This window comes from Carlito syrichta, unplaced genomic scaffold (assembly GCF_000164805.1).
Source record: "Carlito syrichta isolate Samal-C Ts95f unplaced genomic scaffold, Tarsius_syrichta-2.0.1 Scaffold305833, whole genome shotgun sequence".
Lineage (NCBI taxonomy): Eukaryota > Metazoa > Chordata > Mammalia > Primates > Tarsiidae > Carlito > Carlito syrichta.
The window spans coordinates 24,367-96,455 of NW_007249929.1; positions in this window are offsets into that span (position 1 = coordinate 24,367).

Genomic DNA, 72,089 nt, shown 5'->3' on the forward strand with positions numbered 1-72,089 from the left:
ATACAAAAAACAAGCAAAAACAAAATAATACCCCCCTCCCCCCAAAAAAAACTGGCTCTTTGTTTCTGGAGCTACCAGTTCCTTCCATCTGCTGTGATTGTGTTAAAAAGTGTCTCCAGTCTCTAACCTCTCATCTCCACTCTCAGCACAGGTTGATTGGGTTGCTCTCAGTGTGGACTACTGTAGGAAGAGGATGGATCAGTTCCAGGCTCACCTGAGTTGTCACTGCTGCTGTTGAGTCTCCCACTGAGATCTGAGGTGTCTGTGCCTGTTCCAGCATGGGGGAGGGACACCTGTCTTTCCAAGTCTGATGAAGAGATATCCTCTGGATCCCAGGTTGGAGGCTGGACATGACTGGGTGGGACAATGTAGGTCTCTGCCTAGTCCCAGTACAGAGAAAATAGTACTGGTAAGCATCTCCTCATTGGTGGCAGTACTGCATTCCAGATTTCCCACCCTGCCTTTTCTATGGTTCCTGGGGCTCATGCCAGGTCAGGGGCCATGGGTGGTGGTGTGGGCTGAGTGCCAGGTGGTGAGAAGCAGCTGTTCTCTGCTGCTTCCTCTCAAGAGAACCTTGAGAACGGCAGATGATTCTGCCTGCTGGGGCTCCAATCTCAGGGCAGTGGGGGGTTGTAGTCACCTCCAGAGGTACATGAACCCAAATCTCCCCTCAGATGAACTTTCACTCACCCACTGGCACACACCCACTCATGCAGAGGGTCTTTATGGACACTTGCTTTTGTGGAGACTCTCACAGTCCAACCTGTTCCATTGCCATCTTGCTGCCACCTCCCTTCATTTTCTAATACAGTAAAAGAACAAGTCTTCCCTAATTTTCACATCAGAAAATCTTTAAAATCTGAAATGAGAAAAAAAAAGAAGAGAAATCTTTCATATTTTTGGCTAAGAATTATGTGGTCCATAGGCCTGATTTGAATTGATGCAAAATAATTTACATTTCTTATTTATCTTACTTATCATGATTATCCTTATATTTTGTTGCTGGAATATTGTTTTATTAGATTACTTCAGACTCATTACAGGTTTTTATGATATAAAGTTTATAGACCATATTACTAACTTGACACCCGAGCAATTCAAAGTTCTGAATAATATCCAGTCCAAAAATTTAAGAAATGTGTTATGGGCTTGTATTGCCTAGTAAGCAAACTAAAATACATCTTTTGAACCTTTATATCTCTTAAAATTGAATCATAATCTTTATTATTCAAATGTGATACTTTTTATTTTCCCTGCATCTTCTTGTTACTACTTAATTTTTTTTTTTTTTTAACTATGTAAGTTTCTATGCTTTGGCTTGTTTCCCTCATGTCTTTGAAGGAAAGTTGTTTTGTTGTTTTACCTTTACGTGTTCGTATGTTGCACTAATATAAATATACATATTTGTACACATGCATACATGCATGTAAACATGTGTGTATATGCTAGAATTTTTATCATTATTCTTGCTGCAATTATTCTAACACACTGTCACATTTGGAATGCACTTAGTATGCTCAAAGGTTCCCGCATCCAACAATTCGAACTTCTGTTTTGGCTTTGTAATATACTTTTCAGATATAACAATTCCCAAATTGTCTTTACATAGCTCTGTCCTCTACTTAGGGTATTTTCTTCATTCAGTTCATGGCTGGATTTGTGTCAACCCCCATTTCCAATTTGTGCCTTTTTTTTAAGAGACATAGTTTCTAACCATCCAAAGAAAGTGCCCTCTGTCATACCCAAATTGAACATTCTAGAGAGATCTGATACAGCATTATACCGTCTGTATTTATGCTAATTATTGTTTACTAATGTCATTATTCTCATGAGATCAGGAAACATGTCTGTCTTGTTTAATACTACATCCTCTTGGTACATTCCTACCATATACATTGTATAATTTTTTAACTGATAAATATTTTGTGAATAAACAGTTTAATTAATAACCAACAAGACAAACTGGTACCTTTATGCTTATTAAAATATTCATTTTTATAAAATATGAAAGTCTTTTATATTTAAAACAATTTACTTTCACTGTTTTTCGAATATATTGAATATCTGTAAGATTTTTTCAAAATCGTGGGTCTCTAAAAAAAGTTTTCTTAAATGATTCCCTCATTAGTGTTCTAAAATTTAAATATATGTAAAAGTCTACTTTTATATTTTAATATGTAAAATTAACCTTTTATGACTAATTTCCTCACTTGATATTTTTAAAAGTACATAAATTTTATGTGATTATAGCACTTGGATTTAATAGCTAATTATAAAATACTATCTTTTCACATTTCTCTAGTTAATTGGAAAAACAAGCTCCTTGTTAAGCCTTTAGAGTGGAGACACACACACACACACACACACACACACACATACACACACGTGCGCGCATGCGCACACATGCAGGCACAAGAAATACACACACAACTGAAGTACATCTGAAAGCTTTTTTTTTTTTGAGTTGGAGTCACTCTTGTTGCCCAGGTTGGAGTGCAATGGCACTCTCACAACCACCACAGCCTTGACCTGCTGGGCTCAGGCAATCCTTCCGCCTTGGAACTACAAGCACACGCCATCACGCCTGGCTAGTTTTTGTGATTTATTGTAGAGATGAGGTCTCACCTACTTGCCCAGGTTGGTCTCCATGAAAGTTATTTCTAAGAACAAAATAGAACTAAATCTGGTGCTTTTTTCCTTTTGTATGGCGTTGGATGTTAAATGATTCAGAAAAAAAGAAGGCCTAATGTGACTAAAATGTCCAATCAGATGAAATTAAATGGGAGTGTTTACCTAAAAGCACATAAAAAGATAGAGTCTTTCCCACTACTCTGCATTTCAGAGAAGGACATACAAAAATCATAGTGTATTGCAGAGATCTGCTAATTTAGTACTTTATCCGCAAGTTCTTTCTTACATTTTTTTTTCCCATGGAAGACTTTGGCAAAAGACTGTCGAAAATAGAATAGCCTAAAGAATAATAATTTTTAAAAAGGCAAAAAGTATGTAAAAAACTGTTTTTAAAGCAGAAAAATATTTTAAAAATTCTGAATAATAATTCAGAAGAAGTAGGTAATATACCTCTAAGAACTGGGATCAGTAAGGATTTCTGCAGTATATACATCCAGAAAAATGCCCTGTCTATGAATTTTTTATTTGAAAAAAAATTTTCATTTAGAGTAGTATTTCTTTTTTACAACTTTGAAAGTATTTTCCATGCAAACAGTTGCTTTTTAATATGTAGGATTAATTTTCTATATGAATTATCTATAAAAATATATGAAGTTCTCATATAGAACAGATATTTAATTTAAAAAAGCACAGAATAAATATTAAACTTAGGAAATTAACTATTTTTAAAAAAACATTTTACTTCTTAATTATGAATGGTATATTTTAGCCTTATTTACAGTGTTTGTTAGCATGCAATATATGAGTGGTTTGATATTAAATGGAATTCTTCATTTGCCTGCCATGCATATATGTGAGTGAGCGTGTGTATGTGTGTGTGTGTGTGTGTGAGAGAGAGAGAGAGAGAGAGAGAGAGAGAGAGTGAGAGAGTTCCATTTTTAGTCAAACTTTTTTTGTGTGTGTGAATAAAAATACTGTGGTTATATTTATGCTGCAAACAATCATCTAACAAGCCACACATCCCTGGGGCAGTAGTCTGAAATATTTAAATTCAATACTTGTATATAAATCAACTACTCTAGCCAGACCAGTATTTACAAAGAGATAAATTTTGTTTGCTACACTGTTATAAGATGCTTTCTTCAATTTGCAATTCCTCTATGGCATTTCCAAAATACTTTCAACTAAGTAGTAAGGGGGAGGAAGAAAAGCTACAAACAGCATAATATAGTCTACCCCATCTGCCTACAGTGCAAAGTCAAAACATACTTAAATCTTGATAATTTATTCTTAAAATGTATGCCAATTAACATTCCTTGCTATGTCCTTCTTTATTTTAATATTCAGTGTTACTCCCCAAAATCCTTGAGTAAGCTTGATGTACTAAAAAGTTATGTCAAAGTTGTAAGTTTAATACGTTACTAGTGAGTTATTATTTGCCATCAGCAACATTTGCAAATGGTGATGGAAACAAATCCACTGAAAGATACTTTCACCAAACTCTAGAATACTGATAAATTTTGTAGAAATTAGTTAAAGTAGATTATTATTTACCTTGGGTATTAAAGAACAACAACAACAAAAAAAATCCACACAGGTTAGCAATTCCTTGAATGTCTTTATAAGAAAATAAAACACATACCTTCAACTGATAGCATAAGGCAGGATGCTGCTTCTATGTGCTAATTAATTTTGGCATTAAATTATTTGGTATAAGTTAGAAAAAGTTTTAAAACAGCTTAAAATAGTATATACAGCTAATGTGCCTAGTACTTCGGGTAATCGTGTTTAGTTTAATGTTAAAGCCTAACACACATTGCAAGTACCAAATGACATAAATTGTATGAACATTGTGATAGAATACTGACTGGACACAAGGGAGACCTGTTCACAGAAAAATGCTGAAACGTGTAGACACCAACACTTTCAGTTATTATATGAACTCATCTTTCATAAATTGGATTTTTACTCTGCCAAATGTGCTTGGCAAGGGAAACATTCATTTTTTAAAAAGTACTAAATAAATCACTGGGAATTTACCCAATTAAAAAAAAACCTGAAATACCTTTTTAAAAAGATTTCAGTCTACACTTTCATTCAGCTAAAATCACTTAGAATGTAAATTGCTTCTCAATTTATTTTGTCATTTCAAGAACACACTTTCATGCCTTCCAGCAGTAATACTAAAAATGCTACTATTATGACCTGAAAATGTTGAGAACCATGCAAATTAACACATTCCCATGCACCCAAGCTTAAAGGAAACCATCTGCAGGGAAGTAGACAATAATAAAGAAATAGTGATTATGGCATTCATTGCACCTCTATTTTCTTTTTTTGTACACACACACACACACACACACACACACACACACACACACACACCCTTACTTCCTACTTCCTAGCACTGGTTCATGCTGATAATAAGGGCATAAGTATTTATTTATTAAAAGGTTAATAAATAAATGCATTCTGTTCCACACTAGTGTAGTAGACATCATTAAAAACAAAGGTAAACAGAATGCAATTGAGGACTTGAAGAGAAATGAAAAGACAAAATACTACCTAATTTGCATGATCAAATCTGTATTTTAAAAGATCATTCTGAGCCGGGCTCGGTGGCTCAGCCTGTAATCCCGCGCCTTTGGGAGGCTGACGTGAGTGGATTGCCTAAGCCCGCAGGTTCGAGACCCACTGGGCAGTGAGACCTCATCTCTACAATAAATCAAAAAATCAGCCGGGCATGGTAGCGCATGCCTGTACCTGGCTACTCAGAAGGCTGAGGAGGAAGGATCCTCGGAGCCCAGCAGGTCGAGGCTGCGGTGGCTGGAAGTGGCCACTGCACTCCAGTCTGGGCGACAGAGTGAGACTCCAACTCAAAAAAAAAAAAAAAAAAAAAAAAAGATCATTCTGACTTCAGAATAGAAAATAGGTTGGCAAAGGTTATGAAAGCTCTTAGGAGCTTATAAAACAGTCAAAGCATGAAACAAAAACAATGGTAGAAAGACTAGTGAAAATAAATTTATTTGAGACTGTTTTTTGAGTCAGGTAGTTGTTTTTCTATTTGTCATGCATTCTAACATAGATCAAATCATATTTGATAGAAAAGGGCTTGATACTACACACACTTGAAGGGTGATGGGGTTTGGGAGTGTTGGCTCATGCCTGTAACCCCAGCACTTTGGGAGGTGATGGTGAGAGGATTGCCTGAACCCAGGGGCTCAAGATCAGCCTGGAAAACTTGGCGAGACCTCCTCTCTACAAAAAATTAAAAAAAAAATCACCCGGGCATTGCGGGGCAGGCCTATATGTAGTTCCAGCTACTTGGAAAGCTGAAGTGGAAGGAGCACCTGAGCCCAGCAGGTCGAGACTGCAGTGACAATGAGCGTATGAGCATACCACTTGCACTCCAGCCTGTGTGACAGAGTGAAACTCCAACTGAAAAAAAAAAAAAAAAAAAAAAAAGAGTATGGAACATGAATAATTAAGCGCATAAATTTTTAAATTAGAATTTATGGTTGGACACGGTATCTCACACCTATAATCCCAGCACTTTTGGAGGCCGAAGGGACAGATTGAGTGAACCACAGGTTCAAGACCAGCCTGGGCAATGTGGTAAGACCTTATCTCTACAATAAACCAAAAAATTAAGCGGATGTGGTGGCGTGTGCCTATAATTCAGCGACTTGGAAGGCTGAGGCAGAAGGATCATTTGATCCCAGCAGGTCGAGGCTGCAATGGCCATGAGCCTTCACCACTGCACTCCAGCCTGGGCGACAGAGTGAGATAGTCCAACTCAAAAAAACCAAAAACTAGAATTTATAAATTCTAATTGAATCTATGAATAAAATTAAGGTGTTAATAAATTAGATAAAAAATGATAAATTCCAGAGATCAAACTGGAATTCAGCTTTACATTTATCATATATTAAAAAACATATCACAAAATTTTTAGCTGTATTTATGAATTTTTTAGCCACATAACTTATAAAGATTTTTATATTGCATGGTAGTTACACGTTTATCTAAATATAATTTATCTTCTTCTACCTCTTCCATAGTTTTAAAATTACAGTGTTTATTAGATACTCCATTTGATCTTGATTTTGTATATGTGTGTGTGTGTGTTAATAAATAAGTATATATACTGTTCTATCACAATTTTTTATTGAAATTTGATAATTACATTGTAATATATGAGAGGGATCCAAAAAGGTCGAATTTATTTATAAAAGAGTGTGGACTTATTCTTACATATTTAAACTTCAGTCTCCTTCAAAGTACTCTCAGTTTGTTGCAACACAAGCTTTAACAGTAGGACTCAACTGGATTTTAGTTAGTTCATCGACAGCTAGAACTGATTAATGTGTTGTTGTTGTTGTTGTTGTTGTTTTCCTGTTCTGCCTAAGGCTATGGAATACATAGACAACAAAAATTAGCAAAAGTTAATGTCACAGTGTAGTGTGGCCCTGAATTGAAAGAAAATTCAAAAAAAGTTTCATAGATATAGGGGCCGTGGTAGGTGGATAGAAAGAATGTCTACAGAGAGAGTTTTCTTGCTGAAGGATGAAAAATACTTCTGCAGGACAGTTTTTTGTTTTTTTGTTTTTGAGTTGGAGTTTCACTCCATCGCCCAGACTGGAGTGCAGTGGCCGCTGCCGGCCACCGCAGCCTCGACCCACTGGGCTCCGGCGATCCTTCCGCCTCAGGCTTCCGCGTAGCCGGAATTACAGGCACGCGCTACCATGCCCGGCTGATTTTTTGATTTATTGTAGAGATGAGGTCTCGCCCAGTTGCCCAGGCGGGTCTCGAACCCGGGGGCTCAGGCAATCCACTCACCTCAGCCTCCCAGAGGCACCGGATTACAGGCTGAGCCACCAAGCCTGGTTTTGTGGAACAGTTTAAGAGACAAGACCCCAGTCTCTGCTCCCATGGCAGAGATGGAGGGGAATGTTGTCAGCAGTAAAATTAACTTTAGTTGGCCCAATACCCCCAATAATAAATGAATTTGAACGTACCACTGAAATTTAAAATAAAGATATCTTTATATATTTTGTCTATATTTCTTATTTGGGCATACCTTGTATATTTAGGACAAGAATTATTATTCTGTTGTTATTTTTCTGGTAGAAAAAATCATGGACTCTTACTCATTGACACAGTGTCTGCTAACACTCGAACCACAAAATTGAGTCAAGATACACTAAACACCATGGCACCAAAACCGTCACCAGAATTGAGCTAGGCTGTAAGAGTGGCCCAAACACTTATAATCATGGATGTGGGTAGGTAGAAATTTCTTTCCTTTAATACTAAAGCCCCCAAGTGGGTGTAATGTTCAAGATTAAATATTTCAGGTAGTTGAGGATAGCATGCCTTTGAATACTGGTTAGGCGTGTTTATGACAGGGAAAGAAGTCTGATATAATTTAGATGTTTGTTCCCTCAAATTTCATATTGAAATGTGATCCTTAGTGTTGGTGGTAAGACCTAGTGAGAGGTACCTGAGCCTTGGTGGTGAATCCTTCATGAATGGCTTGGTGCCATTCTTGAAGTAATGAGTGGGTTCTCACTCTACTAGTTTACAAGAGAGTTGGTTGTTTAAAAGAAACTGGCATTTTTTTCTCTTTTTCTTGCTTCCATTCTCACAGCAAATAGTCCCTTTCTGCCTTCCACCATGATTGTAATCTTCCCAAGGCCTCCCCAGAAGCCAAGCTGATTCTGATACCATGCAGAATCATGAGCCAAAACATACCTTTTTCTCTTTATAAGCTACCCAGCCCGAAATATTCCCTTATAGAAATGCAAAATGGATAATACAAGGTCCTTAAAAGCAGAGAATCCAGCATCGTGTTACTAGGAATTAAAAAAAAAAATACATACTTCTTTGCAAAGGAATACGTTTTGAATGATGCATGTGGTACTGGGCTAGCATTGGAAACAAACTCATGCTGAATTTAATATAGATGCAGTTTGTTATGCATAGAAATATTTATACACATGTATATATAGAAGTTTCTTGCCCTATCAGTTGAGAGGGTCTAGCAGCAGTAAGCAACCTATTGCCCAATTATTGGTTTCTTTCTTTTTCTTTTTTTTTTTTTTCTTTAAGTCAGAGTCTCACTCTGTCACCCAGGCTGGAGTGCAGTGCAGTGGCACACTCATGACCACCACAGCCTCGACCTGCTGGGTTCAGGTGATCCTTCCACCCCAGACTTCCAAGAAGCTGGAAACACAGGTGTGTGCCATCACCCCTGGTTAATTTTTTGATTTATTGTAGAGATGAGGTCTCTCCATGTTGCTCAGGCTGGTCTCGAACTCCTGAGCTCAGGCAATCCTCTAGCCTCTGCCTCCCAAAGTGCTGGAATTATAGGTGTAAGCCACCAATCCAGGCCCCAATTATTGTTTTCTAACAGCATTATTCAATACAATAAATAAAAGATCCTTGGAGAAATGGCTTACTCGAGGACTGGGGCAAGACTTTAAAAGATGAGCATTTTATACTGACAAAAAGTAAGAAAGTAATCAAAATAAAATGGATAGAGTTATGTCAAGAAGACACATAAACTAACTTATAGGGCCTCCAATGTCCAAAGTTAGAACAATTTGAGCAACAAAGATGTAATACTCATTATAAACCAAAGAATGTGAATAAACATGTTAGAGTTAACAGTAATATAAATACATTATTTAATAAATAAAATTCAAAATAATTTATGCATATACTCTGTCTTCAAGAAGTGAACACATAGTTCCCTGCTCCTTAATTGTTGATTGCTTATAGTGACCATTTTACAAAGAGTAAAATGAAAAGGGAGGATCAAAAAGGGGATCTGCTTCACCCATCAACTATACGCCTTTCACAGAACATGGAGCCAACAATTCACTCACTAGAGCAGATGACTATCACGGAAGGTACAAAAGGCTGGAAAAGTGGACAAACTCTGGATGTAGTTTACACTCTAGAGCTGTGCAAGGGGTGGATTCAGACTAGTCACGGTGAGACCAAATTCTTGTGTAGGTCTGTGCTTCTCTCTCCAACATCTTTTAGTACTTTTATCCAAAAAGCACTTAGTGAATCTCTTGTACGAGAACACTCATTTTGGGCTCAGACTCTAGGAAATCCAAACTAAGTCAATTGGAAGGGAAAACCCTGGACCCATCCTTAAAAGTAAACGTTAACAACATTTAAAATTTAGAGATCTTCACTTGTATAAATCCCTTCAGTTACATGAAAGAGATCTTGGTCATGTATCAATGGATCATATATGGTTTTATGAAATTTGTAAAGTGCAATAATTAAACAATATTGGGTAAAACTACAGTCTTTTTTTACTCTGATTTCATCGTTAATATTGTCTCATCTTACATGTCCTGAAGAGCCCACTGCATTTTTCAGAACAAGTATTATTACGGCGACATATTGCACCAACTCACATAGCACTGCGTTGTGTAAAGGCAGGGTTAGAGTTTGGAAAGGGAAATTAATGGGTTCTTTTGCACTGACATTGGAAATGGAATATATCAGTAATAGAGGGAAAACAGTATTTTTAATATATCAAGTCAGCAAGAATCTATAGCAAATTCTTCTACCTGTAAAGTTATAGGCAGAAATTTGGTATTTTATCAAAGTCTAGTCAAAAAAGTTATATACTGTGTTCATTAATGGAATGCATGCAATTATAATGCTATACATATGTATGTGTGTATACTATATATATATATATATAAAAAACATTTTTTAATGAAATGTTATTATTATCAAAATTTATGTAGGGGTACAGTACAAATCTTGATTTTTCCTGAAAATCGGAAGAATGTCAGGAAGTAAAGTTACACATTTCACTCATCTCAATTATTTGTCTATTTTTTATTTTTTATTTGTTGAAAGCAGGATTTATTGAGAGGACAGACAGAAAAGTTTCCACAGTGGGAGGGGATCCAAAGGAGTTGCCCTTAACTATTTATAATAAAAAGTTCAACCAACCATGCTAAAAGAAGGACTTAGTGACTTTTATTTTATGGCTATAGATCATGGTATTAAAAATAAATGGCAGCTGAAAATTAGATTAAAGAATATTCAGTATAAAAGTTAGAAAACGTATTATAGAGTTGTGTCAGGTAGATAATTTAAAGCTTATTTTTCCTAGATTCTGTGATCTTTGTAGTAGCACTAGTGATATTAAAAATGTATAAGTTGGTGTCCTTTGTAAAATTTAAAAGACAAAATGCATCAAAGAACAATAGAGATACAGAAAACAAATAGATTATAACAATAAATTAAATCCTATGCATAACAGAAGACCTCTTCTGTTGTCCAACATCGTAGGCATTAACCCTATATGACTATTTCCATTTAAAATAATTAATTTTAATAATAACTAAAGAAATTAAAAACTCAAGCACTCAGTCACATCAGCTACACTTGTGTTCAGTAGCTATCTGTGGTAGGTAGTTATCATATATTAGTACAGTGCAGAATAGAACATTTCCATCAACACAGAAGGTTTTATTAAACAATAGTTTTCTAAATATTTTAAGTATAAGGCAGAGCTTGTTAGATTGGATAAAAGCAAATAAATACTACATGCAAGAAATGCTCTTTAAATATAAAGCCACAATAAAAGTGAAAACATGGATATGAATATCTACGGACCTAATTCCCTACCCTCATCAATCAAGTCTTTACTCAAATTTAATATCACTGAGGTCTGCCTTGATCAATCTGTTTAAATTGCATTCTGACACTCTCATGTTCTCTTCTCTACCAATATCTGTATCCTTCACCTTGCTGATTTTATTTTCATAGTACTTTAAATAACACTTCAAAATTATATATATATAAAATTTTCTGTTTCTCCCTCTCTAGCAGATAAATTTTATTAGAGTAGCTATTGTTACCCATTTGTTTCAAGGACACATACTAAGGAACTAGAACTAAGGCTAGAAAGATGCTCAGTAAATATTTGCTGAATATCTGTAGGTGCTCAGGAAATATCTCTTGAATTAGACAATTAATTTTCACATCTGAGGCTTAAGCATGAGGTATACATGAGGAAAACAATGAGAAATATTGCTGAATTGAGGCCTAGCATGTCATGCAAAGGAAAGATTTTTCTCTGAAATAGAAATATTATTTTCCCAGAAAGTTATGTATTAGTTATTTACTAGATAAAAATTACTTGCCTTTATTTTTGAAAAAAAATGAACCAAGATACAAGTTAAGAATTAGTAGATTTTCAATTTTAAAATAAAGGACTGGGAAAAAAAGGAGTGGAAAAAAAGTGAGATGTAAGTGTATCATCATTTTTACTAATTTAGAACTCTTGGGACACTTAAGAGATGAGAGCCACAGAGAAAAGCTAATGATAAAACTAGAATGTCTTTTGCTGGAGGAAATAGTACAGTGAAATTGGAGAACCTCCATAAGGACAGCATAATACTGATGGAATTCTGTAGGTAATACCTCAAAGCCTACTTTGAGTCAACTGGAAGTCACCTGGTGAGTTGTTGAGTCAAGGAGGATTGTGTGCACTGCTTGTTGTCTCTAGTGTCAGCCTCTTTTCAAACCTGCAAAAGGGAAGGTCAAAAGTTTAATAACGAGGAAAAGCCAGCTTGACAGAGAGATATTTTCTTTCTCTTTGCCAATCAACAAATAAAAATATAGGGGAAATCACAAGATCCATTGATTCGTCTTCCTTTTTGCCTTTTTTGCCTTTTAAATTTGAAGATATTTCCTTCTTTCCTAATATACTGATACAATTGCCCCCATAAAGATTTCTGTCACTGATGAGTAACAATAGTGATAATAACGTTGAAAAAATATGCACCTCTACCATTGATAGTACTTTAAATGGCATTTCAAAATTACATGTGTATAAAATTTTCTGTTTCTTTCTCTCTAGCAGGTACATTTTATTAGAGTAGTTATTTTTAACCCATTTGTTTCAGTGATACATGAAGGAGCTAGAACTAGTTCTAGTTGGAAAGAGAAGTCAAAATACTGAGATTTTCAAATGGAAATCTTTCATCTAGGAATTTATTTGGCATTGTTCATGGATAATGTGGCAAGAGGCAAGGTCTTTCCATAAAGAGACAAACAGTTGTATTTAGATGGAACTGACAAGAAGGGATACTGAGATATTCCTTCACAGAAGGACATAAACTGTTGACCATTCTTAAAGTGATACTATCTCTTGCTGCTAGGAATTTTTTTACAGCTGCAATATATTGTCCACATGTGGGGGATAATAGCTAAATAGCAAAGTATGAATAAATCTTAATAGAATTAAGTTTTCAAAAGTGTGATTTTTGTATGAAAGAAACAAAAATAAAATTATTATATGAGAACTAAGAAGAAAAACTATCAGAAGGGAAAGTACTAAATCTTGGTAGCAATGTTTCTCAATTACCATGAGTATTATTTATTAAATGGATTCATTTCTTTCCTTTTGCAATTGTTCTCCACTCACAGACGAAGTAAAGATATAATAAAAATATAACTTTATGTAATCACTTTTAGCAATTAAAAATAATTTAATTCTCATTAAAATCCACAATAAGCTAATTATTATTATTTGTACTTTAAAAATAAAGAAACCGAAGCTATTATAAAAAGCTATTGCTCTTTCAAGGTCCTGCAGTTACTTAATGGAAAGCATAACTTTATTTTCATTTGGAAGTGTTAGGTTCTAACTACTCCTGCTTAATTTGTATTTTGTTTGCTCAATTTTGTTTTATTATAAGATTGTGGGGTACAAATGAAGATTAGCTACGTAAGTAGACTGCATGCAGGTGGTGAAGTTTGTGCTTCCAACTGGCCCTCACTCCCCTGGTAATGAACCAAGTAACTTTTGTGTTGACATATACTTTTTCCTCCCTTCTTCTCCTAGAAGTACTCAGTGATTGTTGATTCCATCCTTGTGCTAATGTGACTAATGTTCAATGCCCATTTATGTTTAATCATGTGGCAATCATTTCTTTCTTTCTGTGATAGGTCACTTAATATGATGGTCTCCAACACCATCCCATTTGCTGTAAAGTCCTTTATTTTGTTCTCCTTTATGACTGTGAAATACTCCATCATGTATACATACCACATTTTCTTTATCCAGTCCATTTTCAATGGGCAGTAGGGTTGGTTTCATGTTTTTGCTATTATGGATAGTGCAGAAATAAACACATGTGTGCAGGTGTCAGTTTTGTAGAATGATTTATATTACTCCAGGGATATTCTCAGGAGAGGGATTGCTAGATCATATGGAAGGTCAGTTTTTAGTTCTTTTATTAATTTCCACACTGCTTTTCATAGAGGGTGAACTAGCTTGCACTCCCACAAATAAAGCACAAATAATAATGTGGCAATTGCCTTTTTCCGCAACCACATCAGTATCTGTTGCTTTTTGACTTAATAATATTCATCCTTGGCAAAGAACCCAGAATCCAGGTAATTTCTCATTGTGCTTTCTCATTTTAGATTTGATTTGCATTTCTTTGATGATTAGTGAGGCTGAGTATTTTTTCCTGTGTCTATTGACTGCTTGCATATCCTTTGCCTACTTTTTAATGGGTTTTTTTTTTTTTTCCTTTTACTTTGTTTGAGCTCTTTGTGGATGCAGGATTTTAGGCCTTTGTCAGCTGCATAATTTACAATTTTTTTTTCCATTCTGTGGGTTATCTCTTTATTCTCTTGATGCTTTATTTTGCTGTGCAAAGCTTTCCAGTCCGATGAGATCCCACCTGCTTGTCTTAGCTTTTATGGTATTCACTTTTTGGGACTTGGTCAAGAATTTTTTTGCCTACTCTATTGTGCATGAGGTGTTTCTTATGTTTTCTTCTATAATTCTTATAGTTTGAGGTTTTACGTTTAGGTCTGTGATTCATTTGGAGTTGATTTTTGTAAAATGGTGATAGGTAGGAATCCAGTTTCATTCTTCTGTATGATGTCAGCCAGTTTTCCCAGCACCATTTACTCAATATAATCTCCTTTCCCCACTGATTGTGATTAATGACTTTGTTGAAGATGAGCTGGTTGAGAGACAGTGTTCTTGCTTCCAGAATCTCTGTCCTGTTCCATTGGTTTATGTGCCTATTCTTGTACCAATACCAGGCTGTTTTGGTTACTGTAGCCTTATAATAAAGTTTAAAGTCTGAAAGTGTGATGCCTCCCACTTTGTTCCTTTTGCTGAGGATTGTTTTGGCTATTTGTACCCTTTTCCGCTTCCATATGAATTTCTGTATTGTCATTTCCAGGTTTGAAAAAAAAAAACGATGTTGACAATCTCATGGGTATTGCATTGAATATGTAGATTGCCTTGGGTAGGGTGGTCCTTCTTCTCTGCCTTTCACAGTTAAGAGTAGTGCCGGTCTGCTGCTCCATGGTGGCCATCTTTGGAGAGCCTAACTTTAAATACAGGTCGTCATATTTATATTTTAGTGCTATTTTCTCATGAAAAGAAAACAAAAGCGACCAGAAATTTGAATCGTCCATTTGCTCATTTATTCATCTTACAAATATTTATTGAGGCCTTACTGGGAGACAGAGGTAGTTCTAGGGACTTGGAGAACACATCAGTAAACAAAATAATTGAAGATTACTGTTTTGTGAAGTTTAAATTCTAGTGTAAAATAAAGTAAATAAAGAACACAATCAATACGTGACATGTTTAGTAAGGTAGAGTTTCAAGCATTAGCTAGAGTAGGAAAGGAAGACAGAATGAGAGATGCAAAAAAAGCAATGTGGCCGGGCTCGGTGGCTCAGCCTGTAATCTCGCGTTTTGGGAGGCGGAGGAGAGTGAATTGCCTGAGCCCGCGGGTTCGAGATCCGCCTGGGCAACTTGGTGAGCCCTCGTCTCTACAATAAATTAAAAAAACTAGCCAGGGGTGGTAGCGCGTGCCTGTAGGTCCAGCTACTTGGAAGGCTGACGCGGAAGGATCGCCGGAACCCAGCAGGTCGAGGCTGCGGTGGCCGGGAGCAGCCACTGCACTCCAGTCTGGGTGACAGAGTGAGACTCCAACTGGAAAAACAAAACCAAACAAAAACAAAGCAATGTGAATATAGCAATGCAGGAGGTGATGGGGATTCCTATGTATAATCTGGGATATACATAGTAAGATGAATCCTAGTGATTTCAAGACTGACAATAATGGCAAGATTTGTGTGGGGGACAAGTAGAGAGAATTGTTTTCTGGAACTCCTTCTCATTTGGTGTTGGAGGCTGAAAATCTAGTCAAGGTCTTACCTCAGTGCATAGGCCCTTGACCCTGTGGTGATAGAAGGTCGAGGATACTTAGAGCAATGCTTAGACTCATTTTTTTACTCAATTTGGGACAAGTATCTTGACCCTAATTGTGTGCTTTATCCTGACCACTATTCACGGGCTGGAGGAATACTATGGAAGCAGTATGTTACGCTAAGAGCAAGCATCCCACTTTCACATGAGGTCTACTTATTCTTCCTGGGGGTGAAGTGAAAAGTTCCAGCACCTCTGAGTCATTAATAAAGCCTCATGGTGTACAGAATACATCATTATCTACCATAATGTCTGGAGTTAGAAGAAAATATCTTAATTTAGTCTATAATCTTGACACCTAGGTTTCACCAAACCTTTTGCCTTGACTATAGAACGTAGCAAAGTGGGGTTCTTTTTCTTTCCTGTTAAACATGCTTAACTCCTAAAGTAATTAAGTATTGTATTCATTTGCTAAGAGTGCTATAATAGGTTATCACTAACTTGGCTACTTAAAACAAAAGAAATCTGTTTTCTCATTGTTCTGGAGGCCAGAAGTCTAAAGTTCAGTTTGCCCAGGCCCTCATTGTGGGGTCCAAGGGAAGAATCAGTTCCTTGCTTCTTCCATCTTCTGGTAGTTGCTCTGACATTCTTGGGCCTGTAGCCTCATACTCCAATCTCTGCCACTATCTTTATATTGCGTTGTTCTCTGTGTACTGCATAAAATCTCTCTTAGCTTTTATCTCATAAGCACACAGTGATGTCGCTTAGAGTTCATCTTGATATTCCAGGCAAATTCGGGAAATAGCTCTTTCTCTCTATATCTTTAACTTAATCACATATTTTACAATATAAGATAGCATATACAGGTTTTATAGATTGGACGTGTATATCTATGGGGGGTTGGCATTTCTTCTACCTGAAACAGGTCTGATAAAGACAAAGTCCACATACTGTAGAATATTTAGGAGGTTTTACTATTTCCACATGAGAAAAATTAATTGTCTTGAAGAATTTTGATTTATCAAAACTCACTGCATTTCAAAATTTCTCCATGTGCTTTCCCCATCTTGTTATCTCCTGGCATAATCGTAAAGCAAAGGTTGCAGGGCACATTGAGAAACTTTTCAGCAGAGAAACTGCTAATGTTCCCTTTGCCGTTTGTATTCAGACTTCTAGGATGGTATCTTTTCTTGACCAGCTTTTAGAACTAAATATATTTACATCATTCTGTAAAACCATTTAGAAGGTTGAAAATAACAGATTCTTGGCTCCCAATGCCAAATCTTAAAATTGCTAAATGAATAAACAAGATAGAAAAAAAAAAATGTCTTCACATTGTAAGTCTTATTTAAATATTGATGCTTGATAAAATTAAGCCCAATATAATTGTCCCATTATAGAATTTTAACAAAAATATGTTCATATATTTTAAAATATATTATTTGCTAAGCACTGTTATAAGAATCTTTGTATATTAATTAAGCAACTCAACCAGGAAGGAGGTATTATCCTCATTTCACAGATGAAAATTCTGACATGGCACGATGCTAGGGGTGGGGAGTGGTGTCACAGTCAGGTCAATTTATACAAAATACTACAGGATTTAAACTGATATACTGGTTTCTGAGTCTGCCCCCTTAGATACCGTATTAGACTAAGGGTGATGTTATAGAGGCCAGTAACGTGAGATGTGTTTAACAGAAATATTTTATCTTGTTCATTTAGAAAGGGGCGGTGTAGCAATGGCATTATGCTGATTTGTCGTGTGTGTGTGTGTGTGTGTGTGTGTGTGTGTGTGTGTGTGTGTGTTAGAGAGAGAGAGACAGAGATTGATTTTATTTTTCTTGTGGGAGCTGACAAGTCCAAAATTTGTTCATCAGTCAAGAATGCTGAACAATCTAGGTGAGTTGATGCACAATCTCTTCTTCTTCTCAGGAAATCTCAATTTTGTTCTCAAGACCTTTATCTAGTTGGATGAGAACCACAAACATTATTCACGCAATTTCCTTGTTTTTAAAAGTCAACTGATTGTGAAACTTAATAGCTACAAAATACCAACAAGACCTATATTAGTATTTGAATGAATAATTGGGTACTATAGTCTCACCATATTGACACATGCAAGTAATTATCACACTTTTTTTTTTTTTTTTTGAGTTGGAGTCTCACTCTGTCACCCAGACTGGAGTGCAGTGGCCACTCCTGGCCACTGCACCCTCGACCTGCTGGGCTCCGGCGATCCTTCCGCCTCAGCCTTCCAAGTAGCTGGAACTACAAGCGCACGCTACCACACCCGGCTGATTTTTGATTTATTGTAGAGATGAGGTCTCATCAAGTTGCCCAGGTGGGTCTCGAACCCGCGGGCTCAGGCAATCCACTTACCTCAGCCTCCCAAAGGCGTGGGATTATAGGCTGAGCCACCAAGCCCGGCTGCCACACTGTTTAATATGAAGGTAATAAATTTAGTAACCTAAAGTTGTGTACTTTTTCTACTGTGATATATTCCATCACATCTTTCCTACTCACAAAACACTAAACAAAACAAAAATGGCAAATACTTTTATGAGTTAGTATCAGTTTTTTTTTCTTTTTCATGTTATCCTTTTTCTGACTTTCTGCTGTTATGTCTTCCCTTTTGTATTTTAAGAGCAATAGCTTGCAAATCAAAGCAAATTTGCCTCTGTTAAAAGGATTAAGAAGCAGCAATCCTTTTGTAATTTTGAGAAAAAAATGACACGGATTTTGACAATTTTACAAAGAGGTACATTACACCTTGTTCATGCATTGTTATTTTTTTCTTCTTAGATTAAGCATAATTGGGATTTTGTTGCTTTAAAACATGCTTTTCTTGTCAGATAACGTTTAGGACTTGCCTGCTGTCTTTGTTCAGCAAGCTTTAAGCAAAGATATAAGATGTGATCCATTCCATAATGACTAATTTTAACAATGAACTGCAGGAGGGTTAAATATAGGCATCGGCATGCTATTATATATAATCAGTAACAGTGGGTACAGTAAGAACATGGAAAATAGCTAGAGGATAGGTTTATTATAAGCATCGTGGCTTGAACAAGGCGGAAAGAATGTAATGTTTTGACTGATAGAGTCTCTCTTTAAAATGCCTATGGAGATAAAAAGCTAAATTAGTTTCACTCTCTTCCAAATCTTTGGCTTTATACATGCACACAGCTTTAGGGTTTGCCACAACAGCATACAAGAGAAGAAACAGCTTTCTAAATGTTATGAATGAAGTTGTTTATTTATAAGACAAATAAATATTAATGCTAGAACATGATGTCTTTGAGGCAACCACATTTGAAGTAATATTTACAATCAAGTAACGATCATTCCCAAATTATGTTCATCTAAGTTACTTTGTGTTGTCTTCTGATTTGCCATATAAGGACTAAATTCTCTTTAAATCTTTTTCGCACAAATAATAATGGATAGCATGTCTAACGTTTTAAACATTGCTAGTAATTTTACTCGTTTTTTAATCTCCAAAAATCGCACAACTAAGATCATCTTCAAATTTAAGGTTATCTGCTTGCAGAATAACAAACTAGCAAAACAACAAAAAAATAGCACATTGTTTACTTCTGTCACTCTGCCAACACCAGGCCTGCATACAGTTCTGTTGTTCAACACACACACACTTCCTTCTGCATATTCCTGTGAAAATCAGTGGTTGAAAAGGTTGTTTAACCTTTAATTCACCTCCAAAGTCTACTGAATGGTAGCCTTTCCTTTAAATAGGTTTTGTCACTAAGAATATGCTTTTACAAATTTAGACTGTCTGCCTTGACATGTTGCTTCCACATGCCCTAGTTGTGTGACGTTGGGAAGGTTATTTAAGCACAGTCTGCCTCAGTGTTACCATTTATAAAATAGGAAAATTTAAAAATTCTATCCACATAGAGTTTCTTTTGAGTATTATTTTCTTCTTGCCTTGAATTTGTTTCATTCTCAGTGATGTTAAAGTATGAAATATGTTTTCTCTTTTAAACAATCCTAACTTCCTAGGAAAGTTGGTCATGAATCATTTGGTAGATCCAATGAAATGGATGACCTATTTAGGCCTAGCTCTCTAGACATCTGCAGATTAAGGCCATCTTTAGAGTTCTACCAGGTGCTTTTTTCCTGTAGCCTTGATGATGTGCCTCCTTCACTATATGGCATTATATTGCTAGATATAGCTGATAATAACTGATATTTTCTGACATTATGTGGTAGATACCACTCAATACTTTTTTCATCTTCATAATAACTATATTAGTAAATGTCTTATTATCCCTATTTTATAGATGAGGCAACTAATGCTGATATGCTAGTTCCTATTACCTAAAGTCACATGGTTGATAAGTTGAAGGAACAGAATTTCGTCCAAGCCAATCAGACTCTGCAACTTAATGTCTTGATATATATATGCTCAAAAGATAAGATGACACTCCCCATTTCTACCTTGCCTATTGTATGGCCATGCAATTAATTTTGCCCTGTTAGACAAATGCAGAAGTGTGATGTGGTATCTATCACATTTCTCAATAGAGAAAAAGTATTTAAAAATCTTCTCACTTTATTTTAAATACAAGGGATGAAGATTTAGTACTTATCTTGGCCCATAAAGTGAGAGCCACTGCTTAGAAATGCCAGAGAAAAACAGATGGAAGAAGACAATTATATGGAACCCAGTGCCGCCCTTTGATTGCCTGTGTTAAAATTCTCTTTAAGTGAAATAATAAGATGACTACTGACAGTAAGTCCAGCTGCTAGTCACTTCCAAAACAAAATAAGCAAACATGAGATGTAGTCAGAGAAAGGTGATTTTATTCCAAAAGACAGGATATAGGGAATGACCAGGCTCTTGCTTTAAAACAACTTCCTAATTTTAGGCTGATGATATTGGATATTAAGGAAAAGAATGGAATGGCATGTATCTCGGAGCAGCAGAGGGACTGGTCTTGCTTCAGTGCTTATCTTGAATTGCGTCCACCTGTAGAGCTCAATGATACTGTCTGAATTGTGGCCAGGTTGTAGATTAATTCCCTTAAGGTGACTTCTCAATAATAGGGAATTCTGCCATAGGGCCTCCATCCTCTGCTATTCCAAAGTCAGCTTCTGGAACAACCTCTAGAATATCTCAAATAAATACACAATTATATTCAAAAGAAAATCATTTATTTAAAGTGTATGTTAAAAGAGAAGAAAGACTTAAAAACAGTTTCTCAAAGCCTAAAATAGAAATTCTTGGTTATAATTAATTTCCTTGTAACTTTATCCATTCCATGCAAGCTAATAAAATCCTAACTGATAGAATATCTTACATTTAGTCTGAAAAATATTAATTCTGACACAGAACACATGAACTGCAGACATACTTTTCTTGAACCAGACACTCTTTTAAAGTCAATATTTCACATACATTTACAGATTTTAGGTTATTCTAGGAAATTATATCTAGTAACACTGAGATAGATATGCACTCTATTGTGCATCCTTGTACCCAGTTTTCAGTGATTTTCATCACTTGCCTTTCTCTTAAGCTTTGATTCTGTTCTTTAGACAAAGCCATTGTTGGTGCACTGACTTGTTGTAACTTCTCTGTGTAACTTGCATTAAAGCACTATTTTGTATTAGTTTCTAAACACAGTGCAAACTGAAAATAATCTCCTAGTATCAACTAATGATTTTTAAGTGTTGGAGTAGTGTACATTTGTTTGCTCAAGAATTTTTAAATGCAGATAAAATATTACTCAAGAGTAAAGGCATAAGAAAACAATACAGAGATATAAAATACCTTCATTTCCTACATTTCTTAGAAAAGTAAATAATTCTTCTAAGGCATATTTTAGACTAAAAACAGTCTTTTAATTAGATTTTTTTCATGAATAAAATGCAGAAATAAGACCAGAGGCATGAAACATATTTCACTAGCTTGTTATTATGCTATAGAAATACAATTAATTATTAAGAATATAGCATATAAATGGTTTTAATTATACTTAGAAGCAGCATGACACTCAAGTTCAAAAAAAAGGACAAAAGATAGCAATGACTTCTAGAATAAAATTTAAATATGATCAACTGCCTCCAGGCTCATGCACAGTTGTGTCTACTCTTGTTTGCTCTTAGATATTCTTTAAGAAATGTTAATTTCCTTCTAACCAATCCCACTTAACTGCTCTTCTTGGTAGATGTTATTAATTTAACAATAGGAGTTCCAAGTCTTTGCAAACCCTTTCCATACAATGTTTTACATACCAGGGACATAATTTGCATATATATAAAAATTTGTAATGTGCTTTCAAAACTATTACTGTCTTTAATTATCATAAAATCGTGAGTGATTGGCAATGTGCATATTTCTTATGATAAGAAAATATCTCCTTAGATATAGTCGCTTTTCGGCTGGCTTTGATTTACTCTTGTACTTGCTAGACAAAAATTTTTTTCTAATGCGATTATCAGTTTACTCTCTTACTTAGAGCACTTCATTGTAATTGCATCTCAAAAGTGACAGGCTTTTAGTGATTTCTGATTTAGCGTTAGCTATGGGGGAAGTTTTATTTAAATACATATTATAGGTAGGACATACCTTTTTATTTTTGTAGGCTGGCCCACTCTTGCAGTCAACTAATGAGGCACTTTTTTCATAAAGACAACATCCATTTTTATATAGTTTATCTAGATCTTAGAGGTGAAGATAAAAAGAAATTAAGGGTTTTCAACCAGCTTCTTTATTATAGCTCTAAATTTAAGAAAATGCATGTTGCCATGAAGGGGACTAGAGAAAATGATCTCCTATTTGTGAAAGTATGTTGAGTTGCCACAAAATGAAAACTACATTGAGATTACAGTAGCATAAATTATTTGAGATTCACAATTGAAGCAGAACTTTTATATGATTCAAATTTTGTCATAATATAAGACAAAACAGGGTGGGTGTAGTGGCTCACAACTGTAATCCCAGAACTTTGGGAGGCCAAAGTGGGAGGATTGCTTGAACTCAGAAGTTTGAGACCAACCTAGACAGCATAGTAAGACCTTGTCACTCAAAAAAAAAAAAAAAAATTAAAAATAAGCCAAGTGTGGTGGCACACACCTGTAGTCTCAGCTACTTGGGAGGTTAAAACAGGAGGATTGCCTGAACCCAAAAGGTCAGGGGTATAGTGAGCCATGGCCATGATACTGTGCTCCAGTCTGGGCTGGAATGAGATCCTGGCTCAAAAACAAAACAAAGCAATGCAAAATGATAAAACATGAGCTTTAGGATGAAAGCCCATTAATTTTGTGGAATAGGTAACACAAAACAGCTATCATTCACTTGCAAAAAGCAAGCATTTTTTTTGTAATGACACATCCAAATTATGCCACCCCCCCCAAAAAAAAAACAGGAGATAAGTGGAAAAAGACTAAAAACATTGAAAAATAAAAACAAAAACCAAACAAACAAAAAAACAACTGATCACCAAAAAAGGAGAATATAAAAAAAAAAGACTGAGTGTATATGTGGTTTAGAGCTTGGTCAGCAAAACAGAAGGTCACTGAAGATTTAGACTATGCCTTCAGTTTATAGTTTTTGAAATTTTTGAAAGTTGCCCATTTGGAAGATTCATGTATCCAAGCACTGTAAATTATAAATAAAACAAAAGTATGAAAAAGCAAAAAGTATGCAATCTTTTAAAAAAAATTTGATTATTGTAAGTGGAATAAAGAATATGCATGGTTTTTCTAGAAGAATAGAAACATTTTAAAAAATATTGTTTATCATTAGAAAAAATAGAATGTGATGATAGAGTTCTATAAAGCAGAGTTTTGAGGTTTATGGAGTTGTGGTTCTCCTTTTAAGTAAACAAAAATTGTAGTATTTTTGATATATATATACACACACACAAATAATAGATGTAAATGGGCTAAACTTATGAATAGAGAGATAGATTAATGGAGTAAAAACACACATAAAAGTTTTGAGTAATACTTAAACATTTTGTTAAGGATGTCTGCTCTACTTAGGGCACCAATATGATGCGAAATGACTATATCTGCACACAAACTGACAGTGAATATGGCAATCATGAAGAGTGAAACAATTGAGTTATGGAGAACTTACTCATTAATTTATTGAAGCCCAACTAAGCATTCTAGAGTCTAATTCCTTCCATATGAAGCAATAGATGCTCACTACTATTCCCATGCAAAGAATAAATATAAAAACTATATTTACATGGAACAGATAATCAAGCTCAGATAAGTCCTGTTAGAACTACAATCCTCCTACACTATTTGTGAGAGAATAGTTTCAGCACTTTCCACAGATATCAAAATCTGCAGATACTCTACATTGTGGTATAAAATGGCATGATTCTTGCTTATAACCTACACACATCCACAGTATTCTTTAAATCATCTCTAGATTACTTATAATACCTAATGCAAGGTAACTGCTATGTTAATAGTTGTTATATTGTATTGATTAGGGAATAATGACAAAAAAATGTCTGTACATGCTCAGTACAGAAATAATCTTTCTTAAAAATATTTTTGATTTGCCAACTGCCCATCTAACAAAGGTCTAACATCCAGGATCTACAAGGAACTCAAACATGCTGAAAGGAAAAAATCTGTCCCATTAAAAACTGGGCAAAAGACATGTATAGACACTTCTCAAAAGAAGAGATACGGGCAGCCAACATACACATGAAAAAATGCTCAGCCTCACTAATCATCAGAGAACTGCAGATCAAAACCACATTGAGATACCACCTAACCCCAGTAAGAATGGCCATCATTAATAAAACAAATAACAACAGATGCTGGCAAGTTGCTGAGAAAAAGGAACGCTTCTACACTGCTGGTGGGAACGCAAACTAGTGCAACCTCTGTGGAAAAGTGTGGCAATTTTTTAAAGAACTAGAATTTGACCTTCCATATGACCCAGAAATCCCCCTATTGGGAATATATCCAGAGTAACTAAAATCATTCTACAAAAAAGATACTTGCACACACATTTATTGCGGCATTATTCACAATAGCATAAGCATGGAAACTACCATGATGCCCATTGAAACTGGACTGGATTAAATGTGGTACATATACACAATGGAATATTATGCAGCCATAAAGAAGGACAAACATATGAACTTTGCAGCAATTTGGATGGATTTAAAGTCCATCATTCTCAGTGATCTATCACAGAAACAAACAGCAGAGTACCATATGTTCTCACTCATAAGTGGACCCTAAATCATTACTATAATACTTAAGGAAAGGGATTGGCAGTAGCGGGATACTACTGGGGTGGATGTGGTCGGTGGGATACTACATTAATTAGAGAATCTGATCTCAAACCAGGCAAAGTTGGCACCAAAGGGAGACCCAAACTTTATCTGTATGACTACCACTTGTATACCTAACCCTGAATTGTACCCCACATCTTTAAAATAAAATTTAAAAAATATATTTTTGATTGGCAGTTGGTTAAATCCACAGAGGGGGAACCCACAGATATGAAAGGCTAACAGTATTTGAAAAATCATTATTGTATTAGCAAGAAGAAAGGACTTGCTCATGTGTAATATCTCTCATAGCTCTAAGATCAAAAGCTAAACTCAAATATTATTTCAAGTCTATACTTTTGGTGTCATAATCAATATATTCTCATATTCAGATTAATTAAAAATGTTGGATTAGCAGGGAAATTATATTAATCTTGATGCCAAAATTTAATATTAATAACAAGTAAAATGAATTTCAAATGACCACATATGTTGACATACTTAAGAAAATGTTACTTTTTTTAGCCCAAATAATATTAAAGTTATGGAATTAAAAAAATAAAATGACTGAATTGCCATACCTTATTCCACATATTTTTGGCCCAAATATATTTTATAAATAAGATGTTTGAAAATAATACATTATAATATCTTTATATAATTTCTATTATAAGAACAAATTTTTACGGGATTTCACCTTCTAAAAGTGTAATTCCTGGCTGATTATCTGTAATTTATTTTTGAGCCATTTATATTTTGCTGTCTGTAGAATTGAATGAAATTTCACAATTATGCATTCATGTTCTTTCATTTTACAATTAAGAACTTCACATAAATAGAGATGATTGTGTGATTTTCTTTCATGAAAAAGAGTTGAATTGAATCCAGTTAATTCAATATCCAGTTCAATTTTTTCATAATGATTCTCTGTTGAAAATATTCAATAAATTCTATGGAGTCATATATAATTTTAGAGAATAATGACATTGCAATATTTTTAAATGATGAATGTTTTCATTAAGTTCATATTAATATTGTTTGGCTTTGTGGTTGTAAGGAATTATTTTATAAAGAAACTTTTTCACAGATATGCTCACATATTCTTGATCATTTACTAGTCAATTTAGTTACTCAGAATTATGTACCCTTACTCTTGTATTCGTGTGTAGTAACTGTTTTGAATATCTATAAAATGCTAAATAGGCTTAATTAATTTTGACATATTTTATAAATAGCCATGATGATAAATTCACAGATTGTTTCCATAATTATAGTAGAGTGCTTACTTATTGTAAATAAATGATGTAATTGCCTGGGTAAAAATTTTGAGATACTTGCATACAATTTAGCTTTTTCTGTACACTGGTTTTTTACATTTTAACAATAATTCTGTGAAGTAGGCATGATTCACTCCATTTCCAACTGAGTCAACTGTTAAAGCTATGTCCTGAATTAGTCTTGAACCTAGTAACAAGAACAGAGATCTTCAGTCTACATTTCTGAACTTCGCTTTCTTTACACAATGATACCTCTTAACTGATATTTTCATGATCTCCTATCTTCAAGAACTTGCACTTAATTAAACATCAACATAATTGGCATAAGAAACAGACTTAAGTCAAGTGTACATAATTGCTACATCGTCCAGTAAGTCAGAAGTTTCCAACATTTTCAACAATCTGCATCACATCATGGGATGAAAACGATACATCTTTTACTAGAAAAAATATATTTTATATACATATACACTTGCAAATATCTATTTTATTCAGTTAAAGCTTAAAATACTTTTATGTTGTATGGCTTCATAATTATTATATAAAAAGAAATAATACTATATTAAATCTATCATTCAACATACTTATACACAGTGGTAGAAAAGAATATAATAGTGAATATATCCAAGTTACTATCTTTTGTTGGAATACATATACACACATACACACATTCGCATGCACAAAACCAAGTTCAATAGGGTTAAGAAGAATGGAGAGTTAAACATGGCTATATACTTCCCTCTTTCCTTAATTCCTTCTCACATTCTACCATTCCTCCCTCCCTCCCTTCCTCCTTGCCTTCTTTTTATTATTTTCTTCTTTATTTTGCAGGTGTTTTGAGAAGCAATTGTATTTGCTTCTAGTTTTTATATTTTTCAATTTTATAACTTCCTTAAAATAAATGTCACAAGATTTTCATTAAATTTATTTTCTTATATTAATTTTAATTAACTAAAAAGAAACGTAAGCAAATTAACTGCAATCTCAATACCTGCAGACAAGCATTTTATATGTATGCACATAGATGGGGACATAGGATACACAGATAGACAATCATGATTAAGAGGACCATACATTATTTAACTGCTTTGTAATTTGCTTTGTCTATCTTATAACATTAGACATTTTCTAAATAGTATTTCAAATGTTAGTATTATGTATATGTCATTTTTAATGAATGTACGTGTCATTTAACCAATGAATTACCGTGAAAAGTCAAGATGATTCCTCTTTGTTAATCTTAACTTTGTGATGACCTTTATTATATCTAAATATTTGTACATATGCATTCTTGTTTCTTGAGAGACCTAAAAATAGTTGAGGTAAGATTAAAATGAAACATTGTCTCATATGCTTATTTCATATTGGGATCCCGCAAGTTTTACCAATTTACCATCTCACACTGCCATTCATGAGAATGTCCAACCAAAAACTACCCCTAATTTTGAGTGCTATTATCATATACCATATTCTTTTTGTTTTGTGTTGTTTTTGAGTTGGAGTCTCACTCTGTCGCCCAGTCTGGAGTGCAGTGGCGTGCTCACGGTCACCGCAGCCTAGACCTGCTGGGCTCAGGCAATCCTCCAGCCTCAGTCTTCCAAATAGCTGGAACTACAGGCATGTGCCACCACACCCAACTAATATACCATATTCTTATTAAATCTATTGCCTTGGTGTCCTATTTCTAAGGTGATCCTCAGTGATTCCTTTCCTGGTACTCAGGCAGATGAATAATCCCTTCCCCTTTAGCATGAGCTGTACCTCGTGACCCATTTCTCTGCAACAGGATACTGAAAAGTGATGGATGTGACTTGTTAAGTTACAACAGCACCTAGACTCTCATCTTGCTAGCACTTTCTCACCTATCTATCTATCTATCTATCTATCTATCTATCTATCTATCTATCTATCTAATTTCTCACTTGCTTCCTGTGCTGAAGCAAGCTACCATGTGTGACTTACCCTATGGAGAGGTACACGCTGCAAAGAACTAGGACAGTCAGCAAAGAACTAAGACCTTTGTGCCAATAACCCAAAACCAAATCCTGTCAACAAGCACAGGAGTGAGCTTGGGAGTTAATTTCCCCTGTCAAACATGAGGTGAATACAGTCCTAGTTGACACCTTGATTGCAGCCTGTGAGAACTGTTCTGAAAAGGAGGACTAAAACAAATCACACTCAGACTCCCTACACAAAGAAATTGTGACATAACAAATGTTATTTTAGGGTCTACGTTCTGGGTGGTTATGTGTTACACAGAAAATAAGTAATATAGCTGCCAAAAAAAAATGAGAAATATTTTTTAAAACTATTTTGAGATTTATTTTAAAAGTTGTAGTTTTTATACATTTTTTTATTGCTGATTTTGAAATACTTTCTGATAGCTTTACTTTATTGAATTAATTTAAAGAAGGAAAAATTTATACTACACTCTCAATCACCTTTTGATATTTTCCCTAGATTATGTTTTTCTTTTTATAACAATATGAAAAAAATTAAAAAGAAGCAAAACTAATGTTTCTCAAAGCATTTATCATTATAGTAAAATATCTTTCTTTATAAGCTTCAACCAAGAAGCACTGAGTAAATATATTAAATAAATACAATTACAATAATGTGAGACTGCATAAATATATCAATTAAATAAAATTAACATATAATTTAACATTGTGGTTTAATAAAATAAATAATTTATTATATATTACTATTTACTAATTTAACACCTCAATTTAATGAATTTTAGCATGTTAAACTCTCATGTGCTTTTAAGAAAGAATATTTCTAAATGTGTTTGTATAAAAGTCACTATTGCATATGCAAAGAGTTATCTAGAAAATTTGGAAAGAGTTTTTACATACTTGGATGATAGGATTGTGAATGATGTCATAATTTCGTCTAATTTTTATGTCTATTTTTGTATCTTTATGAATATTTACAATATTTAAATGATACAATAGTCATACCGAATAATATTTATGAAATGTTTCTATAAAGAAAAAAGCATAAAAAACATTATAAAAAAGTTGAAATATAAGTAAGAAATACTAAAAGTAATGCTTTAAAAAGTTTCAAATAGTGCATATCTCTTTTTTATACAACTTGCTTAGAATTGAATCTTGGAAAACTATTTTTAGAATCAAAGTTATAAGCATGTATGGAGCCTTCAATTCATATCACAGGTTTGTTTTTGAGATAGCTTATTTATTTACTTATTTGTTTGTTTATTTGCTTATTTAAGAGAAGCCAGGATCTCCCTATGTTTTCCAGGTGAGATTCGATATTAACTGCAGTAAACAGAGCACATTAGAGCACAAACGTAAAACTTAAGGCATTAAACGTGTTTTAAAAATCTTATGTATTTGCATGTAGAAAAAGTAATTCCTAAACATTTGCATGACCACCTACTGCTTATAACATACTTTTTTACTGTTAGCAGATATAGTCTCTTTTTTTTCTTGCCAAAATATATACTAACTTTATTTTAATATGTATTTAATACGTGTCTTTTTTAGAATTTTTAAATTTAGATTTTCAATCACAAGTGATATTATTTTATGGTTGCTTTTCTGTTAATTTCTTCACCCTTTAGAGTCATATCATGGGTATTTTCATAAATGAATCAAGAACATGTTTTTTCAAATATCTGGAACTACTTATCAAAAAATCGGATTATCTACTCTTCAGAGCATAATTTTTGAAGTTTCAATTTGTACTAAAATTGTTAACTGTTTCAAATTTTCTCTTCTATAAAGTTTTAAAAATTATTTCTACCTCTTATGAAAATATACGAAATACACATTAATATATCTTATTATTTTAATGCTCTATTTCATCGTATGGTAGTCATTGCGAGTTTATATTTGAAACTTTTGTTTTTTAGTTTTCCCTGTTTTATCTACCTACCTCTCAACATTTCTGTTTGGAAATGTGCCATTGCATTCTTATTTTGTCGCAAGCTGAAAAGCATAGTTAGTGGTTTTCAGTTTTGTTTTTTTTTAGGGGTCAACAGAATTTAATTATAAGCTGTATTCCAAAGATAGCATATGTGAGACATTTAAATAAAAACAAAAAGTTTACTTTGTACAGTTGTCTTATACTATAGTCCTTTTTTTCTCTTGATATTTTTAACCACTTTGTTCTTTATTGTGTGGCATTTATTATTTTCAGAGAAATATGAGACACGTTTAATATGTATTCTTTTACAAGTATACTTTTTCTTTTATTGCTTCAATTGTTTTAGAATAACTTTTAAATGATTTACTTTAGGTTTCCACACCACTTTAATAATTTCTCAAATATGATGCATGATTTAATATTTGACTCAGAGCAATTTTTAGATGTTAATAATAGAAAACATACTGAGCGTGTATTATTTCTAAGGTGTTGTATTAAACCAGTCATACTCCAAGCATGTTTCATAGACCATCACTAGTCTATGAACTTTGTTTGGTAAATGACAATGTAAGAGCAGAAATTGAATATAACCATTAGAAACTTGTACAGAAACTTGACTCAAAAAATTACAAATTGAATATTCAAATAATCTTTAGATAACAAAGTGCAGCAGACTCAACAAATTTCTTCTATCTCTATATCTTATATATTTTTCATTGTGATAGTGCAAACTGTCTTATACTCATGCGAATAAATAAAATATAAACATCATGTGCCTGTATTATACAGGTCACAGGAAATTTAAAATAATTTAGGACACATCTGTAAGTAATCTCCTGTGTCTTTGCTTTCTTTATTTTTTTTGATCTACCATATGCCCTGCTAGTATATGAATCTTCTCTCAAAGTACTATTTTTTGATAACAAATGCTTTCAATAAAATATTTTTTAATAAAAAATAGTAAATTAATGTTCATAATTTTTTAATTGACCAAATTGACTTTAAGTCTTATTTTTAGCAGGGAAACTTCTTTTTCAAACAGAATCTTGAGCTAATCTCTAGTAAGCAAAACAGAAGAGCTGATGTGCACTCATCTATCAAGTTATTCCACTACTGATGCATTTGAATTTCTGCTGATTAACTTTTCTTATTTTCCTTACCTAAAAGGCACTCACAAATTCCCACATCACACCACCATACATACCACCAGCAACAACATCTGGGATTCTGAAAACTGTTTGCTAACAGTTTTTACTTTAGTATAGAATAACGGTCCCCAAGCTTTTTGGCATCAGGGACTGGCATTATGGAAATCAGTTTTTTCATGAACTTGGGAACTCGTGGCCAGGGGTTGGGGGATGGTGGTGTTGGGGTGGGGGGTGTAGTGTGCACAGACAAACCTCACTGCTAATGTTAATCTGTATTTGCAGCCACTCCCCAGCGCTAGCATCACCACCTCAGTTCCACCACTGATCATCAAGCATTAGATTCTCAGAAGCAGCCCCAACCTAGATGTGTCACATGTACAGGTCTTAGTAGAGTTCCTGTTCCTATGAGAATCTAATGCTGCTGCTGATCTGACAGGGGGAGGAGCTCAGGCGATAATGCATGCGATGGGGTGGGGAGTAGCTGAAAATATGGGTGAGGTTTTGCTACCTGGATGGCGCTCACCTCTGGCTGTGTGACTAGTTTCCCAACAGGCCATTGATAGGTACCAGTCGTGGCCCTGGGGGTTGGGGACCCCTGGGAGAGAAGATATACTTTCATCCTCTAGGGATAGATCACATGTGTGGTGAGGCAGGATCATGAAACATCGATAGGACCACAGGCCAGGCTTGTCACATACAGCTGAATTCTGTAATTTCTACATAGTCTGCTAGGGTGCTAATCTCCACTGAAATCACTCTATTCATAATGTTTTTCAGATAATTATTTAAATAAATAAATATGTAAAAAATATAGGCACATATTAGGTGGTAAAATGCAGAGATGATTTGCAAAGATCAATAGGATATAGCACCCTTTGACTTTAAATAAACTTCTTATTTAAAACAGTCTTAGGTTGATAGAAGTCAGCACAGAAAGTTCCTAAACAACATACACGCAATTATGTTTAATGACTATTTTCATTATTCATATTTTGCATTCATTATTAATATCTCATATTAGTATGGTACATTTATTACAATTAATGAGCCAATACTGATATATTAGCAGTAATTAGTGCCTCTACTCTATCAAATATCCTTAATTTTACCTAATGTATTTTTTTTTCTGACCCAATATGCCATCCAGGATACTGAGTCACATTAAGTCATCATGACATCCAAAGTTTATCCCAGCTGTGACAGTGTCTCAGACTTTGCTTATTTTTGATGATCTTGACATTTTTATGGAATACTTGGCAGATAATTTGTAAAATATCCCTCAAGTGGAACTTGTCTAATGTTGTTCTCATGAGTTTTTGTTTGTTTGTTTCAAGTAAGCAAAACACAAGAGTGAAATGTAATTATATCACACACATCAAAAACACATATCATTCCCAAAATGTATCACTATTTATGTTCATCTTTATCACCTGGCTGACATTGTGGGTTTGTTTGTTGTGTCCAACTGTTAATTATACTTTTAATTTTTCCCCAGTGAAAATCACTATGCACAGTCCACAGTTAAGGGAGTTATGCTTCACATCCTTGATACATAAATTATTTAGAATATCTCTGCACTGGAGATTTGTCTTTTCTCTAAATATTTATTCAATAATTTATTTATATCAGTGTATAAATATATTTTCTGTGTTGAACTATAATCCAATACTAGGTTATTTTATATGTTGAACTATAATCCAACAATATGTTATTTCTGCTGCTCAAAATTCTTCCAGCTTTAACTATTGAGAGATTTCATTTGGCTCCTGTGCTCCTTTGACATTCCCTTATCATTGCGGATGCTTGTTTGGTTTTGTTTCTGATAACTTTCTTACTTTATGGCATGGCAAGTTGGCTCATTTTGTATATTACTTTCCCCAGTCTTAGGGAGTCAGTCATTTCACTGCGTTCTTTGTCCCGTTATTGGAAAATGGTATCATAGATCAAGATCTGGACATAAGGTGTGTTGGTTATTACAGGATCGCCACTGCTTGTATGCCTTCTCATCTGATAAAGCAAGGAATGATTTTAACACACACAATTATACATTGTGTAAATATATAGATGCACATGCATACACATATGCATTTAATCCATGTTTACAGGGCCATAAAAATTATTTCTACCTGTAATTGTGTTCATATCAAGTTAAGTATAGTTCATATTGAAATTTTCAATTTTAATTTATTTCCAAATAGATCATTTTAACCTTCTCCTCTTTTATGTCTGTAACCTTGCACTCCAACAGTAAGAAACTTGGTTTGTACCATCTACCATCTATTAACCTGAATGTTCAATTTCAGTGTACATTCATAGCAGTGTCAGAATTGTTCAACTATAACCCTGAGAGAAACAGCTTTACCAAAGACAGTACAGTATTTATGTCCAGTTTCTTTTGCATTTAGCATTATATACTCCACTCATTTCCAAAGTCACTTAGATGAGAACTCTTTCCCCACTTCCTTCAGTAAATTTATTTCATACATTTATAATACAGTTTTATTGTTTTGTCATATTCTGAATGCCATCCTGGAATTTCCACTATTTGAGCTTTCAAAACAATTTATATATGTGTAGACTTATTTTTTGAGCTGTAAAATTTCATGAGTTTTGTCTGATATCTAATGTATAATGTCATGTATCCACCATTACAGTATCATACAGAATAGTTGCATTACTTTAAAAATAAGGAAAAAAAACTATGCATCACATATTCAATGTTACCCTACTTTCCCCTAACAATCTCTGATGTTTAATATTTTTTAAAAAATTATACTAGAAATGATTTATCATGTAAATTTTTCAGACTGGATTTTTTTCCACTCAGCAATATCCAAGATTTATCAATATCTTTGTATTGTTTAATAGCTTATTTCTTTTTATAGTTGAGTAGATATCATTGTAATGTATATACTTTATTTTGTTTACTAATTTAGTTCCCTGATGCACCCAAGAAAACTGATCTATTTTCATAATTATGTTTAGCTTTCTTTCTTAAGAATGGCAATGGTGACTTTCAAGTTCTTTCTATGTTGGATCTGAAAACAAGTCATACTCACTTATTTTCATGTTTGTTTTTAGTAGAAAATTCAAATAATACAGAAAAAAGAACATAAAAATACACAAAGTCAAAATCAAATTCTGTTCTGATAGTATCACATTATTGCAATGTGATTATCATAAAAGGAATATATATATATAAAAATTTGGAAAATTGATTCCTGTAATGTGAAAACAGAAGAAATGTAGACTATAAAGAAGTTTTATCTCAGACAGTGCATGGAAACTTTATAAAGAAGCAAGTTTATTTTAGTGCTTTAAAGAATAGCTGTGTTAAAGCCACAAATACAGGTTTCTTTCCAGCTAGTCACCCACAAATATGTATTTCTTTCACAACAACCCAGGTCATCAGTGTTTTGAAATAGTACATTTCTGTGGATTTTATTTTCATTTCAGCTATCCTAATCATATGTTTTGTAAAATATGCCAGGTGACTGTTGCCAGTACACGTATTATAAGGATATAGATAAGAAAATTAATTGCCTGAAAGTAAATAAGTTAAATAAGTCAAGAATAATCTCTAGCCTTAACATGTCCATTAAAAAAAACTGGGAAACAACGTAAGTCTTTAAAATATATTCTGCTTTTTGAGTCTTGTATTTAAGAAAATTGACTGTTTATCACCTTTCCTGAAATTCTCTTAATACATACTATTTAGAGCTCACTCAAGCTCTCTATTCAAAACTTGAATGCTCTCTAAATCCTATTTTTGATATATTTCATGACACAGAAGTTTTTAAATATTGCTTGTTTCTTTTTGTTGTTCCCTGTTCTATTTTTAGTGGCCACAGAAGAGAACAAAATAGCTATAGGTGTATTAATATATTTATGTGTATATTTTATCTATAATTTGCCTATTGAAAAATTTATCAAAAATTTCTACAATTGTTTAGCAATCTGTTTAATGTTAAACTAATGACTTCTGCTACATTTATCCAGGATAAAATTTAAACATTTGTTTAAATTTTATCTAAATTTTTTTATTTTATTTTAAAGATGTGGGGTATAATTCAAGGTTAGGTATACAAATGTTCATTATGCAGGTACCCTTGTTGATGAGGTGTAACTCCCCCCATCCCCCACAGATTCCCACTACTGGCAATCTTTTTCTTATAGTATTACAATAATTGTTCAAGGTCTGTTTATGAATGAGAACATGTGATATTCAGTTCTTTGTTCTGTGATAGATCACTCAGGATTATAGATTTCAATTCCATTCAAGTTGCTGTGAAGTTCATAATTTTATCCTTCTTCATGACCACATAATATTCCATCAAGTACATGGATCACATTTTTTTTTTTAATCCAGTCCTCTTTCTATGGGCTGCTTGGTTGGTTCCATGTTTTTGCTATTGTAAACAATGCTGCAATAAACATGCATGTGCGGGTATCTTTTTCATAGAGTGATTTGCATTCCTCCAGGTATATTGCCAGAAGGGTGTTGCAGCGTTGACTTCTAGATCTTTTAGGAATCACCACACTGTTTTCCACAGAGGCTGTACTAGTTTACAATCTCACCAACAGTGTAGAAGTGTTCCTTTTTTCCTGTGTCCTCTCGAGCATCTGTTGTTTTTTGTTATTGATGATGGCTATCCTGACTGGAGTTTGGTGGTATCTTAGCGTGGTTTTATTTGATGACTAATGAGGCTGAGTATTTTTTCAAGTATCAGTTGGTTGCTTGTATGTCTTCTTTTGAGAAGTGTCTATTCATATCTTTTGCTCACTTTGTAATAGGATTCTTTGCTTTTTTCTTTTCGACATGCTTGAGATCCTAGATGTTAGACCTTTGTCGGATATACAGTTGGCAAATATTTTTTTCTCATTCTGTGGGCTGTCTCACCACTCTCTTGATGGTTTCTTTTGCTTTGCAGAAGCTTGTCAGTTTGATGAGGTCTCACTTGTTTATCATATCTCTTATGGCATGGGCACTTGGGGTTTTATTTGTTTTGTTTTGTTTTGTTTTGAGTTGGAGTCTCACTCTGTCTCCCAGACTGGAGTGCAGTGGCCGCTCCCGGTCACTGCAGCCTCGACCTGCTGGGCTCTAGTGATCCTTCCACCTCAGCCTTCCAAGTAGCTGGAACTACAGGCATGTGCCACCAGGCCCGGCTAATTTTTGATTTATTGTAGAGATGAGGTCTCACCAAGTTGCCCAGGTGGGTCTCGAACCCGCGGGATCAGGCAATCCACTCACCTCAGCCTCCCAAAGCGCGGGATAACAGGCTGAGCCACCGAGCCCGGCACACTTGGACTTTTAATCAGGAATTTGTTGCCAGTTCCAATTTCCTTAAGGGTGTCCCCTGCGTTTTCTAAGATTATTATAGTTTGAGGTTTTATGCTTAACTCTTTGATACATTTAGACTTGACTTTTATGTATGGTGATAGGTAGGGGTCCTGTTTAAGTCTTCTGCATGTGGTCAGCCTGTTTTTCCAGCACCATTCACTAAACAGTTTCTCCTCTCCCCAGTGGTTGGTGGTGGAGGCTTTGTAGAAGATGAATTTGTTGAGAAATTGAGGCTTTGCTTCTGAAATCTCTGTCCTGTTCCATTAGTCTATGTGCCTGCTATTTTGATTCTTGTAGTTTTATAATAAAGTTTAAAGTTGGGAGCCTAATACCTCCTGCTTAGTTTTGTTTTGTTTTGTTTTGTTTTCTGAGGGTTGTTTTGGCTATTCGTGTTCATTTATGTTTCCATATGAATTTCTGTATTGTCATTTCCAGGTCTGAGAAGAATGTTGCTGGTAATTTAATGGGCATTGTGCTAAATATGTAGATTGCCTTGAGTAGAATGGACATCTTAATAATGTTCTAGTCAATTACAGTCTGCATGTAGATTATAATACTGTATTTTTAGTCTTCTTTTTTTATGTTTACATATGTTTGTGCTACAATTGCCAACAGTATTCAGTACAATAGCATGCTGTGCAGGTTGATAGCCTAGGAGCCACATAACCACATAGCCTGTACCACACATAGCTGTACCACATAGCATAAGTGTGCTGTAGCCTTTACCATCTAGGTTTATGTAAGTACGATCTCTGATGTTCACACAATGACAAAATTGCCTAATAATGTATATCTTAAATTGTATCTCCATCATTAAGTAATGTAAGACTGTATTCAAATAGTAAATGAAATAAGTATTAGCAAGCCAAAGATTTTTTTAGTAATATAAAACCATTGGAGGATTTTTCTATTTCAGTGCAAAACCAACTTGTTCACAAAATAAGATTAAATCAAGTACTAGTTTCACAATGTTTACCCAGGTTAATATTCTAAAATCTCTAGATGATTTATGGGAAATTTCATATACTATTTTATTTTCTTCCATATAAATTAGCAAAGCTAAGTAGTTTTAGTTAATTTGCCACTATTGAAATTTCTATTCACTTAAAAATAACAGAGAGTATTACTCAGAATTCCTAGGGAATTTTAATGCAATCCATAAAAATTTGTTCTTTATCTAGTTGATTAAAAGAGGGAATTCAAAGGCGTATATCTGTTATTGAAAATGACAAGGTAACAGCACGCTTCTCTGGGTCTCTGTTCCATGTAACTTGAACTGCATTTTTCTTCTTTCTTTTACACACACACACACACACACACACACACACACACACACACACACACCCCTCCATATATACACATGCATTTTTCATTCAAATTAATAAAGACGAGAGTTTAGGAGAGATACCGTCTGTATTGTATGTAAATTAAAGCAAATACACTTATTTTACAGTCCATCAATAGCTATGAAGTAGATGGATTCAGTGGTAGGATCAGTAATTACTGTTTTTTGTTAAACAGTTATCAGTCTTAATATGTGAAAGATCAAAAGACCAGGATGGAGTCGATATAGCCATAGAACAACTATTTTAACACTGCCTTGTTCTGTCGTGTTTTCCCAACAGTTCATTTTAATTTACCCTCTGATCATTAGCCAAGGGCAGAACTGTTTCCCAGAGATAGCTATGGATAATGTTCTTGCAACCTTACCGAAAACCTGCTTTGTACTGTTTACTTTTCTATTCCAAGTTTGTATTTTAGAGATAAAGAACCAGGATGACTTAATCTATTGTGATCAGACCTTCATGACCTACGTGACACAAAGTCCCCATCACCATGGCAATAGTCATGTGACTGCCCACCCATCTGCCTCCTGTCCATCACCTGACATCAGTAACTGCTCTTACTTGCCCCATTTGTGATGACAGAAAACAGACCACCAACCAATCACCTTAACAACCTGCTTCCATCAAGGGAAAGTTGAAAAACTATTCAACCTCAAGCAATCGTGGCCATTGTCTTTGTTAAGCTCACAAGCCATGCTTTTGTTCCTAAAGCTGTGGCCTTCTCACCTGTCTTGGCGGAGGTGAATCTCCTCTCTCTCATTCTAATCTATTTTTTCAATAAACTACATTTTCCTATCTAATTTATGTGAAATTCTTTGTATCTCATCTGTGGCACCAGCTCAGGACACGGCCCACTGAACTAACAATCTCCCTAGACTTAACAATATGTTAGAGCAGAAAGGCATCTCATCATGCTAAAAAAAAATTGCCCTAAAGCTAATTTGTGATATTCAATCTTGCACACACACATGATAGAGTATATCATATATGTAAAAACAAATGATGGACACTGATTCAAATATTTTCTTTATTAACATGCATTGTTGACTGAATGCAGTATAAAACGTTTTTGAATGTACTGCTCCTTTTGATTTTAATGTTCTGCACCTCTGACCCCCTTCTGTATAGAATTTAATGCCATATCATATTAGCCTTCTATGACCAATAAAGATAGCAATGATTTTTTCTCTGCATCTCCACACCACTAACAGCTCATATGGATTATAATATGGATCATTACAACATTGAAATATAATTTTCAGTTTCCTTGTATCTTTCATCATTATGTAAGGTCCTTCAGAAAATGATCTCCTTTTACTATCTCTGTTAACTGCATTATATTTTTCATAGCACCTATCAAAATTCATGAGTGTTTTTGGTTTATTTCTACAAATAATTTTAGCTAATACAATTTATTACTTTAAATATACTTTCTAAACTATACATAGTGTTTTCATTGTGTTCCCTCTTTTATAACTTACTATCGCATCAGGTGATGAAATTAAAGAATAGAAAAAAGTGAAGAATAAATTTCCACCAGATACAAAAATAAATGCAAAGAATAAAAACTCTAAATGTTTGCCTAAAGGGACTTGTTTATTTGCACTGTTTCTGCATTACTACCATCATCAGGTTCGTGTATGTACTGAACTTAGTTGTTTATATTTTGCAAGCAACAAACTATGTTTTTCAAGCTAAAGTACTTGGGGAGATATATAATAGCTATCTTAAAATCCACATCAATATGAATACACCCCACTCAGTGGTAGTATTTAACTACAAACCGATAAAAATACCCAGAAGTCTCTAACATCCCAGTCATATGCAATTTTCTCATATGAAGAGACTAGACAGTTGGGGTTTTCCAAAACGTTGCTTATCTGCACTGGGATTTGATAGGGAGGCATTGCTGGAATAACTATTGAACTTGACTAACTATAGACTCTTGTTTGCAGTGAAATCTGGCTTCTTGGCACGTTATAAAATTGTCTACATGATACGTTATCCCAAATTGCTTAGGAAGTTTTGTAAAATGTTGTCATTGAGTTGTACTTTAGTAAAATTACATATTTTTAATGTTTATATTAAATAACATGTCAAGCTATCTATTTATAGTTGAAAATTGTAGTTAAGCTATTCCTAGTTTGTTCAATTGTTTTTAAAAATTCAACTGAATAAATTTATTTAGAAATGTATTAATGTGCATAAGGAAGCATTATAATTAGCATCAAGATTACTCTAATCTGATGACTTGTTTTCATGCTCTTTCTTTGCCATGAAAGTTTTCTAGTCAGTTAAAGCAATTTGAATTGAATTGACTGATAATAATTAATAAAAAGAAATATAAATATTTAGAATGTGTAGACTAAATTAGAGAGAATAAAACTTGAAAAGTGATTTAAAATGCATTGCTTTTTGCGAATATATGCATTTTAGAAATTTTTATTCAAATGCTAGAATTTTGATCATTAGTCATGTAATTAAATATAAGGATGGTCAAGCACATCTGTCCTTTCATTTCTTTTTAATTATGGGAAATATTTCAGAAAAGACAAAGTTTCTCTTTAGGAAATTGCCATCTGAGCTACAGATTCAAATGTTACCGTCACCACCTTATGCTGCTCTGTCATTGTCATGATTTCTTCTCCCAACCATCTCCTACCTGCATGGGCTATGCATGCCATGATCATCTTCCTCATACAGTCATCATTTTAGCAAAGATGAGTCATTACAATGTGTTTGAAATGAGGTGAGGAAAAGTTACATAACGTTGCATCTTTCAAAAAACTCTATGCTCGCTTAGTGATTTCTGTAGTAAAAGAAGAAAAACATGTTTAAATTTTTCAAATGGAATTACCATGTACTTTAGACAGAATGATGGGTCACTTCTTGTTGATGTATATAAGACATACTTCACATAATAATTGTCTAAAGTAGAAAGATATTTACTTCTATTAGAAGTAAAGTGAGAAGGAAGACCAGCAACAGTAACTACCAATATTATTATAGAAAAAGACTAATAAAATAAAAATACTTAATTTCTGAGACATCATAAATCAGCTTATACAGGATAAATTAGGGATTGAAAAGCAAACTCACCAAAACTTACTCTATTCTTTAAGAGTTGCTAATTTAAAAATAAATACAAGCACAACTGAACAATATATTCAAATACCTTAAATTGATACTGACAAAGGTTTAATAGAATTTGATGTAGATAAGAAGTAATATAATAAGCATTGACTATCTACTTGTCAAGATAAACAATTGATTGGCCTTAATCAATAGCTCTAAAAACACGATTTAAAAAAATGTTTATCTGTCTGAAGTTTCTTTACTATAAACTGAGAGATTACCTAAATCTATTATAATGATTAAAACTGGAAAAAGAAAGTTAGCTTTCTTCCTCCACATTTTCATACCTAATGATTATGGGCTACTAAATTCTGTACATACAATTATGTGCTACAAATTGCTATACATGTATTAACGCATATATTTCTCTAAATCTTATAATAGTAAAGTGACTTTTATAGTGACGGATTTGAATAATATTAAAATACGTATATATGTATGATATATACTGAATAATTTCACACAACCTGTAAGTGGGTGAGTGCTTATGGCACTCAAAAAAAAAAAAAAGGAACTAAAAATACAGGGACTCAAGCAAAATAAATATGTACTTCTCTCTCACATGACAATTCAAAGGTAATTGGTTTCTAGGAATAAAATCAATCTGCCTTCCTCACATATAGTTTCCTTCTCTGAGGCCAAGGTAGCTATTTATTTTTGTTGCCTTTGGGAAGAGGACAAGGCTGGGTAATGCAACATATTTCTCAGATGTGAATCAGAAGAGGTCTGTGTCATTGCTGCTGACATCTCATTGCCCAGATCTTAGTTCCAGAAAGCAATAAAAGAGCTAGAAGACAGAACATCAAAGAAGGGGTACACTTGACTAGTTAATATTTGGTGGTTTTAGGGTTTAATGAGGAGAGTCTGAATACTGGTGAATCAACATTAGACTAGCCACAATGAGATCTGAAATAAACATTTGGCTCCTTTAGCATATATCAGAATTGGGATTGCTAGCCCATGATCACTTCAGCATTATTTATCATAGTTGAGACAATGGAAACAATCCAAATGTCCACCAATAGGTGAATGAATGAAGAAATTGTTATATATTTATGCAATGGAATGTTATAGAATCTTTAAAACAAAAAAGGAACTCACGGCATTTTTGAATCTAAAGGACATGATGCCAAGTGAAATAAGTCAGATGTGAAGAGACAAATACTGTGTGGTCTCACTCATTTGTGGAATCTAAATAGTCAGACTCACAAAAGCAGAGAGTAGAATGGTGGTTACTAGGAGTAGGGGATTGAGGAAAATAGGAAGATGCTATTCTAGGGGTACAAGTTTCTAATATACAAAAATATGACTATAGTTAACAATATTGTATTATATGTTTGAAATTTGCTAAGAGATTATATCTTAAGTGTTCTCACTATAAGAAAGAAAAAAAAGAGAAAAGAGAAAGAAAGAAAAAGTCACAAAAAGAAAGAAAGAAAATATTAACTATGTGAAAGGGTGGATATGTAAATTCATTTGATTATGGTGATTATGTCACAATTATACATATATTAAATCATCAAGTTGCATAACTTTGTGTTATCAACTGTACTTCAATAATGCTGGTGATGGGGTAGGGTGGGGGAGACATATGCACAACTCCAAATGCTCTTTATTTAATCTTTATATCCACCTAATTCCACTTCTTTTTATTCACATCACAACTGATTCAAATGGTCATTATATTATTGTTCACATGTTATTTAACACTAACTTTCTCTGGGCCTGTTTTCTCCTTTATGCTGCTTAATTTTTTAGCACAGGATTAGTGAGATATATATCCCTGTAAGATAAATAACTCTGTAAGATTTCATATATAGACACACATACATAAATACGTATATATTACATTCCCTGCACTGCTTAAGATATTTGCTTAAACTGTGAAAGAGAAGGAATACTCTTATTGCTTGAGTAATCATATTATTCATTTTTTTTATTATTGGATATTGTTTACTCTTAATTTGGGCAGGATAGAGAAAGAAACCATTTGTCCTTACAATACTTTTGAACTAATACTGCACATTGTTTTATAAAAAATGCTTTGGCAGATTCCTAAAAGATCTAAAAATTGACCTTCCATACAACCCAGCAATCTCCCTTCTGGGAACATACCTAGAGAAACTGAACTTATTCTACAAAAAAGACACCTGTGCATGCATGTTTGTTGCAGCACTATTCACAATAGAAAAAACATGGAACCAACCATGCTGCCCATCAAAAGTAGACTGGATTTAAAAATTGTGGTACATATACATGGTGAAATGTTAAGCAGTCATAAAGAAAGACAAAATTATGAACTTTGCACCAACTTGGGTGGATTTAGAGCTTATCATACTTGGTAATCTAACACAGAAACAAAGAACTGAGCACCACATGTTCTCACTCATAAGTGTACCCTGAACAATTATAATAATATAAGAAAGGGATTGACAGTAGTCGGAAACTGCCAGAAGACAGGGAGGTGGGAAGGGAGCATACTTCATCAATAAGGCTACCTGATCTCGAACCAGGCAAAGTAGGAAACAAAGTCAGGCCCAAACTTTACCTGTACAATGACCATTTGTATACCTAATCTTGAATTGTACACCACATCTTTAAAATACATAACTAATTTTTAAAAATAAAAAATTTTTAAGTGAAATTGCAAAAAAAGTATATATTATCTATTTTTTAAAAATTCCTTTGAGTGTTTGTACTCTTCTGATGCAAAACTTGTTTGCAAGACTGCTGATTTCATATCCTATTGCCTACCTAAGATTTTCTCAGTAATTCATTTTATATTTCAGAAACCAGTGAAATGATTTTCATGAAGTTATACATCTATCAGATGGCAAAAAAAAGTTTTCGTTTGTTTGCCATTTCCTTTACCTTCTGCATCTTCCAATAAATAAAACATTTTTTTCTAGATGGTTTATTTTATGGCTGAATTATTTTTTGATGCTCTGTATCCATGGTTCTTAGAGCTGGCAACATATCAGTTTCACTTGGAACCTTTTTTTAAAACTTGCTTAGTTTAAAAGACTCCTGTTTACTATCCCTGAGGATTCAAATTTCATATTTTGAGGGAAGAACATGAGTAACATATTTTTCTTAAGCCTCCCAAGGTTGATCTTTATTTGGAACTAGGCTTGAAAACAAAATTTTAAACACGAGGCAGGTTGAAGTAGTAGTTATCAGAATAGGTTCTAGAATCAGCTCATACAGGGTTATGTTCTAGTTATACAACTCATATAATTTGAAGAAAATTTATTAACCTAAAAGTACATAAAAAGTTCTTAGTGAAAAATCAGGCACTCAGTGAGAAAACAATAAATATTCACATTATTATTATTTATGGAGATGTTCCATGAGGGTATTTTTTTAGGAGTATACTACTCTTTTTAATCTATGTCACTTGGCACTATATTGCTTACTTTAAAAAGTTATAATTACGTGTATTTTTATTTTATCATAATTGTCTGTATTAAAATAACACTCAATTGTGGTGAAAATGGTAAATCGAGGATCAAAATTATTCCTTGGATGTGGCAGACACATTATCCAGGTTTACATTCAAGGAAATAAAAAAATACAGGCAAAAAATCTCTGCTCTCATGAACTCACTAACCTTCTTCTAGTGGGTGGTGAAAGAAAACAATCTAAATAAATAGGTTTTAATAATAAGAATTATGCAGCAAAAACAGCAGAAAAGAAACAGAAAATGATGGCAATGGTGGTCTGCATGGTCCCAAAGGACCTCACTATGAAGAGGACAGTAGAGAACACCTGAAGAAGTCACCTGAATGAGACTTAGACATCTGAGGGAAGAGCCCTTAAGGTGAGAAAAAGAACTGGCAGAGGGCTATGAGGCATGGACATGGTTCACATTGGAGGAACGTACACAGGCTGACATGGCTGAAGTGGAATGCGCAAAGGGAAAAGTTAGAGAAGTAAGGTCAACATAGAATGAGGAAGGCTTTTAGATGGCTGCAAGTAATAACTTTGGATTTTAAACTCAGCGAAAGATTTTAAGCAGAGTAGTTACACAGCAGCATCAATGAGACTTCTCTCTTGTTCATAGACTGAAAAATAGCAAGAATGAAAGCTGGGAGGCCACTTAAAAGACTACTACGTCCATGAAGGTGAGACTCAATTGTAGCTTTAACTGGGTGATAGGTGAATTAGACAATTATGAAAAATATTTTGAAGGTAGATGCCCTATTTTGTTGATGAATCAGATGTTCAGATGCATAGCAAGAGAGAGAGAAGATACGAGTATCTCAAGAGTTAAAGTTTCCTTTATTCTCAAGTAGAAAAATGTCTTAGGTTTCCAGATAACAAGCATTTAATATAATAAGGTTTGTGTTGATATAACTTTGAAAAACTTCAATCTGTTAAACTAGTAGGTGAAATGTACAGAAAAATTGTTTATATGCTATTGTGTGTTCATTAGCTTGCCATTAGATTTGAAAATTCATACATTTCAAATGGCATCAGACAAATGAGTCAACATTATCATTCTATATGGTCTTAATTATTTCCACAACATTAAATATCAACTATATGTTGCTAACTTCTAAATTTATGCATCTAGCTCTGCATTCTATCTAACCTCTAAACTGGAGAATCATCCTGATTCTTTAATTTTTTAATACCAGTGTACGAGTTATTCATAAGCCACATAAATCTTACTTTCAATGTGTGTTATTTCCATCCACTGCAATATTCCTGGCCCAATATTCTATCATATCTGGTGGATAATAGTGCAATTGTTTCCACTTTCTGCCTTCACTTCTTCTCCATAGAAGCCAGAGGGGCACTTTAAAAACATGTAAATAAGAGCACACTCTTTATCAAAATTTGATAACATTTCTTTCTACTTGGATTAAATCCAAAAATTTCATCTTAAATGACAAAGTACAGCACAGTCTCCTTTTGTCTCTAAAAGAATTAACCCTGCTGTGCTTCTCCCTTACTTGTCATATATCTGTTTTTCTCAATTCCTACATTATAAAACTCTCTTCCTGCTATAGTGAGTTTTCACGATTTTGTTTAAGCCTGGGCTTTTCTACAATGTCTTTAAGTAGATATAATTGTCTTCTCCTTTTTAGTTCCCAATTAAAAACTAATTTCCTGGCCAGAAATCAGTGGCTCAGCCTATGATCTCAGCACTTTGGGAGGCCGAGGCAAGTGGATTGCCTGAGCCTGAGGATTCAACTTGGCGAGACCTTGTCTCTACAATGAAATTCAAAAAATTAGCCGGGTGTGGTACTGCGCACCTGTAGTTCCAGCTTCTTGGAAGGCTGAAGTGGAAGGATCGTCGGAGCCCAGCATGTCGATGCTGGGGTGGCCATAAGTGTGCCACTGCACTACAGCCTGAGTGACAGAGTGAGACTCCAACTTAAAAAAACAAACAACCAAATCTAATTTCTTAAGAAACAACTTTTATGACCATCTAATCTAAATAATAACCTGTTCTTTCCTCTTTTTTTTGTTTTCTCAGTAACAGGTTTACCTAACTGTGCTACCAAGTAGGATACCAGACTTTACAGTACTCACACTTATGAAAGTGTCATTATCTTTGGGATACCAGTCTAACGCTGAGGTAGATTGGGCTGAAGGTGAGACATGATTAATTATTATAAAGTTTCTACTGGAAGAAAGAGTTGAGCTAAAAATTTGATTCTGACATATCTGAAATATTGATGTTTAGATATATGGACAAATACCATTTATTAAATCTTAAAACTTCTAGCAGTTATGGAGTGATGAGGATTATAATCATCTTTGAGGACATATTATTACTCTTTGTAGATAAATCAAAACAATGTATAATAAACAAAACCACTTTAATGAAACTTTTTGACATGCAAACTAAAATTTATTTTCTGGGTCAGAAAAATTCCACTCAATGAGAAGATAGGAAAAAAAAACATAAGTTTGTCTTCCTTTATGAAAAAAGATTATCTGAGAATTTTTTTAAAAGAATTTTTGCTATGAGATAGGAAAGAGAATTTTTGTTTTCTCAATTTTTGGTGTTCACAGTATATAAGGCAGCCAGGATTTTAGGTAGGGAATATATGGTTAAGGATAATATTGACAGCAACGTCTAAGAAGATATGAAAGTAAGAGAAACCCTAGAGAGGTGGTTAACCCATGTGAATGATCAGTGAGAATCATGACTGCATTAATCACTCCTTATCACCATGATGTAATTCTGCTATCACCACATTTCAGCAAAGTTTTGAAAATGTTACAATCCCATATGAGAGGTCCCTTGGAGATTTAATGGGTGTCTATGAATGCTGTGAAAGGCTTTAGAGAAAAGATAAAACGGGTCACAAATTGCCAATCCTGTGATAATTCTGAAGTACACAAGAGAGTTGCAACCATCAAGTGCCTGTGCACCGGCTGACAGGGTGAGAAGACAGGCGGGACAGTTTTGTGACGCATGTAAGCCTTATTTAAGAAAAGATCTCCCATATATGTGGGCAGGGTAACTGGAGAAAGATTTGAATTCAGGAAGTCAAGAAAGATGAAGAACAGATTAATATTTCTTAAGTATCTTAAGAAACGGAAAGTCTAGAATTATCAGAAACCAATAACTTAAAGAAAAAGTAATGTGTACTTGATTTCTATAGTGTAAGATTATAACCATTAATTCAATATTTTTGCTTCTTTGTTCTTATTTATCCTTATATTATTCTGTGAAAACATAAGATAATGTCTAAAAATATAACACATCAATTGTGTTTTTTACATTTTCACTCAGTCTTCCAAGTAGCTGGAATCACAGGTGCACGCCACCACGCCCAGTTAATTTTTTGATTCATCATAGAGATAAGATCTCACCAAATAGCACAGGCTGGTCTTGAACCACTGGGCTCAGGCAATCCTCTAGCCTCCTTCCCCTCAGAGTGCTGGTATTACTAGCATAAGCCACCACAGCCGGCTCACATTTTCACTTTTAGAATGTTTCTTTTAAAAAAATAATATACTTCTGCTATTCATTTAAGAAAACTCTGTCATCTCTTCTCTTTAGTGTTTGACCCTCTGACATTTTGACAGAAACTATATATATGAAAAATTATCTCTTGCAAAGTATGAGCAGCCACACTTCTAGTATTTGTCTGTGAATCTTACATCTTACATAATATAAGGTCATACATCTACTTGCCAAATTTTCTTTCAGCCCATTATAGATATAATTAAAAAAGAAAATGATGACTGCTTATAAGAAGGAGAATGGTGGAGGAATTCTTAGCTATTTCACAAAACCAAATTTCTGTAGAGGATTTTATTTCTGACAGTATAAATGTCTATACCAAGACGTAGCATGGAAAATCCAAAGTTTCTCCTTTATCTACTTACAAACTTTTCCTATGATTGAGAGGATGTGTAGGTAATCAACGTTATTCTCAAATGACTCCATTGGTTGTATAGTAGCATATCATTAACCAGAATCTTAGCATTAGATGACCTGGCACATATATTTTTAGAGAAATGGGGTTTAATTTTGTATATTTATGTTTCAGTGGAAATAACGAGAATATCATAAGATAATATTTTACAACAGAATTGTATAAATTCTTTATGAGACAATAATACATATTTGGACTAAAATTTTACAATTCCCTTAATTTATTCAATGTTGTGTTAAACACGCAACTAACATGATGTTATACCCACAAGGAAAGTGCTTAATTTGTTATATTTTATTTTAATCATATAGAATTTAAGTCATTATAAACTAGAAAAATATTTATGTCATACTTGCAATATGAAGCATGGTTTTTTGTACCTTATTTCACAAAAGTCAAAACAAGTAAAAAAAAATTGTGTACAAAATGAGACAATACAAAAGCAAAAAGAGACCAATGCTATTTTGATATTTCATTGTTTTTTCTAATTTTAAAGTATTTTCTTTTGTTTTTCTCCATTATCCATATTGATGTATGTACTTATCATTTATTCAAATAGAATATTTCATTTTGAATTAGAAACTTGTCTTTATATTTTTTACATTTGACAGAATCTTATAAAAATCAAGGGCTCATCATTTTTTGATTGACTTTGTCTTTGAAAAAAACAAAATTTATTATCTGAGTGTGTCATGTACATAAATTGATGCTAAACAGCGGTTTATTTAATATTGACATGAAATTTGGGACTCCAGACTAAACTTCATTATTGTCAAATGAAGCTTAGATGAAAATGTTATTTTAAAGAGACAGGTTAATCCAAAAGTCTTAGAAACTACCTGACTGCAGCAGACTGGTTTAATCAGGTGCCATTATTATTATTATTGTTATTGTTATCTGAACAAAGTTTTACTATAAGGGAAGTGTTAAAAGGATCTCAGAGTGATTCTTAGATGGATAAGCAGAAACATAATATGCACATGACTTTTGGATATTTTAACTGACAGTAATTTTAACTTCTTTTTTCCCCATAATAGCATCCCCTGTCTCAGTTACAATCTCTGTGTAGTGTCTATTTCCTGAAACGTTCCTTAAATCTCTATTTCCTGTCTTTTTCAATGTTTTGCCCTTGCAATGTACCAGATACTCCTTGAGAGAGAAAAATCTCTAAAGCTTTAGAGCTGTGAACATGAAGTTTTCTGCTTCTGAAATATCTCTGCTAATGGATATCATCCAAGTAATTTGTTCACTCATGTAACAGTCAGTGTCTTTGCCTTTCTCTTCCAGTTCATTGTAGAATGTACCTCAAAGTCAATATTAAGTGTGAGGAATGTAGGCCTTAGGGAAAATAACTCTGTTGAACAATGTTTAGATATATGTTTACTTTCAAAAATGTATTTAAACATGAAGATTATAGCTTGTTTTTGAAAATTTAAAGAATAGCTGTGTTGAGTGAAAATTCTTATCCAGGCAAAGAGTAGGTCACACAAACATGAATCCAAAGTAATACATATTGATATGTAAGTTATTTATTATCATTAATATAAAATTTATTTTTCTAGTTATATATGTCAAAGTGAAAAGTTATTACCTTATAAAGATTCATTTTTATTCTGAAACTTGAATAATATCACTAATCTTCACTGTAGTATCCCTAAGACTATATAATAAGCAGATGCAACATATTTTGCTACTTAATTAGGTAATTATTTCAGCTTTCATCTCATTTTCTATGTAACCACTTCTCTGCTCATTTTTCTCATGAAATTTTTCTGCTATATATTTTAAAAATTTAATGTTCGAGAGAGTATGTTACCAAAACACCAGGGATTCAGTAACAATCCTGTTGTTCATCACAGAAAGTCAATCACTAAGATGAGTATTGCCAGGGAAGAAGGCTTTTTATTTGGGAAACATTAGCCAAGAAAAAAAGAGATTCATTCTCAAATCCATCTCCATTTCCCATGAAAGTCGAAGGTTTATATAGTGAGAAATGTAAGTTTCACACTTTAAGAACTGGAAAGTCTAGATACATATATAGTGCCCAGTGTCATTTAGGTGCTATAACAGTTGTTTTACACAGGTTACTTAATTTAATTCTTTCTATAACCTTGTAGAGAATATTTTATCTCCAAGGTATAGATGAATTTGTAAAGTTACCCAGAAACATTTGGGTTTCGGGTAGAAACGTACACAGCTATAACTGGAACCAAGAGATTTATCATCAAGATTTTTTTATCACCTGAGAATTTATTCATCAATACAATTTCAAAATCACTGCTTGACAGAGACTCTCTTAAATCAACAAATTAATTAAGACAGACATAGTTTTTCACCCATGATTTCTTAAATTAGGACACATTGGTGAAAGGTGAAATTGCAAATACAGAATGCCTAATATGCAGTGAAAATTGCTGAGGAAGAAAAATTTTTTAAATGCATAGAAAGTAGCACACACCGAATAATAAATAATATATACAGTGAACAGACAAAAGAGAGGAGGTAATTGTGAAGATTTGGAAATCTATATAAGTCTTTAATCCACTTATTCTTTTTTTAAAGTTCTTATTCATTTTTCTTTTTTTTTATTATAAAGATGTGGATACAATTCAGAGGATGTGGAGAATAAGAAACGCATCTACATGCATCTAGTTGCGTGTAGAATGCAAACTATTGCAACCTCTTTGGAAGACTGTGGGACAGTTTCTAATTCATTTATTCTTAAAGTGTTCCTGAGTTTTATGAACTGCACTGCACATTTATTTTAAAATATCCCTTTTTATATGTAGCTACTTTAAGTTGGTTTCTGTAACTTATAACCTGAACAGTCCAAAAAAGGAGTTCAAGATAAAAAGAAGCAAATTGAGGAGAAATATAAATTTCTGTTAAATGATGAGACCAATTCCAGGTTACCATGAACAAAACTAAATGAGCTGCAAATGATGAACAATCAACAATGTCATAACCGCTATAGAAGAATAAAAAGAAAAGAGACTAAGCAAATAGTGATTACAAAACCATAAACAACATGGACAGAAAAATGGCAAAAAAGACTTGAAATCTATTAGTGAATCAAGTCAATATCTTTTTTTCCGAGTTGGAATCTCACTCTGTCTCCCAGAATGGAGTGCAGTGGCCGCTCCCGGCCACCGCAGCCTCGACCTGCTGGGCTCTGGCGATCCTTCCGCCTCAGCCTTCCAAGTAGCTGGAATTACAGGCATGTGCTACCACGCCCGGCTGAATTTTTGATTTATTGTAGAGATGAGGTCTCACTGCCCAGGCGAGTCTCGAACCCGTGGGCTCAGGCAATTCACTCACCTCAGCCTCCCAAAGGCGCAGGATTACAGGCTGAACCGGCTTCAAGTCAATATCTTAACATTTATTTTACCCTTCCCTGATGTATCCTAGATAATACTTCCTGAATAAGTTTTATCTAAATATTATTAGCTAATCTTCATTACTTCATTCATTCAATTAATTAAACCAAAATTCATTTACTCTAAGCTTCAGGCTAGTGTATGATGTTGAAAAACCTCCTGCTTTTGTGGGAAATAAATCAGTTCAAATCATTGAACATAGTAACTTTCCATTGCAATGATATAAACTGCTGTTAAGAAGAGATATTAGATGCCATGATCTGACCAAGTCTGGAATGTCAGGAAAAGGATCCCTACCATTATAAGAAGAATAATTATTTTTTTAGGTGAATAAAATGGTAAAATATTCTAGGTATAGGGCCAACATGTGTAATTGTTGGCAAGAATAAGTATATGAACTCACAGAATGCCAGAATGACTAGAAAAGAGAATCATAGAGGAGTTTATAGCTGGGGAAGATATATGAGTCAAACCAAGCAGCAGCTGTAACCTTAATAATGGCAAGGCATTGAAGCTTTACAAAGATTGCCCTGGATCTATTAGACAAAATGTAATGAAATAGTTCAGATGAGAGCCAGCAGTAGTTTGAACAAGATATGTAGTGGTAAAATGGAAACATCTGAACAGAATAGAGAAATATTGGAGATATGATTAACAGAAAACAATAGGGGCAAATCTTCCATAAAGAAGTTTTCTAAATAATATACTTAGTTAACATCCCCTTCTACTAATCTTTCTCCCCTAATATAAGTATGGGTTAGATTTGGTGATGCACTTCCAAAGAATACAGTATGGAAGAGGAAAATTGTAATTTTACAGTGGAAACATCTGGCAAGCACCATCTTAACCAAGTGATCAAAGTTAACATCACTGGTGGTAAGTCAAGTTGACATTATGCATCTCTTTTTAAAATGAGAAGAACATTTCATTTCTGTAACATTTTTTCCCTATAAAACTCCATAGCCTCAGCCTAATCATGAGAAAATACAAATTATGAGGTGTTCCACAAATTATGAAACTAATAGTCTTGAAAAGAATCAAATCATAAAAAAAGACTAAGAGATTTTCACTTAATTTCTTTGATTAAGCAGAAAAGAAAAGCCACATTCAGTTTATAATGTACTGACAATTCAAAATGAATTAAGTAATTGGATACAATAAGTGACAATTCCTTAGCTGAGAACAGGACAATAAAGAGTACTAGATTTAATCATTGATATCCTGTATAATATAAGAGGATTTTCTGTTACCTTGGATGAAATATCTTTACAGGGGTGATTAGTAGAATAAAGAAAGTTTGAATGGGCATTATTTGAATAGAAAATGTAGTTGTTTAAAAAACATATTAGAAACATAGTTCAGGTTTTAGGATCTGATGAAAATTTCTGATTTCAAATGTGTGATGAGGTTAATTTGTTTTATAGTTCTGACCATTTTTCTCTCCAAATCTCATGATGAGATATAATCCCCAGTGTTGGAGGTATGAGGCGATTGGTGTCATGGGGGTGGATCTCTTATTAATGGCTTGGGGCCCTTTTCACCATAGTGAATGAGATATCACTCTATGAGTTCATATGAGTTAATTATTTTAAAAATCCTGTCCCCACCTCCTCCTCCTGTTGCTTCAGCTCTGTCTTGCTTGGCCTTCACCTTCCACATGGTTGCAAGCTTCCTGAGGCCACATCAGAAGATGCTGACACCACACAGAAACATGAACCAAAATAAAAAGAAATTTTCTTTATAAATTACTCAGCCTCCGGTATTTCTTTATAGTCATGCAAAACAAAGTGATACAATTTGTTATACCCTTTTAAAAAATGGTACTTTGCTACCATGATGTGAGTACGTAAGGAGACGCCCCTGCTCACCCATGCCCATGGTTGGTGTGCAGCCAAGAGAATGTGACATATAGAGTAGTCAGGAGAAATCAGAATTTGGGCTACTTTGTAAGTAAAATTATATATAATAGAACCTGATGTGGTCAGGGAAAATAGAGGGAACAATAAGCAAACAAGCTAGTTAGTTTTGGCAATTCATCATCGGCTACTTACAAGAAAATAGATTCGATAATATGATGTGACTTGTCAGTGCTAAGAAAATAGAGACTATAATTTCAGACAATAATGAATAATATATTTTACATTATGAAGGAAGAAGAAAAAAAGCATTAACAGTAGTAGTTTAAGACTATGGCTTATCTAACAGTTTTTAATATAACTAGATCTTTACCAAAATTTTTGCTGTTTCGTTGCAAATAATCACCAAAGGTGAGACAGAAAACACAAAGTTCACATTCTAAAGACCACTGATAGATATATCCTAACAGAAAGTAACAAAAAACAACAGAATGACTCACCATCCACAGTAATCATTTTGCCCCACCACTACCTCTCATTCTTATAGAAGATAATGCCTGAATAATTAGATGGATAAGTCTAGAGTTTTTAGAAGGATTGTGTTCATAAGTAAAAGTTCTTGAGGAAAGATTTATATTTTCTCAAATATAATGAGAAGGCTCTAACAGGTTTAGAAACAGAGTTTGGACATGCCTGTAAAAAGAGAAGACAGACATCTAATTCCCTGGTTGAATACTGCCTATCTGGTAGTCTACGTTGCGTGCCTATATTTTTACAGGAAAATGAATAAAAGAGAGATAGCAAGTGAAAGAGGATTCATTAGTGACAGACATTGGCTTGATGAGAATATGTGATTTTCCTGAAGGTCCAAATGTAAAGCAAGAAGGAGGCTAGGCTTGAGCTTCCTTACCAGGACAGAAGGTAGAATCTTCCATAAGGAAACCCCAGAAATTAGAGAATAGTCACTGAAAAGGTCACAGCAGAGGACATCCCCTGTGTCTGAATGAAAAGCTCCATGACATGCTACCCTTGAAATCATATAAGTGCCTGTAAAAGAAAAGACTCTGAGCATGAATAATTAGTCAAGGATTAAAGAAATACCAGTTTATAAAGGAGACTTTTTCCCTCTTCCTTTCTGTTTTCATTTAAGCATTGTGATTTGAAGACCCAAAGAAAGAATGACTATGTGATAAGAAGACTGAAAGAGCAGGATAGTTTTCCTCTCTACAGCTAGCTGTTAGTGACTATACCACTGAGATGCTAATAAAATACAAAATCCCAATTTAAAATAAGATTGAGTTGAGTCAGTCTACTTTATTTACACAAGTAGATAGCAACCAATGAGTTATACCCATGTTGCTGTAATGGAACTGAAAAAGCATAACTGAAGACAGTCATGAAGAAAAATAAAGTTATTTTACTGAATTTGCATTATTCAATACATTGGTTTTATATATAAAGTTTTGAGAGTTACATTTTATTTTATTTACTTTTAAAGTATATTTTATTATTATTATATATTTTTTTGGATCAATGTCTCACTCTGTTGCCCAAGTTGGAGTGTAGTGGCACAATTGTGGCTCACTGAAGCCTCAAATTCCTGGGCTCAGGCGAGCCTTTCACCTCAGCCTCCTGAGTAGCTGGGACTGTAGGTGAACACCACAATGCCTGGCTAAATTTTTATTTTATTTTAATTTTTTTTTGTAATGGTGAGATTTGACTATGTTGCCCAGGCTGCTCTCGAACTCCTATGCTCAAGCAATTCTCCCATCTTGACCGCCCAAAGTGCTGGGATTACAGGAATGAGCCACCATGCAGTCAAAAGTATATTTTAAAGATTCATTTATTCATGCACACATATTTATGAGTGCCAACTGTATATTAGGCACTCAGGAGTGCCAAAACAGTAATAGTGGAAATATCCTTGCCCTTGTTTGTTGACCAACAAATAATTTCTGCAGCCTGAATGAAGCTTGAGTTTTAAATTAACATGGAGGGTAAGGGAGAAAAAAGTAATGTGTAGATTTACGGGGTTGATGAGTTTGGCCCTGATTTCCACTTGTGATGTTTCAAAGACAACAGTGACTCAGCTTTGAAGGCTTCCAAACTGGATAGCCCTAGGATAGCCTGAGTGAAGCAAGTACCGACTCCATCATGGGAACACCAGAAAGAAAGTCGAAAGATGGAGTTTCCATGAGCACCTCATGAGCTCAGAGGAAGTTAAAGGCCAGATGATACTGACTCCAGAGGTCCCAGCAAAGAGAGCTAGCCTAACGCTCTACTCCTGCCTGGCAGTGCTTAGATTTTTAGTTCTTGTTCAGAAACATTAGGGTATCTTCATCTTGCCAGAGAACAAGTTCCTGTTTTAAAGCAAAAAGATCCTCTATTTTGGACACAAGAGAACTCTGGGAAGGAGCACAGCTCAGAGGTCTGTTTCTGGCAAAAAGCACTGGGGTCTGTTGAATACACAAAGATGACAAACTAGCATTCCAAGGGTGGACGCCATCCATCCTAAGCATTCTATCCGAAAAATAAAAACATAATTAATGTTTCTACACATACATACCTGGGTTAAAAAAAAAGTATATAAGCCGGGCTCGGTGGCTCAGCCTGTAATCCCACGCCTTTGGGTGACTGAGGTGAGTGAATTGCCTGAACCTGCGGGTTCGGGACCCGCCTGGGCAACTTGGCGAGATCTCATCTCTACAATAAATCAAAAAATTATTAGCCGGGCATGGTAGCGCACACCTGTAGTTCCAGCTACTTGGAAGGCTGAGGTGGAAGGATCGCTGGAGCCCAGCAGATCAAGGCTGCTGTGGCTGGGAGCGACCACTGCACTCCTGTCTGGGGGACAGAGTGAGACTCCAACTCAAAAAAAAAAAATGAAAGAAAGAAAGAAAGAGAGAGAGAGAGAGAGAGAGAGAGAGAGAGAGAGAGAGAGAGAGAGAGAGAGAAGGAAAGAAAGAAAGAAAGAAAGAAAGAAAGAAAGAAAGAAAGAAAGAAAGAAAGAAAGAAGGAAGGAAAGAAAGAAGGAAAGAAAGAAAAAGAAAGAAAGAAAAAGAAAGAAAGAAAGAAAAAGAACCATCCAGTTGGAGCCCTCAGGGTGTCAATACAAAGTTTAAAAAACAACTGCAATAAAACCCTAGCCTCAAATGGGATAAAAAATGTGATAGAACATTCAGGGTATCTAAAAGGCTGTAAATATACCTATATACACAGTTTATAAACTGAGGGAGGTTATATATGTGAACACTGGACCCAGAATTGCACTGAGCAATAAGCCATAACCTTCTCAGTGAATGATAAACTTTCTGAGGGCACAGGAAGGAGCCCAGCAAACAGGCAGAGGGAGGCAAAATCAAAACAAACTGTACGGCAAGAAAGTATCAACCTTCTGTTTGGTGCTCAGGTTCTCCAACTCTTTACCCACTCTGGCTGAGTCCCATGGTAGCCTCTGGCTCCAGGGACAGGGCAAGGGGAGGTCCAACTCATACCTCTGGGAGTCCCTCTGAGTGGCAGGTGCTGGCCCTGGACTGGGGGCTTCTGCTCCATCCAGGTAACCATTCATCTACACCAGTGGTAACAAACCTCTTAAAAAAGACTATTGGGACTTGTTCCCAGAGTTTTTATAGCCAGGGGGTCTGGATGTGAAGAGAAGCTATATTTCTAACACATTCTCGTGTGACACTGATGCTTCTGCCTTAGGACCATATGGCAAGAACCACTGGCAAAAACCCAGGCTGCTTCCACAGTGAAAGAAGGGTTCCTCTCTCCTTCCACCCACGTGCTTGCTTAAGAATAACCCAGAACCATCTGCTCAGACAGAAGCTCAGGTCCCTACCCCATGGGGACACACAGACGTTACCTCATGTGAATCAGGTCAACATCAAACACATGAGTTCTGTAAACAATCGCTGGGTGCGCAATTTCTTTGCAAGCACACAGCCAATTCAGATCTAGAAACACTTGAAAATAACTTGAACCCCACCCACCTGCCCTGCTCACGCAATTCACCAAGCACTGCTTTACCATTCCCGTTGTATCCTCCCTCTTTACTTTTTTTCTCTCTGTTCAGCAGACTAAATGGACATCTTCCCTATCTGTCTTTGGAAGCCCCTGGGCTCTCTAAAGCAGTTTGTTTTCCTGCATGGTTCCAGGGAAGGATGAAAGGTGCTTTCAAGGATCACGCAGTAGTTCCCTCTCACAACCTTCAAGACATGCACACAGACAACCCTGTAGCCCAGGCAAAAAGCAAATAATTCTGATGGCTTCTGTAGCAAAACTCTGGCTTACAATTCCTTCAAAGCTTCTCTTCACGTTCCTCTTTTGCCCATGCTCATTTGTGTGGAAGGACTTTTAGACTGGGCAGTTATGATCATGGAAAGAATGCTGGAGTAGAAATGAGAGTTCTAGGTTGACTACCGTTATGGGATGACTTTGGCAAAACAACCTCCACTTTACACCTCACCTTTCTCATCTGTAAAATGGGGATATTGGTATCTATCTTGTTTTATATCTATCTTTGCAAAAAAATTTTATTTTATTATAGAGATATGGGGTATACATAAGGATCAACTACACAAGTAGGTTGCACGCAGGTGAAGTTTTGGTCTCCAATTGGCCCTCACTCCCTGTGGTATAGGATCAGGTAGCATTTGTGTTGTTACAAGTTCTCCTCTCCCTCCCTTCGCTAGCAGTTCCCAGTGACTGCCAATCCCTCCTTTTGGCTAATGTGACTAATGTTCAGGTCCCACTTTTGAGTGAGAACATGTGGTAGTGTTCAGTTCTTTGTTGATAGTTCACTTAGTATGATGGTCTCCAACTTCATCCTGTTCTTGGTGAAGTCCATGATTTTGTTCTTTTTTTTATGACTCTATAATACTCCATCATGAATATGTAACACCTTTTATTTATTCAGTCTACTTTCAATGGGCAGTAGGTTGATTCCATGGGTTTGCTATCATGAATATTGCAGCTATAAACATATGTGTGCTGATGTCTTTTTGGTAGAGCAATTTATGATCCTCTGGGGATATTCCCAGGAGAGGGATTGCTGGATCATATGGAAGGTCAACTTTTAGTTATTTTATAAATTGCCACAACTTTGCATAGAGGTTGAACTAGCTTGCCCTCCCACCTACAGTGTAGAAGTGTTCACTTTTCTCTGCACCTGCTCCAGCTTCTGTTGTTTTTATGATTTATTAATGATGGCCATCCTTTCTGAAGTTAGGTGGTACCTTATTGTAGTTTTGATTTGCATTTCTCTGATGACTAGTGAGGCTGGCATTTTTTCATGTGTCTGTTGGCTGCTTGTATGTCTTCTTTTGAAAAGCATCTATTTATGTTCTTTGCCCACTTTTTTAATGGGTATTTTTTCTTTCATTTTACTGGAGTTCCTTGAGATCCTGAATATTAGATCTTTATCAGATACATAATTTGCAATTTACTTCCCATTCTGAGGATTGCCTCTCTACTCTCTTGATTTTTTTTCCTGTATAAAGGCTTTTCATTCTGATGAGGTCCCACTTTTCTATATTAGTTTTATGTCATTTGCTTTTGAGAACTTGGTCAAGAATTTGTTGCCTACTCCAATGTACATAAGAGTGATTCCTAACTCTTCTTTAGGTTTCTTAAAATATGAGGCTTTATGTTTAGATTTTTGGGTCCATTTAAAATTAATTTTTCTATATTGTGATAGGTAGGGGTCCAGTTTCTTTCTTCTGCATGTGTTCAGTCAGTTTTCCAAGCACCATTTGCTAAATATCTTTTTCCCCAAACAAATAAAAAGCAGAATCTCATTCACAATATTCATAAAAATAAAATAAAATACACTGGCCTCCACCTAACCAGATAATAGATCATCTTTATAATGAGTACTACAAAATGCTGCTCAAAAAACTTAAGGATGACACAAACAAGGGAAAAGACATTCCATGCTCATGGATCAGAAGAATCAATATTGTCAAGATGTCCATCCTACCCAAGGCTATCTACAGATTCAATGCAATACCCATCAAATTACCAACATTATTTTTTAGATGTGGAAATGACACAGATATTCATATGGAAACAAAAAAGAGCACGGATAGCAAAATGATCCTTGGCAAAAAGAACAAAGTGGGAGGTTTCACACTTCCAGACTTTAAACTTTACCACAAGGCTAGAGTAACCAAAACAGTCTAGTATTGATACAAGAATAGGCACATAGACCAATGGAACAGGACAGAGATTCCAGAAGCAAAAACTCAGCCTGTCAACCAACTCATTGGTTGCCTATGTAAATTCTTTCAGTTTTTGATTTTTTTTATATAATTGAATGAATTAATGATATCCCTGTTGTTAATATTATACACTTTAAGTTTCAAGAGTTAACTCTATTTTTTAATCGGGACAACCTGTAGTCCTATAGTTTCCAATTAATTGTTTAGATGTCCAAAGAATCTGAAGTAGCAAATCATCTGAAGAGATTACTACTTTTGGCATTTGACTTTATATGCAATTATAGCTTCTTTAATTACCAGTGAAAAGGTAAGAAATTTAATATTCTCTCAAAAGTTAGTTATCTATAATATGAATGTTTATTATGCTATCTCATGAAGAATAATTAACCCTGTATCTTTTTATGTCAAGAGATAATTATCTGGTGTGTCTGCCACCCACTGTGTATTAAAGACTCAAAGCAGTTGTCAAACATCATGCCCCCCTCATCTAGTTAGACATTGCTAAACAATCAGCATGAGAGGATCATAGATCATTTCTCTTGCATTTTTTATTTTAATCTGTGATAGCACTCATGATTGACAATTTTATAATTGCTAATTATGTTCTCATTTTTCTTCCCACAACAAGAATCACATAACTGTGTCACAATTATTGGACATATCACTTACTGGGTAGATTTTGTCAAATATTGTTAATGGTTCAAGTATAAGATTTCTACAGTCAATTCCCTTTTAATCCCTGGGATGCAACCCATCTGTCCTTTTATATTTTTAACACAATATTGTAATGTCAAATTCCTCTCTTACTTTTTATGTTCTATAACAGACATATGCTTCTACGGCTCTTTTTTTGTAACAGTTGTTCGATTATATTTATTAAAGCTTCATTTCTAAATTTTTATTAAATTAAAATAGTATTATATATCAGTTCATGTATTAAACAAAATATAAGCTCTATGGGAGAAGTTGTAATTGTCATTTGAGAATTACCATTTTGTGTTGAATTTAGAACTTATTCTGTTCCAATTTTCTTATCTATTTCACATTCCCTAGCAAAGAGATAAATATAAGACAATATTTTTAGAAGACACTAAACATAACTTGAAAGTGGGTGTTTGTAAGTTTAACTGGTCAAGTTTCAGTATTATTATATTAAAATAATATTTGGAAAAAATGATTAGAAACCAGAACATCTTCCAAAGTAAAAATAAAATGCAGCTGGAAAGAAAAAAACCCTGTTAATGTTATTGTACAAATTATGTGCCTATTCTGTCCTTAAATATCAGGAAAGAATCTTGGATCAGGTCTATATAAAGATGGTGTAGTGCCAAATAAAATAATCTGAACAATACATTTTATATTTTTAATAGAAAACTGAAGAATAATAATAATAAATAAAGAGCTAGAATCTTGAGACTTATTATCATGCTATTTTGGGCATATTCTTAAATTTCAGGATATAGGGTCATGAAAAAATAATTTTAAATATTCAGAAGCAGTGTCTTATTCATTATAAAACATGTGAGTAACAACTCCAGAAATGTTTGCTTCACTGCTAGAAAACCTGCATAATTCAGCATTGAACAAAGATATTATATGGAATGAAGTTCAAAGAGAGTGTATTAAAAAGCAGAAATAAATGGTAAATAAGATAAAATAAGTGATAAAATTATTAATGGGTTAAGTTCCTAACATATTCTCACTACCAAAATTAGGCTACAGCTAGTTGAAATGATTTTTAATCATTTTAAATATGCTTTTATTATTTTTTGAAAAAATAAATAACATGCATTAGTACTATTTATGCAAAACAGAGCTTATCTTAACAGAAAAGGAGTTCTCTTCCAATGACAGACTGTGAAAAAAACGTTTGGAACTTAAACATGTCAGAGCCCACAAGGAAACAAATTATGCACTTAAATTGGATTTTGATGGAATTTCAATAGAAGGCCTAATTCCAAAAGGTGAGTAGAATTTAGGGAACACAAAAATTTTAAGTGAAATGTGGAGATTCTCAGATTTGAAGGGTAGGGATTGGTAAGTTAGAGGGAGTAGCTGCATTGAGAATGTTCTTTGGAAGAAGCTATGACATTTGATAACATTACCAGACAATGAATGAGCAAGGTAATGAATATCCTGTACTCTTTTTCTTCATCATGAAATCTCACGCAAGTGTCTTCCATGAAGCAAAATCAGTGGAAGTTCAAGACTAAGTTAATCTATTGGCATAGTCCACAGAGATAAGTCTACAAAATCACAGGACAGAATTAAGAATAGATATGATATGATGCATTAATAATTTTCAACTAACAATAAAGTAAATTCATCCATATACCACAAGGATGAAAGGCAAAACCAGGATATCATCCAAATCCGGAATATGATACAGATGAAAATACAGGTTGAGTGTGAATATTACACAGATATCAGAATGTTGAGTTTATATCTAGATCACATAACAGAACCCTCTTGTAAAAGAGGGTGTATGTTTTGTTTATCTCAGGACCTCCAACCCTCTCCAAAATGTGGTTCAGTGCTGAGATTAATGAACGCCACATACACACCAGGAACATAAGAAATTTAGACTCATAAGCTGAAACATTCTGGGGAAATTAGATCGCCAAGCAGGTCTGCAAGTAGCTTTCTCTGGAGAGCAGAAGAGGTGACTAGTTTGTGATTTTATGGTGATTCAGAGGTGGAGCTGGATTTAAAGTTCTGATGGACGTGACCAGGACTTGCATGGTGTGAACATCCTGCCAGCAGCAAATCAATGAGCACCCAAGTTTTCTTATTATCTTGCCCAGGTGTGGGTCAGAAGTAGAAGAGAAGGTGGTGGGTATGAAAGCTGACAGCAGTAAAAAAAAAAAAAAAAGGTGTCAAAGTATTTATTACAGTAAAGGAAATGTATTAAAATACATATACATAAATGGTCAAAATATAGGGGGAGCAATCAGCTACCACAGTAATCAAGAATATACAAATTGTTTTTAGAACACACACACACAGTCTATTTCTTTTCTCCTGCTTTATCTTTCACTGTTTATCACCTTGGTATTTGTTTTGTTTACTTACATTATCCATGTCTTCCCTCTACAACTTGAATGTAAGCTCTTTTAGGAAATTTTCTATTCTGTTCTCTACTGCATTACTAAGACCTATGAGTACCTAACACACAGAAAGAATTTATACAAAGTTGATGAATTAAAAAATGATCTAGCTATCTTTCAGATAATTATGCAATTACCTGAACATAAAGATTTCTAAGACTTTTTTGGTTGATAATAATTAATACTGAAGAAGGGAGATAATATGACTATTGTTGGGTAGACTTTGATTTCACATTTATTCTACATGCTCTAATGTTGATTGATTTCTATTAAAATATCTTCTCATAAATTAGCTTTGTAATTTAAAAAAGTCTACTTTCTTTAATTTGAAGAGTCAACTAATTAAATATTCAATATTGATAAAAGAATTGAGTGTAAGAATTTACTAGCAGTTTGACTAAATTAATATAAACTTATAAATAAACAGTGTATTAATAGGCTTAAGTATGCCAAAAATTGACTGCATAATTCAGTAACACAGTTTTTAATAACTATTTGAATATATATTTGTTTGAAAATCAAAACATTTAGAAATGTTTTGATGTTGTCAAATAAAAGCAATATTTTCTAAGGAAAATATAAATATGTCCTACTTAAACATAAAAATATATCTCAGTCAAGCACTATTTTTATTAGCAGATTACAAGGATTTCTGAATTAAGTAATTTATAAGAGATGTACTAAGATAACAAGGAAATAAGATATCACAGCAATTTTATTCCCTGAGAAAAATTCTAAATATGAGATATATTTAAAATCAGATACACTTCAATTAATTACAGCAAGTTAATGATAATTCATTTAAATTAAACTGGTACTATTATACAAACATATATAAATACATTAAACAAACTTTTCATGGAATTAATTGTTCCTTAAGGACTATTATTTTAATACAAGTTTGAAAAAATTTCCAAAAGCTCAATTTAATTATATCTGATTAAAATATTTATTTAATTAAAATTTTAATTATGTAATATGAATCTTATTTAATACTAGTTTGGAAAATGTAAAATAGCACAAAATATACAATACTCTGTATACTTGTGCAGTTTCATTTTTAATTAAGAAAAATGTTATATCAATTTAAAACATAATTGAACCTTTTGGCTTTCATGCTAACTTGCACTGCAAACTGGATATATAGCCTCTATGCATAATCAAATATCAGTAAAACATAACACATTTTAAATTGCAAAAGTTTGTGTTCATGCAATAGCCTTTCATAAATATCTTTGTGTAGTTTTGTATTTCTACCTTACATTGCCTAAAATTAGATAACTTCATACTTTTTAGTTTTGTAAATCAGTGTTGCATTCTACAGGGCTGAACATAACTGATGAAGAAAATGATATATAACTGGCTGAAGTATATTAAAACTCAGTGGTCTATTTCATTTGACAAATGACTAATACACATGTTTCATATTTAATTTTGTCAATGTAGTGTTTGTGCTGTGCTTCTTTATATATGATGTGATTATAGTACAATATATTTTAAATGTAGTTGTATCATTACATATGAATTAAAAATGCAAATCTGAAGTCAAGGAAACATTTAAGTAATGTTGACTAATCTGTGTTCCAAATATGATTAGGACTGTTTGACCCATGGTCAACAGAAACATAGATATTATGTTTGCTTAGCCAATATTAGTTGCTATAACCTATCTCCTAAATTGGACATTTCGGCAAATATCTTATGAGTCCAGTGTTAACTCAAGTATACATTTTTATGCAACATAGACTTAATATTAACATATGTACCTTTCTTGATAAATAACCCAAGAATTTTTTAAAAATTGACATTCATGAAATAATAGACATACACAAAACACATATACTTGCATATGCTTTGTAATCCATTTAAGGAATTTTCAAGCTAAACTTGAAAAAACGTAATGACTATTTTAATGACAGATTTATAATCTAATTGCCATACTTATTTTGACTATAATGATCATACTTACTAAAGAAAAGAGAGATTAAATATTTTAAATTAAGACTTCATATTTGAAATAAGTCCTATGTAGAAAAACTAATGTTCAATCCCTGTCATAATGCTTAGCCAATAAGATTAACTATTTAATTTAAAATAAAAGCTTTTTGAAAGTATAGTTTAATGCTTAATTTGAGGTGAAGAATAAAGACAGGACCTCCATAAATGGGAATAATAGTACAATCCTGTCCTTTTCAGTTACAGGTTCAGAAAGAAACATTACATCATTATAAGTTTAGTTTCATATTTTTTTCTAGTCAGCATAATCTCCAAGTGTAGGAATTTATTTTTTTTAATATTTTCAAGTGATTATAATGATGCAACTTTTCTATTGATTTAGCCTCTAATATTTTCTGTTCCTCCAAAGGGAATGCATAGTAAAAATTCACATGCTTTATCTCTATAGTTATAGACCTACACAAATCTCAGGTTTTGAGGGAAAAAAAAGAATGAGATGAATATTTTGTAAAACAGTGACTGAATTTTTAAGTACTGTATCATGGAATATTTATAATGCAACATACGATTAGAGCAAAGTATTTTAAAGGGGAATTTCATTTCTTGCTTTAATACAGATTTAACTTTTAATTTGCATAGCTACACTCTGTTATATATAAGTAGAAACAACAACAACAGAGTTAGAATGGGTTTTCTTTGTATTAATATGAGGCACTAAAGTTTAAATTCTCTTTTATCCTTTAATGATTAACCTTATAAAACCTGAAAACATGATAAATATTAGTAACAAAAATAGTGATAGAAGTTACAAGCATACCTATTTTATTGGGCATTGTTTTATACTGCTTAGCAGATATTGTGGGTTTTTTTGTATTACAAATTAAAGGTTTGTGGCAACCTTGTGCTGAGCAAATCTATCAATGCCACTTTTCCAAAAAAAATGTGATCACCTCATGTGGTTGTGTCACATTTTGATAATTCTCATAAAATTTTAAACTTTTTTATTTTTATATCTGTTGTAGTGATCTGTGATTAGTGATCTTTGAAGTTACTGCTGTAATTGTTTGGGGACAGCCAGCCCTAAATGATTCCCATGTAAGATGATGAACTTAATCCATATTTCTTCTGTTTGTTTTGACTCTCCTCAAACTGGTTGGCATTTCATTGTTCTTTCTCTCTTTGGGTTTCCCTACTTTTCTGAGACACAGAATTACCAAAATTAGGCCAACCAATAACCTTTCATGGCCTCTATGTGTTCAAGTAAAAGGAAATGTCACACATCTCTCATTTTAAATAAAAAAGTTAGAAATGATTAAGCTTAGTGAAGAAGGCATGTTGATAGCTGAAACAGACTAAAAGCTAGGCCTCTTGAGCCAGTTAGTTAAATCATGAATACAAAGGAAAAGTTATAGAAGGAAATTAAATGTTGCACTACTGTAAGCACACAAATGATAAGAAAGCAAAACAGCCTATTGCTAACAAAAGTATGAGTGGTCTGAATAGAAGATAAAGCCAGTCACAGCATTCCTTTAAATAAAGGCCTGTTCTGTTGCAAAACACCAGCTCACTCTCCTCATTCTGTGAAAGTTGAGAGGGACAAGGGAGCTGCGGAACAATTGTCTGAAGTTAGCAGAGGTTGGTTCATGAGATTTAAGGAAAGAAGTTGTCTCTAAAATATGGAAGTGCAAGGCGATGCATCAAGTGGCAAAGTAGCAAGTTATCCAGAAAATCTAGCTAAGATCATCGATGAAGGTAGCTACACTTAACATATTTTCAATATAGAAATGGCCTTACATTGGAAGAAAATGTCATCTAGGATTTCCATGACTAGAAAATCAAAATCTCTGGTTACAAAGCTTCAAAGAACAGTGTGATTTTCTTGCGAGGGGTTAATGCAGCTGGTGACTTTAAGTGAAAGCCAGTGCAAGTTGACCATTTTGAAAATCCTAGGGCCCTTAAAAATTATGCAAAATCCACACTACTTGTACTCTGTAAATGGAACAACAAAGCCTGGTTGACAGCACATCTGTTTACAGCATAGCTTACTGAATATTTTAAGCTCACTCTTGAGACCTACCGCTCAAAAAAAAAAAAAACCAACAATTCCTTTTAAAATATTACTGCTCATTGACAATACACCTGCTCACCTAAGAGTGCTAATGGAAATATACAAGTTAAGTGCTTTTTTTCATAACTGTTAACATGATAGTCATTTTGTGGACCATGGAGCAAAGAGTAACCTTGACTTTGAAGTTTTATTATTTATTATTAAGAAATATATTTCATAAAGCTATACCTGCTATGGATTGTGATTATTCTGATGGATTTGGGCAAAGGATATTGAAACCTCTTGACTCAGCAATCGAGATGCTATTAAGAACATTCATGATTTGTGAGAGGAGATCAAAATATCAACATAATCTGGAGTTTGGAAGAAGTTTATTTCAATCCTCATGGATAACCTTGAGGAGCTGAAGAGTTCAGTGGAGCAAGTAACTATAGGTGTGGTGGAAATAGCAAGACAACTGAAATTAGAAGTGGAGAAGGAAGATGTGACTGAATTGCTGCCGTCTCATAGCAAAAGTTTATCAAATAGGGAAATTTTTCTTATGAATGAGAAAAGAAAAGTGGTTTTTTGAGATGGAATTTACTCTTGGTTAAGGTGCTGTCAACATTGGTGAAATAAAAACAAAGAATTAGCCGGGCTCGGTGGTTCAGCCTGTAATCACGCACCTTTGCGAGGCTGAGGTGAGTGGATTGCCTGAGCCCACGGGTTCGAAACCCGCCTAGGCAACTTGGCGAGACCTCATCTCTACAACAAATCAAAAAATCAGCCGGGCGTAGCATGCGCCTGCAGTTCCAGCTCCGAAGACTGAGGCAGAAGGATCACCTGAGCCCAGCAGGTCGAGGCTGCGGTGGCCGGGAGTGACCACTGCCCTCCAGCCTGGGCGACGGAGTGAGACTCCAACTCAAAAAAAAAAAAAACACAAAGAATTAAAAATGCTATGCAAACTTATTTGATTAATCAGCAGCAGGGTTTGAGAAAAATTTCTGTAATTTTGAAAAAAAAAACGTTTGCTATAGGTAAGATGCTATCCAACATTATCACATGCTATATATAGCGGAGTCTTTCATGTTAACTAAATAATCAACTGATGTGACAAACTTAGTTGTCTTATTTTAAGAAATTGTCATAGTCACCTTGAACTTCAACAACTACTACCCTGAGCAGTCAGCATCTGTTAACAGGAGAAAGACAGGACTCTCCACCAGTAAAAAGATTACAATGATGCTGAAGGCTCACATGATTGTTAGCATTGTTTAGCAATAAAATATATTTTATCAAGGTATGAAAATTATTTATGCAAACATAACCTTATTGTACATTTAGTAGACTACAGCTTAATTGCAAACAACTTTTATGTGCATTAAAAAAAAAGAATCTATGCCTCATTTTATTGTGATATTTGCTTTATTACAGTGGTCTGAAATTGAATCCACAAAATATTCAAGATATGCCTTTATGAGCATGTTTTCAAAATGATGAGTTCTGTCACGTCTCCAGAGTCAACCAATTTTCCTCATAGTTTTACCCTTATGCTACTGGAGGGGAAGCTGTGGTGGGTTTAATTGGGTCCCTATAAAAGGTATGCAGAAGTTCTACTCACTAGTAACTGTAAACATGGCCTTATTTGAAATATTGCCATTGAGATCTAATTAGACATAAACTGAGTTCATACTGGAGGAGGGTGTGCCTTTCACTCAAGATGACTTCTTTCATTATAGAAAGATAGAAGGAGATAAATAGACACACAGAAAGGAGAACACCTTGTGAAAACAAACACATAAATTGAAGATTGCCATGTGACCATGGAGACAAATTGAAATTATGGCACTGCAAACCAAGGAATGCCAAAAACTACTGGGCAACCTACAGAATCTAGGTGAAAGACTCTGGCCCTGATAGCATCTTCTCTTCAATCTTTTAGCTTCCTTTTGTATCTTTTTAAATTTTTGATAGCTTAAACGTTGTTTAGTCTGATATTAAAATCACAACCCCTGCCTTCTTTTGTGATCCACTTGCCTAGAAACTCGTTTTCCATCCTTTAACTTTGAGTCTGTATGCATCCCTTATGGTGAGATGAGTTCCCTGGATCCAGCAAATAATTTGATCATGGTTTCTTATCCAGTTTGCCATTCTGTGTCTTTTCAATGGTGCATTTAGTCCATTCACATTCAAGCTGATTATTGAAATGCGATTGTTTATCCCTGTCATGAGGCTCTTATAAAGTTTTTTCTTTGTTTGTTTGTTTTCTTTTGGCTTTGGGGTTGGTGTATGTGTATGTTTTCAAGTTGGTTGTTGTGCTGTATTCTCCATTGATTCTGTGTTCTGCTGTTCTCTTAGGAAGTGTGTAGTCATTCTTTCTTTTTCTTTTTTTTTTTTTTTTTTTCTTTCTTCTGTACTTAATACCTTTTTAAGTGTCTCCTGTAGAGTTGGTCTGGAAGCTGCATCAATCTTCTAACTTCCAAAAGTGTGAGAAAATAAATTAAAATGCTATTTCAGTCACCTAGTTTGTGGTAGTCTGGCAACCTTAGGAAACTAATATAAGGTCCTAGTGAACTTCTTTCTTCTAAGTGAAAGTCAGTGTCTAAGGTTATATATCCAACTACCCTCAATATGAGCTATATAAGCTAATCCATCCATATGCTGAGGTCAAAGCAAGTGCAACAAAAAGAACAATGAACCAGTCTTCTGAAAATGTGTGTTATTGAAAAAGAGAGAGTCTTGGGCTGTCCCTCATCAATTCTTCATGTTGCTGATCCTCCTGAATCCTGGATGAGTATAAGTTCAAACAAGTCAGAGGGAAATATGACCATATGCTATTTTTAAATACTTAAGTACAGATTTCCTGTAAAGCTCTTCTTTGGAGAAGAAAATATGCTTAGTGGGTTTGAGGATAGAAATCCTTCCCCTTGATAGGGTTGTCTTCTATGGGCATGTTCATACATAACATAAAGAAGTTTATGTTTAAATTGCTATTCCTGTTTTCATAAGGAGGTGTTCTATATGTTATCTGCTTATCATCCAAAATTAGATTCCTTGATTACCTCATGGTATAATAAATAATTTGTAATGGCCTATACATTTGAATCAAAGTGTATTTCTGTTAAATTCAGGGTAGGGCACTCTATGGCTATGGAGCACACATGAGATCCAGTCCAGAACTTAGAGATACTCAATGCTGTAAGCTAGCAATAGTTTACTATCATTATGTTTCATAGCTTGATGTTAATTTGTATTTGCATGCTTTCTTTTCAGGGGTCAAGTTCTGTTGATAAGAGTCTCCTTTGAGCCAACTGTTTTGAGTAAAATAGTAGGTAAGTTTCTGGGTGTGATGGGTGGAAAGATATCTATCCATTAAATGACTGTCTTGTGTTAGATAAGAATTACTTCTTAACTTAAATCTTAAATCTTAAATTTTGAGATGTATTTCATCTTAAACTTGGTTCAGAGACACCTATTGCAAAATAAGAATGAAGAGTTGAAAGGTCATGACTTTTTTTTCAATAGGGTCTTCTTATTGTCTCAATTAAAATGTGAAATTCATCACAGACATTTTTTTAAATTTTGAAGAGTCTTAAGAAGTTAGCATTTTTCATGGCAAGGCTTGTTTTATTGAAGAGTTCACAGCTTTTGTGCTTTACTCATATGAATGTTTCCACTTAAGTTTGATTGTTTAATCTAATGGCTTAGGATAGAGGTCAGTAAAATTTCCTAATATAAAATGTCCAATTGATAATTCTTCTTTGTAGTTGGCAACTGTGGGTTAAAAGTTTGTTTTTAACAGACTTTGAAATTTCTCTGTGTGCTTCAGCATACAAAGAGTTCAAAATAGTTCTGGAAAGGCATAATCATTGCCACAGTCTTCATTCTAGTCCACTGGGTAATAATCAAAGTAATATGCAATGTAAGCATTTTTAATATGAACCTTTAGTAAAATAGTATCATTATAATACAAAATGTGCATGTTATCTATAATTCTCATTGAGTTAGGGTTAGTTCAATCCACAGGGAAGTAAAAGTATTCTACATGCTTTGTCAAGTGAAGAAAAACCTAAGACATCTAATAAAGATGGCATTAGCAATATCCAAGGCTATGTACAAGTTCAACTATGAATATTTTATTCTAATCCAGTTATGATGTTAGACATTTTTAAAATAGTATTGACCTTTTTCCATGTTTAAACCTCAATGGTAATTTCCCTAGACATACCAGACTTCCACAGAGAAGATCAGGTTATTAGATTTGAAAATAATATCGTATGGCACTGAGGTCTGTATAAATTACATAGATATGAGTTAGTCAAGTAATTTGTCTTCTCCTGGTCCACAATCTAGTTTCAATTTTCAATCTTGCCAAAATTTAAGAATATAAACTGTTTGGCGCTATATGTATGACTGACCTTTATAGAGTCCAAAAACCTTACATTTAAATCCATAAAAATTGACATCTCTGAGCCGGGCTCAGTGGCTCAGCCTGTAATCCTGCGCCTTTGGGAGGCAAGGTGAGTGGATTGCCTGAGCCCGTGGGTTCAAGACCCACCTGGGCAGCGAGACCTCATCTCTACAATAAATCAAAAAATCAGCCAGGTGTGGTAGCGCATGCCTGTAATTCTGGCTACTCGGAGGCTGGGGCGGAAGGATCACCGGAACCCAGCAGGTCGAGGCTGTGGTGGCTGGGAGCGGCCACTGCACTCCAGTCTGGGCGACAGAGTGAGACTCCGACTCAAAAAACAAAAACAAAAACAAAACAAATTTACATCTGTATCATCTACCTGATGAATTAAATTTTCCATTATTTTGTAATAGTCTCTTCTGAGGTTTAATCT